Below are 72,089 nucleotides of genomic sequence, written 5' to 3'. Positions count from 1 at the left end.
CACAAAATTCTCAAGAAGGTGACGGCCTAACAATCTACAGCCATCTTTTGGTCTGAGCATTGCTGTTTGTCTCAGGTTTAATAAAGATTGCCTGGATAGTCCACAACAGTACTGGAGGTATGTTTTGTGAAACATAAGACAAGTATCTCATGTTTTGTTAAAATAAACATTGTTAGTAAGACAAAATACAGCATACCAATGCCAAAGCCTCACCACATATGAGAAGCATGGTGGAAGGGAAATGAGACTGTTTTGCATTTATTCATGCAACAATGATTTGCAATCATATTGTATCAGGATACTCTACAGGGGAATGTCAACGCATCAGTTAGCGATCTGAAACTCAAAAGAGGTTTGGTCTTGCAGCATGACAAAGACCCAAAACACAGGAGTAAATTAAAGACAGAGTGGCTTATATAAAGGAAATCTCACATTTTATGAAGGCCAGCTTACAGCTTTGACTTCTGTCTTACTGAAAAACTGTGGCATGATCTGTAGCATGGCATTCATGCAACACATCCCAGAAATATTAATGAACTGAAATAGTGTTCTACAGTGGAAGTGAACAAAACGACTCCTAACTGAAATGATAGGAAATGTGTATGGGTAAGTGATGACTAAACAGAGCATAAACATTTTTTAAATGAATGCAGAGAACAAATTAGATCCTTCTTTAGGGGCAAAATAAAAAAGAAATTGTTGTTGAAATAAGCTAAAGTCATTTCACAGATATTTGTGAAATCATTTGCCAAAATGCTTTAAGGACAAAACAAAAATTGCATGAAAGGATGTCACTGGCTTTAAGTTTGGACATAACAAACATGAAAATGAAGTTATAAAGTGGATGGGAAGAGAGGATATTAAGAAACTATACACTTTAATAACTGATCTGAATTGTAGACATAAACCTAAAGAAGGAAAAACAAAAAAAATCTGGATCTCACTAACTGGAGTTTTCTGAGTCATCATAAATGTCACCAAGTTTCATAAAATGCTTTGACCTGCCCCAGGTAGAAAAGAGACAGGTTTACTACCAAAACACAAAAGCAACATTATTAAACATGGAAGTGTGTTTGTGCCAAACTGGAAAAGAGCTGAGATTTTTCTCTGGTTTTTGTCAAATACAGAGAGTATAAGAAACTTAAAGGACTTAAATTATAAAACTGTGACTTTAGTATTGGACAGGTTTTTAGCTTTCAGCATTTAAAATTCATTTCAATGAAAAGTGTATTAAGGAACACCCCAAAAATGAAAATGTCTTAAATTTAAACTTAATTTTCATAGAGCAGCTGATGTAGTAGTTACGGTTAGTAATTAAAATCACACAACAATTTGAAGATCTGTTCAGTCAGCTTTAATGACTTGGTGTAATTTGACAAGATGTCAGCAACTAATATTAACTGGGAAAATTAATATAATAAGTGTTCTTCCAAAATATGTATCTTTTCTGGCACCTTCACCTATATACAGGTGCAATCCCATTATAACTAAACTCACAGGACCATAAAAATGTTTTGTTATAATGGAAATTTCACTATAACAAATATGGGTAAAATATATATGGTATTGTGACCAGGGCCACCAGTGATTCACCATCTCTAACAGAAGCTAAACAAGGACAGCTGCTCTGCTTCATCTGCTAAACAATAAACCAAGGTCAAAGCAATTACTTCGATATTCACTATAATGGGATTTAACCTGTATTAACAAGCAGTCCTTTACACACATGTATGGAATTATTACTTCATTTATTTGAATTACAAAAAGTACACATAGATAGATAGATAGATAGATAGATAGATAGATAGATAGATAGATAGATAGATAGATAGATAAATGAAACTCTAATTTCTTTCGTTCTTATAACCTTTGCTCTCAGTATCAGCTACCATTCATCCATCCTTTATCCGACCCGCTATATCCTAACTAAAGGGTCACAGGGTTCTGCTAGAGCCAATCCAGCTACCACTAAAGTACAAATATATATATATATATATATACAGTACAACCTCAATTATCCGGTTTAATGACCGGCGCCCATCATCTGGATAATCAAAAATCACGGATAATCAAAAATAATTATAAAAATTCACAAATGCTAGAATGGGTGTTGTACAGTGAAATTCTTACGTTTCTTGTGTTGTTTATGAAGTTTTCTTGACAAAATCAGACAGGAGACGCTGCTTTGTGTTCTTGCAGTGCTTCAATTTTATTGATTGATTGATTGTTAGGATGTCACTAAAATCTGAATCCGCTTCCTGCTTAAGAAAGTCTAGCAATGTTTCGGCACAATTTAGCGCTTCTGCAATCGAAACTTTCTTTTCTGAAGGTTCGTCTTCAACCGCATCATCGTCGCTTTCTTCCGGCAATTCCGCACTTGACTTCGCTTCTGCAGCAATGGTGGTGTTGTCTTTCACTCGATATCTAGGCTGATCATTATCAGAGAGTAACCATTCTTAGATATTTTCTCTGCCGACGTCTTCAAATCCATTTACATTTTGAATTTCCTCCAAAAACGATGCCGCTGTTATTTCTTGGCTTTCACTGTCATTGACATTTTCAACACTATCCATCACATCAGGGAATAATTTTTGCCATGACTTTTGAAAAGTTAAGTTTGGCATGTCATCCCAACTCTCTGAACATGAGAAAATTGCGTCCTTAATTGTCCATTTCTTGTAAAACTCACGGAGATCTCCTTCTTCTTCCAAGATCGAACGGAGTAAAGATTTCCTGTAATGACGCTTGAATCCTTCTAAGATGCCCTGGTCCATAGGTTGCTTAAGCGATGTCACTTTTGGAGGAAGATATTCGACGAAAATCTGGTCATCGCTTGTTTTCAGGACATTTTCGCTAGGATGGGAAGGTGCATTGTCCAACAGTAGCACAGCTCTTTGTGGCAAATTTTTGGAGCATAGATGGTCTCGAACAGCAGGAACAAAATGTTTAAAAAACCAATCTTTAAAAATCTCTCTGTTCATCCATGCTTTGGTCTGATTGTAGTAAAGGACAGGAAAACTGCGCATTTGTGTTCTCTTAAATGATCATGGATTCCTAGACTTTCCAATGCATACAAGTTTCAATTTGTGCGAACCACTAGCATTAGCGCATGCTGGCACTGTTATTCGTTCCTTACTGGACTTGTGACCTGGAGCAGACTTTTCTTCTTTTGATATGAGCGTTTTTGACGGCAAAGCCTTCCAGTACAAACCAGTCTCGTCAGCATTATAAAGCTGTTCAGGTGAAAGATCATGAGCCTCGACAAGTTGTTTAAATTCCATTACGTAGAGAGCTGCAGCGTCAGAATCACCTCTTAATTTCTCTCCTTGGATATCCAACTGTCTAATTCCATGGCGAGATTTGAAACATTGCAGCCATCCTTGAGATGCAGCAAATGGTTCAGGAATCTTCATCTCACAGTGAAACCATTTTGCTTTTTCGAGCAGCAATAGCCCGGATACAGGACATCCCTTGGCGCGTTTTTGCTTGAACCATTCGAACACAGCTCTATCCAAATTTGTTGTCTTTTGCACATTCGTCCTGTTAAATGTATTGGATGAAGTTACGAACTTGTGAAGTTCATCTTTCTTCCAAACAATATCACGTACTGTTTGATTTATGATGTTAAATTCTGATGAAAGCTTAGCAATTGATTCCCCCTTTTCAGCACATTCAATAATTTGCAGTTTCGTAGCAATTGACAAAACAACTCTTTTTCTTTTCGCTCCCGCACTGGACCCCGACATTTCGGCACGAACTTACACGAAACCGCTTTCTAACCTGAATAAACCCGGAACAAGTAGTCGCCTACATGGACCGTGCGACCCATACAAAATTGATTGACGAATGGCATTCGTCGGAATTTGGAAAAGGGGGAGGGAGAATGTTCGGAACGAGTCCTCTGCATTGGATTAAGTCTAATGATTTTTCATAGCAGAGAAACGCCTGGCTGGTGCACAGATGCTATGCTGTACTTTAAATCCTTTTAGAATAATTCTCAGAAACCTTTTTTTCTCGTAGTCTCTGGTAATTCTGTTTATTTGTTAATATGACAAATGTGTTGTTGATGTATTGAATCTAAAGTTTAGGTGTGAACTGAGTTAGAGCCGTGCTTTCAAATCGCTGCATAACCAGTTCAGCTAAGAGTCCTCATAATGGAAATCCCATTGACATGCTATTTTTCTCTATGTAGTATTTTCCATTAAAATGGAAGTGAGTTTTCAAGCAAAGTGGCAAAATACATCAGACTGTACATATTTCTAAGAACAGAAACAGCAGCTCAGACTGAGTGGTTCACATTGGGTAAGAAAAACAGAGTTCAGAATAAAAAAGGATGGCATTTCAATGCCAGTATCTAGACTATTCAGACTCCTACAAAGTCTATTGATGTTAAAACTTAAGTGAAAGGGGTACATATGGTCAGGGGGCTATCTTTACTTATGGAGCGTCCCAAACTGTCTGTATACCTCAAAGTAGAAAGGAGAATCTTGTTCAAAACTCAATTTCTCCTAACTTGTGGTCATGTTTTCGTACTGCCCTGGCCCCAGTGAGCATGGAATATACAAAAAAACTGAGCAGAAGAAGAAGCCAGTGTTTCCTCCTGCTTCCGTCATCACAGGACACAATGTCCGGGCAGTGAGATCTGTTGCTATGTGTGTCAACAGCTGTGGCATGGCTGGAGATACTACCCTTATAGGATACAGTAAAGTGACCAGGATTATGTTAATTGCAGACAGAGATGACTGTGCTCCATCTATTTTCAACAGGTGCTATAGACACAGTGGCACACAGCATTTTGCTACCCAGACTGTACCCCTTGTGGGACTGGCCACCTCACCCTACAAAGCTCAGCTGAAGGACGGACATTGTAATGAATGGCATTCAGAGACTGGTATCCCGGCCGGGACTGAACAGGGATCCTTACCTGGTTGGGAGGCCAGAATAACAGAAAGACAGAGGAAGACAATTTAGTGAGGACATTTTCTTCACCAATCCATTAGGTGGCAGCCTTCTTGGACTAGGATCCTAACATGGATGACTGCAGAGCATGCTGGAACCTGTGGTCCCTTGAGGCAGCCCTGTAGGGTTCCATGGGGGCTGCCAGGGGGAGCTGAAGAGATTAGCAATCTCTACTTTGAGGCATCTTCTGATTGACCTGGAAGTACTTCGGGCTATGCCATAGCACTGGACGTACTTCTGGGCCCAAGATAAATGAGACCAATCGAACTCATCCAGGCAAGTTGGAGTCGGTGTAAAAAGAACAAAGCTTGCCTGGTAGGTGCGTAAGAGAGAATAAAGAGAGCATAATTGAATTGTGTTTGGTTTATGCCACTGCGGAAGCTGTTGTATAAGGCAATTTGTGAAAATAAACCTTTTATTTAAACTGGGACTTGTGTCATTGAAGTTGTGTCTTGGGTTTGGGGTGCTACAAAGCCCTTGGGGTTACTATGTATTTATCATTATGAGTGGCTGATGAAAAACTTTACGAAATGTTGAATAAAAACTCTCTCAAAAATCTGATCAATATTTAATATAAACTGTTTAAAATACTTTGCTCAGGATTGAAAGCTTCAGAGACTTCTAAACTGATAATGAAGTATTTGCTTTCTTTAAACAACTACCCTTTTTTTACACCAACATTCTTCAATTATGTACAAGTTAGAGACTTTACCAGATGAAACTTATCTATTTACAAATTATACTTTTTTTCTCTAACTGCATCAAAAAAGTAGTATTCTAGTATTTTCAAAACAACAAAAAAATAACCTAAATAATCTGAGGTAGAGTTGGGAATAATTCGATTTTTATATAATGAATGGAACTCATCTTTAGATGAAATACGCTTCTCCTCAACTTGTGTAAAACAACATCTAAATCAATGCTCAGTTGTGATTGCACACATCTGTCTTAGCTCAGACTATCCAATATATGTTATAGAGACTAGATTAGATTAGATGAAATAAACTATTAATCCTAGATGCATACAGCAGCAGAATATATACATATATATGAATATTATTATCTATGCTGTATATAATACGGGTGGTCCAGATCTAATTATGCAATTTTCATTATACTATAACTTATTAAGTTTCTTACACAGAGAATTCACAACTGAATGGAGGACAAGTGGGACATTACATGGAAAATCAGTGAATTAATTCAATGTAAGTCCATTTTCGTTTATTACAAGATATTTCAAACAATTCTTTTGTCTTGCATTGTTTTTCTGCATTGCATTAAAAGTTGCATAATTAGATCTGGACCACCCAATATAATATGTATTGTGCTTTACTGAATCAAAATCATTCTACTTACATATCCTAACCATAACCTAATCTGACACATTTTAATCAGATCTTATTGTACTGTAGCCTCTTTCTTCCTTATTAGACAGTCTTGGATTCTCTTTAAATCCCTAATGCTCAAACACCTTTTCTGGGTTACACCCAAACAGAGGGCTGGGGCCTCTTTTTCATCTTACTCTTTGAGTCAACTGAATAACTCCCAAAAATCCATACCCTTTTTTGTTCCTTCCTTTTATTACAGGAGTCCATTCAACAACAATAACATAAAATAAAACTTTCCTGTTTTCTAAGCTTTATATAAGATTATCCAAAAAATTAGTCTCCAATGACATTTGTTTGGTAACCTTTTTTTTACATAGATTACATTTTTTTTGTATTATTACAATGCAAACGTTTTAAGCCAAATAATCTTGTTGTAAGAAAGACAGTGTGTCATGCATATAAAAACATTACATATACAGTAATACTATTACAAAAGTGAGGGAAGAATGCAGGGCAGATTTTTCTCCTACCTACTTTATGTTTCCATGGAAACTGAAATTTTATATTATCTCTTTTCAAAAGTACAGCATATCAGACATGTTACTTCCCTTTAACAATAGATTACAATAAGGGGGGGTACATTATGTGAAACCTATTCAATAATTTTAAAAATTTAGATTAGTCTTAATGTATGCCAGGAGCAGTTTGCTTCATAACCAAGAGCTACACTGAAGAATAGTTAATAGTTCATTATACTGGCACAAATCACAGGAAGATATCAAGCTGAAATGTTCCAGGGTCTAAAACTGAATGAAAACTGAGCAGAAATACAGTTGACACTATATGAAAACATGCCCAATTTGGATCAAATAAAGACTGAAAAATGTGTCATACTAAACTAAGATCTGCAAAGTTTCTGTTGGAATAAAATACCCTGGACAACCCAACTATTAGCTTAGCCATATTTGATAGGGGCAATTCAGCAGAGTACTGATTAGTACTCATAGTACATATATACAGATCTCAGTTTGACTCTGGACCCATTTACTGACATTGTGAGCTTTATATTTTCTTCTAAATCCATGCAGGTTTTTAGTGCAGGCTCTTGTTATGCCCTACATTCTAAAAATTTGCACATTGTGTTAATTGGCCAGTCTTTATCGGCCAGTTCTAAGTGAATGTTGGTTCTGTGCAGAAAGATACCCTGTAATTGGACGGTTTCCTGTTCAGAGATGCCTCCATCGATGTGCCTAAAGCTAATGGATGGATGGACATTTTCATATTTTTGTAATGCTCCATAATGTGCATTTTGTCAACTCTTTACAAACATCTCAGTGCAGTTTGATTTTCAAATTTTGATAAATGTTATTTTACAACTGATTGGTATTAGGAGTGGCACGAGAATGGGCTACCACAATCCATTCATTCACTGATTCATTTTGGAAAGAAATATTAGAGATAAATTTTTGTTAGTTAGATCATTATATGACAATTTTTTTAATAGTCTTTATCACAAATATCTGGTTCACACCACAAAGCTAGCAATCATACATCTTCTAGTCTAATAATCCTGTTCAGATGGGCATTGGGCTTCAGATAAAAACCAACTATTTATGGGGCACTCTATATCATAGAGCACACTCCGACATGTATATATATTTACCTACATCTGGCTAATATTGGTTCAAATGTTTGGCCTCTAGTCAGAACAACGCTTGCCCTCTGCAGTTTGTCTATCAGGACTACATAGGAATGATACTGTCATCTGTCTGCTTCTGTCTGCTGAATAGAGCCTACCCCCCCTCTAAAAGAACAGGGTAGTAGGGTGAGAATAGAATTTTTTGACATCTCTAGTGCATTCATCACCATTCAGCCCATACTGCTGGTGGAAACACGCTAGTCATTGATGATTTATGCTATTATTTTGTCCTGGATAATAGACTATTTAAGCGGAAGACCACAGTTTCTGTAGCTTTAGAACTGTGTATTGGACATGGTCATGAGTAGTACAGGGGTTTCACAGGGAACTGTACTGGCTCCCTTCCTGTTTACCCTGCACGTATCAGACTTCAGACTGAATAATGTTATCTGCAAATATTTTCCAATGATACAGCTATAGCTGGGTGTGGGCAGGAGAATGAATATAGAACACTCCTAAAGGTCTTTGTTGAAAGGTGAAACCTGAATCATCTGCAGCCCAACATTATTAAGACAAATGAGATAATTTTAGAATTCAGGAGGGTCAAGCCCACTCTGTCATTGATGGTGAACATGTGGAGGTGGTGAGGACATACAAATCCCTCAGGGTGTATCTGAAAGACAGCTTTGACTGGAGTACAAACAAAAGGGGTGTATACAGGAAGAATCAGAGTCACCCCTATGTCCCAAGGAAGTTGAGGATGTTTGGTATATTCAGGCCACTCTTACGTGTTTTCTGTCAGTTAGTAGTGGCCAGTGCATTGTTCTTTGTGTAGGTGCTGAGGAAATTGACATTAGTGGAGGTGATGAGTACAAATTAAGAAGGCTATTTCAAACTTACGAGTCAGGCTGGACTCACTGGATAATGTGGTAGAACAGAGGTCACTCAGGAAGCTGCTTACTATCCTGGACAATGACACTCACCCTTTGGATGAGGCTTTGACTACACAGAAGAGCTCATTTAGTAACAGACTGCATTGCTCCAAGAAGCGCAATGTAAGGTTGTTTCTAACCTCTGCCATCAGGCTCTATTATGAGTAATCCCCTGGGTGAAGTGGTATTATTCCCTGTGTGCCAAATGCACACTATATTGTGCCAATAACTGACATTGTGTACTTTAAAATTGTAACTTAAAATGATGTGCAATTCTAATCATTGTACTCTTAGTAAATCCATACACATTATTAATATACTTTATTAATATACTTAGGGATATTAACAGATACATCTGTTATAAGTGCATTTGTAGCTTGTTGACATACTTCAAATTACGATAATTCTTGTTTTATGTATATTTGTGCTTTATTGTCTGCTGCTGTAACTCTGCAGTTTCCTTCGGGATTAATAACGTTCTATCTATCTATCTATCTATCTATCTATCTATCTATCTATCTATCTATCTATCTATCTATCTATCTAATGTGCAGATTACACATAGGCAACGGCCAGGTGGTAATTCCAGCACCTCTGTAGCTTTGAAGGGTTAGAATTGTAACCCCTCAAGAATGGCTAACCATTACACCAAAATAAAAAAGAAACACAAAATTCTCACCATATTCAAAACTTTATAAGCCTGGTGATAATGACACACAAGAAAGCAAACATTCTGACATGAGGTAAATGCCAAAGATAAACAGTGGGTGGCTTTCATGGTCCGCATGTAAAGTGAAAAGAGCATAATTTAATATCTAGCCAACAAAATAATTAGTTATTATTCGGTGCAGCTGCTTGAATCAAGCAGGCATATGTTTATCAGATGTTTATTGTTGGTAGTTTGATTGACCTGCTAAGTTACAGTCTCTGGCACTGTTTTTGTTTTACTGAATGGTCCACCCCATGGAGGGGGCATATATTTATTTGCTGTTTGACCTTACCACACACCACCCTTACACGAAATGCAAAATTCCTTCTGATTTCTTGAGCTCTTACAAGTACGTCATAATCTTGGCAACAAGAAACCAACTGCCAAAGACTTCTACAGTTTTAAATAATTTATGGCATAATATTCATTATTGTGGAAACCATAAATGAAAGATGAAAAGAGAATCAATGTTTTACACCCTTGCCCCGACCTAGACGTGAACTCCACTGAATGCACTTGAGATTCTCTCTAATGAGCCCTGCAAAAGCCTTCCAGCAAACCAAATCCCAGGACACACAGATACATTCTCTATGCCTGGCATACACTGTAAGCCCTCCAGATCTCAGCTGTTAGCTTCGTCCTCTCCATGCTGCTACACATAAGTGCCTCACACAAATAAGAGAGCTGATACATACAGGTTTAAACCATTTCTTCTGTTTAACAGGTAATAAACTAAATGCAAACCCAAGACAAATTAGTAATTACAGTGTTGTTCGGAAAGACAAACCTTTGCTTTTCTTTTGAGAATTATTTTTATGCAAACATTCTTTAAAAATCTTCAAAGCTTTTCATGATAACCTATAAGGATTTTTTGAAAGGTCTTGTGCAAATCTTTTTATTTCATGACCTTTAAGAATAAGTTCCACCTTTTATGGTATTTTAGATCAGCAACATTTCAAAGGTAAGAAAAAAGACAAGCGACTTTAATTAAATCACTTTTGCATACCTTGTATGTTATGTGTGTATGTGTTAAGGGCTTGAGATGGAGTGTGTAAAAGTGACTTTTAGTCATTTTCAAAATAGGTAAAAAAAAAAAAAAAACTGTACTGTATTTGTATCACCGTTTTTTAAGAGGGGGTTTTGGAGGAGCAGCCGCATTTTCTTGGGGTGTGTTCTGACTCCCCAATCCACAACGGGAGTGGCAGAAACGCAAAGTGGCATAGTGCAGGCCGGGGGGTTGGCGAACGAAGCTAGCAGGGGGTGAACCCCCTAGTATTAAGTACTATGTCACTTTTTTTTTACTTCAACAGGTTGAAAATGTAATACACTTACCATTCATCTCATGTGAGTTTATAAGTTTGTAGATTAATTACTGCCATGTGTACAGTGAAATTCTTACCTTCAAATGCTAATCAACATGTCACCATTCTCCAGTAAAATAAAGTTATCACATCACAGGTTATCATATTGTTTGAGCCCTGATGACTTTGAAGGCCATTTCATTAAGATGAATTAGTTGCCATGTTACTAGCTTCATTCCAGAACATTCTTAGCTTTTTCATATAATGTATTGTCCTGTTGAAAACTCAACATCAAAGATGTGCAAACTGCTACCATGAAAGGACCATTCTGAATGGCAACAATCATTAGACACCCTGCGGCATTCAGAACTTGCTTTATTCATATGAAAGGCATGCAATATGTGCCTTAAAAATGCACAACACACCATTATGTTGCCACCTGTCTTGTGGGTCCTTGGACCCATGGGATTTATTATTATATCGTGGTCCTCCTTATATTGTGAGAAATGTTCAGACCTGCAAATTTAATTAAATTCATTGTATTCTTATCAAACAAGCTTCCAGTTATGAGCCCAGCACATTACTATTTATTTATTTAAATGTATTTATGTAGCAGACACCTTTATTTAAAGTGACTTACAAGCAAGCCATATGTTCAATTTCCTCATAATAATTTCTCATGGTGGCTCTAAAATCCGTACTGACCCCTACTCTCTTTTTCTGTTTCTTTTTCCGGTTTCTTTGTGGTGGTGGCCTGCACCACCTCCACCTACTCAAAGCTTCATGATGCTCCAACAATGATGGATGGATTAAAAGGCAGAATTCTACGTGACCATCTTCATCAAGTCCTTCCGTGAGAACCCTAAATCCAAAGAGGACTGTTTCATTTATGTTAGGTAGAATGCCCAGAGGGGACTGGGTGGTCTCATGATCTGGAATCCCTACAGATTTTATTTTTTTCTCCAGCCGTCTGGAGTTTTTTTTTTCTGTCCCCCCTGGCCATTGGACTTTACTCTTATTCGATGTTAATTAATGTTGATTTATTTTTGTTTTCTTATTGTGTCTTTTATTTTTCTATTCTTTATTATGTAAAGCACTTTGAGCTACTGTTTGTATGAAAATGTACTATATAAATAAATGTTTGTTGTTGTTGTTGTTGTTAATACATACAAGAATGAAGGTGCAAGCATCAAGGAAGCAGAGAACATGATTAAAAAATAAAAGCTAGAACAAGGGAGTAGAACAACTACTTTATAATTATACCTACTAGACTAAGACAAAAATCAGCATCCTAAATTCTTTGTTAGAACAACAGCAGCTATCCTGTAGAAGAGAAGCTATACAGATCCAAAATATTTAATGAAAAGGTTTTAAAAAGACGCCTAAACACAAGTAAATTAGGAGCAGTTACAAGTAAATAAAGGGAAATCATTCGGAGAAAGAATGGAGACCCATTGTCCAGCCTTGGCACATTTGGCGAGTAGAGTTCTTTAAGGGACACAAGGAGAGACCAAGGATTGGAGAAAAACTGATCACAGAACTGTAAATCAAGACTAGAGTTTTGGACTGGCTGAATAAATGTAATATTAGAAAACGTGAAACAAGCACAAAAACAAAATTAAAAAATAAAAATAAAAGCACAATACAACATATACAAAAACATACTGCTTGTATATCAAATTTCCAACACCTAGGCCTGCATCTTTGAAAAAGGACAGTACTCACAGCAAAAATAACAAAGTCATCTGGATGGAAGACATTTCATAATAAGTCCATTATATGCTAAGTGTTGTAATCTTGTGGTTTTTTTTTTTGTATTTATAAATTCAGTTTGCTTATGTATCTTTTCCTTTTTTGGGCTTTTTAACATGTGGAATTTATTTTTACTATTGGTTTAATGTTTTGAATTCATATTGACACTGATAATTTTTTTAGTTTCACATCTTTTTTATTTATTGTGGCATGGTTTTATCCACTTCTATTTGTGTTGTATTTCTGATCTTTTCACATGGCAACAGTCATCATCGTCATTGATGTCAGCACCCCTTTTAATATAAAAATGGCGGCAATCATCTGGTTCAGTTTTCGTCAGTGGATGTAGCTCTGAAAAAACATTTCTAGCATAGTTAAAATTAAAAGACATTATTGTTAGATTTTTTTTTTTTTTTTTTTTGTCAAGTGCTCCACTGTTTTAGCCTGGCATATTTCTTTTCCTTTTCTTTTTTTTATTTATTTATTAATTTTATTACAATCAATACATAGCAATCAAGTTTTTACAAAAAAAAGAATTATGCTAAGAACAGATCGATCCCCACCCTTGAGAGAGAGAGCAAGCCAAACGGTGTAAAATTTAAGGCTTTTAAAAATACCTAAATCAACAAATTCTCTGTGCTTTATAAAATCATTTCAAAATATTACTGATTAGATCCTGCCATGTTTTGAAAAAAGTCTGCACAGATCCTCTAACTGAGTATTTGATTTTTTCCAATTTTAAATAATATAACACATCAGTTTCCCACTGACTTAAAAGAGGAGAGTTTGGGTTCTTCCAGTTTATCAGAATAAGTCTGCGTGCCAACAGTGTAGTGAATGCAATCACAGTTTGTTTGTCTTTCTCCACTTTAAGACCCTCTGGAAGAACCCCAAACACAGCTGTTAATGGGTTAGGAGGGATTGTGAGTCCAAGACTGTCTGAGAGGTAATTAAAAATTTTTGTCCAGAATAATGTTAATTTGGAGCAGGCCCAGAACATGTGACCTAGTGAGGCTGGGGCTTGGTTGCAACGTTCGCAGGTTGGATCATGCCCTGGAAACATTTTGGAGAGTTTTAGTCGAGACAGATGTGCTCGATATATAATTTTGAGTTGTATAATTGTATGCTTTGCATATGGAGCTTGAGTGAATTCTCTGCATTGCTACTTTCCACTCCTTTTCTGATATATTAATTGAGAGGTCATTTTCCCAGTGTCCTCTTGGATCTTTGAAAGGAAGGGATTGTAAAAGGATTTTATATATTGTAGAGATGGAGTCTAACTCCTTGAAATTGAGCAATAATTTTTCCAGCGTGGATGAGGGTGCAAGATGAGGAAAATCTGGAAGGTTCTGTTTAACAAAGTTCCTGATTTGAAGATAGTGAAAGAAATTTGTAGCTGGAATGTTAAATTTGGAACGTAATTGTTCATAGGATGCAAAGACGTTGTCTATATAAAGGTCTCTAAGCAAGTTAATTCCAAATTTTTCCAGATATTAAAACTGCATATGTTTGTGAGGGTTGAAAGAGGTGGTTCTTTTGCAGGGTGCCACAGAAAGAAGCTTCTCCGTCTTAAAATGCTTTCTACATTGGTTCCAGATTCTAAGTGAGTGGAGCACAATTGGGTTATTAGTGTATTGCCGATAGCGTGTGTTTATTGGAGCACAAAGCAAGGAATACAAAGAAGTACTGCAGGATTTTACTTCTATTGCGGTCCATGCCTGTGTATGTTCTTCTATTTGTGTCCAGGTTCTTATCGACTGTATATTTGCGCCCAGTAATAAAACTGGAAGTTAGGTAGAGCCATGCCGCCTTCTGCCTTTTGTCTTTGTAGGGTCGCTCTTTTGATGCGTGGATGTTTAGAATTCCAAATAAATGAGGTTATTGTTGAATCTAATTGCTTAAAGAACGATTTATTAATGTATATTGGTATGTTTTGAAATAAAAAGGAGCTTAGGAAGAATATTCATCTTAACAGTGTTAATTCTTCCAGCTAGTGTGAGATGAAGGGTTGACCATCTATGCAAGTCTTGTTTAATTTTTTCCATACAGACGACGAAATTTTGTTGATAAAGAGCTTTATGTTTACTTGTGATGTTTACCCGAGGTATTTAAACTGTTCTGCAATGATAAAAGGAAGGGTGTCTAATCTAATATTATATGCTTGCGAATTCACGGAAAGAGTACACTTTTATTCAGATTAATTCTGAGACCAGAGAGCTTTTGAAATTCTGTGAGTGCTGCTAAGACTGCAGGCACAGAATTTTCTGGATCCGATATATACAGTACCATGTCATCTGCATATAATGAGATTTTCTGTTCCAGTCCTTCTCTGCTAATCCCCTTTATCTGATCAGTATTTCGACAATGTATTGCCAGTGGTTCAATGGCAATTGCAAACAGCAGTGGTGACAAAGGGCATCCTTGTCTTGTGCCACGTTCTAGTTTAAAGTAGTCTGAGCAAATGTTATTGATGCAAACTGAAGCTTCTGGGTTAGTATACAGTAATTTAATCCATGCACAAATGTTGGGCCAAACCCAAACTTCTCCAAAATAGTAAAAAGGTATTTCCATTCAATCATGTCGAATGCTTTTCTGCATCCAATGATAATAATATTTCTGGGGTGTTTGATTTAGTTGGTGAGTATATTACATTAAACAGGCGTCGAAGATTTGAAGATAAGTGTCGGCCCCTAATAAATCCAGTTTGGTCTTGTGATATTATTGAGGGAGCACTTTCTCCATCCTTCTAGCTATGATTTTAGAGAGTATTTTAACGTCGTTATTCAGAAGTGAAATTGGTCTGTATGATGCACATTGTAATAAGTCCTTATTTTGTTTTGGAAAGACAGTGATTAGTGCTTGGCGAAAGGTTTGTGGAAGAGATTGGTTATCTCTGGCTTCTGTAAATGTTGCTAATAGGAGGGAGCTAGCTGAGCGGAGAATTTCTTGTAAAACTCTGCAGGGTAGCCATCAGGGCCTGCTGCTTTTCCACCTTGGAGTGACTTTATAGCATCCAGTAATTCTGATAATGACAGAGGTTTATCGAGCTCCTCCACACTAATAGCGTCAATTTGTGGTATCTGTAATTTATCCAGAAATGCATTAGATTGTATATTGTCTTCTTTAAACTCAGTAGTATATAGGGATTTATAGTAGTCTCTAAAAGTGCACATTATATTTTTGTGTTCGATGATTTTATCTCCATTCGTGTTAGTAATTACGAGATTGCGTCGCACTTCTTGCTTGTGAATTTGTTGCGCTAAAAGCTTATTAGCTTTCTCTCCATGTTCATAATAATGATGTCTGGATTTGTAAATTAGTTGTTCGGTTTCTTTAGTTGTCAAGAGGTTTAATTCTGAATGTAGAGCCTGCCTCCTCTTATGTAGAGTCTCGCTTGGTAGTCTGGCATGTTCTTCATCTATTTTAGTAATTTCGCTTTTTATCTCTGCTACTTTCTTCGGATTTATTTCTGTGGGAAAGATATGAGATAATCTGTCCTCTTAAGAAGGCCTTAAGAGTTTCCCAGAGTATTCCTGCAGAGATCTCAGGGGATGTATTTGTCTCTAGAAAGAATTCAATTTGTTTGGATATAAATTCAGTACAATTCTCGTCAGCTAATAGAAGCGGATTGAGGCGCCATCTGCGGGTGAGTGTATGGGGCTTAGTAATTTCAGCTCCAAGATCATCGGAGCATGGTCTGAAATAACAATAGCATCGTATTTACAAGATTTAATCTTAGGCAAGAAGTTATTATCTATAAAGAAGTAATCAATCCTTGAGTAGCAATGATGTACTGGTGAGTAGAAAGAATATGTTCTTGAATTTGGGTTTAAAAACCTCCAGGGATCTGATAAGTTGTGATCAGTTATAAACTTTGTAATTATCTTTGCGGTGTTAGTTGCGTTCCCCTGTGGAGGAAGTCTTATCTAAAAGTGGATTTAGAACACAATTAAAGTCCCCAGCCATTATAAGTTTATGAGTGTTCAGATTGGGAATGGATGCAAATAAATTTTGTATAAATTCCTTATCATCAACATTAGGTGCATAAACATTTATCAAAATCATTTTACAGTTAGATAAGTCTCCCATGACCATCACATATCTCCCTTCAGGATCCAATACTACATCTGATGCTACAAATGGTACTGTTCTATGTATGAGAATTCCCACCCCTCTAGTTTTCTTTGTAAAACTAGAATGGAACATTTGGCCAGTCCAGTCTTTTGCAGCGGAACTGATCCTTACTTAGTAAGTGGGTTTCCTGTAAAAATACTATTTTAGCATTTAGACCTGTTAGGTGAGAAAGTACTTTCTTTCTCTTTAATTCGTGATTCAGGCCTTTAACATTCCAGCTTACGAGTTAACTGTCCCATCATGGAGACACTGATTCTGAGTTTTTGGTGTCATATTATAGTCTTAACTGGAAGTGAAATAGTTTAGGTCTTAATTTCCTATTCCCCCAAGAGTTGTTGCCATGCAGCTTATTATTACGTTGATAGTTATAATTATAAAGATTGAGATGATAGATTAGATATAGATCAAGCCTGCTCTCTTTCTCTTCCCCTTAACCCCCACCCTCCCTTTTTGCCTCCCCAGGTGAGGCTAAAACCCACTTCATGCAGTCCCAGTCCTCTGACATACCCAGAGACAGAGCACGTCCAAAGCACATCAAGCCCCCATGCAGTGGCGCTTTAAGGTTAAAAGATAGAGATATCTGTTACCAATATAGTCTTTAAAAGAGGAAAAAGAAAGAAAAGAATTTTGCACTTAATATATATATATATATACATATACACATATACATATATATATATATACATACATACATACATATAATCTTCATCAATTTTAGTGCATTAAGATGATATCCCCAGATAATAAACCCAGGTGATGGTGTTAAAGATGTGTCCAAAACAAGCATAACAAGTCTTAATGCAGTAATAGCAATAACAGCAAACCAAGGGTATGATATTGAACAGTCTCATTTAGGGTACACATGAAATAATTAGAAAAGAAAAAAGAGGAGGAAAACGTAATTAAGCACAATAAAACATAAACATTTAGCCCTAGTAATACTAAGTAATGATAAGTAATAAGTAAGTAATAATAATATAAGAATATGAGAATATATGCTGATAAAAACCCGTATTTTAAAACAAATAGATCAGACAGTAGATTATTAATCCTAGCTTTATCATTTACCGCCATGACTCACAATTATGTATCAGAATAGTCCCGGGATCAGCTTTCTTAACTCATTTTCTGCCTCCTCCTTGCTAGCGAAAACATAGAAATGACCCTGCCATTCCACTTTCAGTTTTGCGGATACAGGAGGCCGTATTTGACATTGGCTTGCCGTAGCAGCTGTTTAATATTATAGAAGGCGGCGTTTGATAGCTGTTGCTGGAGAGAAGTCAGGGAAGACGCGAATGTGGCAATCTTCATATATAATATCTTCCTTTTTTCCTGAGGAGTTCCATCACCTCTAACTTAAATGATAATCGTTCAAAGCGGACTATAAAAGATCTTGGTCGGGGTCTGGCGGTGTTTGATCAGCGTCGCGTAAGCGCTGCTATCTCAGATTCTGCTTTAAAGTCGCCCCGATTATTTTAGAAAAAGTTCAGTTCGAATTTCACGGGTTTAAACTTTCGATTCTCCGGCAAGCCTTCAATTCTGACATTATACCTTCTATTCCCATCTTCTAAAGCAGCCAGTCTGTCTCCAAGTTTTTCTCCGAGTTTTTACATTCGAACTGACATTTACTGCTCTTTCCTCGGCACTGGCAGCTAGATGTTCGGCTATTTCGATCCGATTCGTGAATGTCTCACTAAGATGCTCCAATCGATCAGCAAGCGTGCTCAGGTTAGCGAGTTTTTCTCAATGCGCTCTTCAATTTTACCCAGCACCTGTCGAAGTTCAAGCTGTACCTCTTGGCGCAGCCTTTCATTTGCCTGTTGGATTTCCTGTCGCAGACATTCATTGCCTGTTTCATCTCCTGTTTCATTCCTGTTTCAGTCTCTCATGTGCCTTTGCCGTTACTTTCTCATTAGCCTTCTCGCTTTTCTTTATATCTTGCCTGAGCTCAGCGAGCAACACTTTCAGTTCAGATAGCTCAAATGTGCCTTCTTGTACCGTAGATGAAGCAGCAGACTCTGCTGAAGCGGTGTTCCCGCTGATCCAGTCCAGCGTGATTGCGTAACTGAAGCCGCGGACCTCCCGGCCTTTTCCAGTTTCAGGTAATCCTCTCCAATCGGCGAGCTATCCACATCTGCACTCACGATCGCACCTTCGCTCCCCTTTTCGCTCTCAGCAGGCGACGATGTAGCGGACCGTGGTCCCGAGGAGTCTGTACTTTCGCCCATCTGATCCAGGTCTGTCTCTGAGAGGCCGTATCTCGAACTAGGGCTTGCTGATCGCAGCTTGGATGTAGCTTTAGTCTTCGATTCTTTCGGACCCCCTTCTTGTTGGCCATGTTTATATGTGTTTACATATACTGTAGCGGTCCCTCTCGGGTTGAATAAATACAGGATATCTCAGAATAATAAGCAAATAATATGAAAAATAGCACCACTGCTAGCGGAGCTCCACTTCAGACGTCCATCTCTCGCATCGGACGAGACCAATAGATTTCTTATCTGTTCGGACCTTTGCTTTGCTCTTGTCTTTCCCTCTTTTTACACTTTTAATTTAAGACCTTTACTTGGTTGTGATTTGCTGTTCTCTTCTGACAACCCACTTGTTTTGCCCTTTCAGTTTTCATCTTCTGGTCCTTCCTTTAAGCCAACAAAAATATTCAGGCTCTTCTTACATGCAGGTGTCCACAACGCCATAACTCAGCCACTCCGCCTGTCACTGAGAAAAAAAAAGAGTTATAAAAACAAAAACAATACAGTTAATTAAAAGTAATTGATATTTCCAAAGTCCCAGAAATCAGTCTTTATATTCTTTAGCCCTCTGCAGCTTCAGCTTTTTATCCATGGCACTTTGGGTCATTGGCTTCCATTTCACATGCATGGTAAAGAACAGTGAGTTGTGTGCTCCCGTATGCCTTTATTCATCACTAGAGTTGTACTCACTTGCTATATCCCACATGCACAAATCTAGCCAGCTTTAGCTGGCCCATTATACCAATGGTGTGCCTCTGAGCACAGGAACACTGCTGGCTGCATACTGTTTTGAGCAGCGGTCTCTTCTTTATACACCCGTGAGATGGTTGTGCACAAATGCCCTAGCAGAGGTTTCTGACACAGTGTACATTTGGTGCCCACTAGCACTGCCACTCTGAAAGCTACATGAATCTTTATTGTTGCCCGTTGTGCCACCCTCCCACTACTACACAATCTATTGGTACCTGTTGTCACACAGGTGCACCTTTGATGATGTCACTTCCAGCTAGACAGGGTGATGTCACTTCTGGTCCACCCTTGATGGCGTCACAATTGGTTGACTCTGATGACATCACTTCCTTTCAGCCCCTACCTTCCTTTCTGTCGCCATTACTTAAATAATTCTGTTTTCTCTGCCAAAAATTGTAATGTTTTCTTTTCCATTTTGACCAATTCAACAATCCTATTTGATTACTCTTTCCGCCAGACATTATAGGGGGAAGCTTCCCCAACTCTTTTTCTGGGTTTCTGCTTTTTTATTTCTTCATACTATTTAAATAGCATTTAGATCACATTTTATGATGTTATTGACTGAGCAGTTACCACTATGGGAAGCAGGTGTACAGTACAAAATAAAGGGGACATTCATTATAGTCACCATACAAGTCACCTTAATGTTTGAATTGTAAAGGTTTTTTTATTTAACGTAATGGTAATGTTCTTAGATCCCATTTGCTCTTGGTTGAAACTGAACAAATTATATTTGCTGTAAAATATATGAATCCCCATGAGTAGGAATGCCACCTTTCCTAATTTAGAGTAAGGAATACTCTAGGGCAATGACCTGCTGCAATGAAGTGCTTTGAGAGGCTGGTTTAGGACATCACATTTAGGACATCATCCCTAACAGTCTGGACTCCCTTCAGTTTGCCTTTCGTTGCAACAGGTCCACCAAGGATGCCATGTCCATAGCACTTCATACTACTATGTCTCACCTAGAGAGCAAGAACTGTTATGCCAGGCTGCTCTTTGTCAACTATAAATCTGCCTTTAACACTGTCATCCAATCCCAACTCATTGCTAAACTCCTGGATCTGGGGCTCAGCTCTTCACAGTGTAAATGGGTCCTGGTCTTCCTCACTAGCAGACCTCAGCATGTGTGTATTGGTGGAAAAACCTAATCCACCATCATCATCAACACTGGAACCCCGCAGGACAAAGTACAACTCTAATACCATCCTTACATTTGCTTACGACACCACCGTAGTCAGTCTGATCAGCAAGGATGATGAGACGGGTTACAGAGAAGAGGTCAGTCTCCTGGCAGAATGGTGCCAGGATAACAACCTCACCCTCGATGTTAACAAAACTAAGGAACTTATCGTAGATTTCCATAAACATGTGAGAGAGCATCATCTCATTTACTATACATCAGTGGGGAGGCTGTGGAGCAGGTTAGCAGCTTCAGGTTCCTTGGGGTGACCTACACTGCTGACCTTAAATGGTCAAGTCATATTACAGCAGTAGTTAAGAAAGCCCAACAACACCTTTACTTCCTCAGAAAACTGAGGAAGGCCAAAATGTCACCTACAACCCTATGCAGATTTTGCAGGTGTGCTGTGGAATCTGTCCTCACAGGATGCATTACATCCTGGTACAGCAGCTACTCAGTTCAGGATTGTAGAGTTCTGCAGCATTTGGTGAAAACAGCACAACAGATCACAGGCACTCAGCTCTCTGACATGACATCCATGACATCCACACCACATGCTGCCTTAGGAAGGTAAACAATGTCAAGTGGGACTCCAGACATCCTGCACTGTCAATTTTCACCTTCCTCCTGTTCTGGGAAGCATCTAAAGTTCATCTGAACACGCACCATCAGTTTCAAAACAGTTTTTACCCAACTGCAATTAGACTCATGAATAATGAGTAATCTTGTCACCTCTGCTGCTACTACTGCTGCTATTTTACACATGGCATTTGCTGTCACTTTTTTTATTCATCCTATATTTATTTTGTCTCTGGTGTTTGTTTTCTGTGTGCGGAGGCACATGTAAGTAAGCATTTTATTGTACATGGTAAGTGCACTTGTACACATGACAATAAAGAATTGAATCTTGGGGTGGGGTGGGGAGAGTAGGCATTTGTGAAAAAATCCCCCCCAACCCTCATCGAGTTTTCCTAAACATGGTAAAAATAGCCTGTGCAACAGCAAGTACATTCCACAGCCTTGTTACAGAAATATTTGTCTTTATTATTTCTTTTTTCATGTATATTTTAAGTTGCTTCTGGCAACATAAAGTACTTTCTATTATTTAAAACCATGGTGTGGAATTCAGCACTGGACATGTCGAGATTCACGATGACAAGAAGTTAATACTTGAGAACCTGTTTCTTGTGTAATTCATTTTAGAAGCATCTTTGAAAACATACTTTCCCCAAACCCTGTAGATGATGGTGATGCTGATGCTAAGGATGAAGTACAGCACACACAGCATATTTGGGAGATCTACTTTCCTGAAACACACCTATTTACCATGCTGATATGCTCATTTTCCGTTGATCATCTTTGATGAGTCTCTTCAAAATGGTGTTAGCTGTTGCACACTCATCATACAGTTTATCCATGTCAAGATGTATCCTGCTGATGAGTTTGAGCTTTCCAACAACCTTTCCCACATCATTGAATGTGAATGAGCAATCCTGAAGAATGAAGGACTATATACACTAAAGCCATTTGCCCTCTGAGATGTTGAGCAATAGCAGTGAAATTCTGCAAATTCAGCAGTGTTGGCGTCACACATGTACACCTTGGTTAGATACCCACAGAAACATTCATCTCTTCTTTTGTTCAGTTTCTCTTTAAGTGACTTTATGATGCCAAAAAGGTCAATATAGCTTATGTCGTTGTTCTCAAGTGTCTTCACAACTTTTTCAAAAAGAGAGAAAGAGAATGTTGTTGCAAAAAAGAACATCTACACCACGGCAGCGTCCATCTTCTGCATGAGAAGTATTTTAAGGTGTCTTGCATATATATACCTTCCCCAAGCTTACAAAATAAGATATATATCTGTCCAGCTTTGAAGTAATTGGGCAATAGCTGGTTTAAGTGACAGCCATCTAGTTGTCCCATGGTGCAAAATCTCTTGGAATTCCACTTAACCAAAGTTACAAAAATCCTCAGGACATGCTCTCTGTTTGGCAAAAGAACTGAAGAAGCTGTAAACCTTTGGGACAGTATTTTCAACTTCCACTGACAATTTGCAAGAGCTTGCTTCACTGCGTCTATGTTGTGAAGAATGTGTGCATGGCAGTTACCTTAAAGTAGATTGTGCTGTTCTTTCTTTAATTTTGTGAATACCAAATTCTTGATACCATAATTAACATTGATGATTTCTGCACTTAATCCTGACACAAATGGTACTGACAGGCCCAGCTTCTTAAACTAGCTTTATAATGAAGGAAAACATTCCACTGGACTATTCATCTGCAATTTCCAGAAAGTCTGCTATCTTATTGGAGACTCCTGTGTCTCCAATACTGAAATGTACTGTACTGTACTGCCAAAGGAAACAACTTCTTATTATCCTTTGTGACGGATAGGGGCCGCTATCGCATGCTTGAACCCTCATATCAGACACCAGACACCAGATAAAAGTCCAAATTTTGACTTTATTAATAAACAACAGTGCACAAAGCACCCTCCTCTCCACAATACTCATTAATAAACACTATACAATCAATAAACAATTCCTCCACTCTCCCAGACGCATTGCCACCCTTCCACCCAGCTCAGCTCAATGTCTGGGATCTCCCACAGTTTTTTTTATAGTCCCTGACCCAGAACTGTTTCTCATTCTTCAGTCCATGTGACTCCTTATCACTTCTGGGTCAGATAAAAAGTCCTCTTCTTCATCCGTCACTTACGCTGTCGCTTTGCCTATGACATACTTCCAGGTTATAGGGCCCAAATGAGTCTCTGTGCCTCCCTGCAGTGTCCTCTGTTGACCCCTGTGGTATCCAGCAGGGCTGTAAAGGAAAACTCCATCATCCATGATTCCCTGCTGGTATCCGAGGCACCACCATGCTGCAGGAAGAGCTCCATCTGGCAGCCTGGGGGTATTGGCAGGGATGACAAGCCGGCCATAGACCACATCTTGTAGAGGTACTAGAGAAGGTATCCAATTCAATACATCACTCCATCATTACATCCTTCAAAATAGACTCTGCTTTCATCCTTCCACCAAGAAACTTTCTTCAGAATTTTTGAGCCAGACACAGTTTTGAGGATTAATTTCAGAGCACAATTTAGACGATTATAGCTTACACGGTTCCTATGCTAGTGATTACTTTTGGAATATGTAGTTCTGTCTGAATTACTATTCTATATATTTATTATTAACCAAATAGGCATATTCAAAATATTAACGATGTATCATTACCACGTATCCTACAGGTGATGCGTGAGGCACAAGGAACTGAGCAAAACTCTGCATGCTTCCTCTCATGTTAACAGAGTGCCCCTCTCCATCACATACACCACCATGTACAACAGAAAATGCTCTACAGCACAAGTTACATACAGTGCCTCTTTTAGCGATCTCCTGTAACAGGTTCAAACCATGGATACTAATATTCCAAATTGACTCAATAATGCTGTAACACCTGCAATTTGTGGGATGACTCAGAATCATGTTAGAAACAAAAGCCATTCTCTCGCACACTAGTGCTAACTAACTGGCTCCTACAAATAATGTCTGCACGTTTAGTGAACATACCTTTACATATTTTAATAAGAAAAAAAATGATTACAGTCTCAGAGTCATGTACAAAATACAGTACAAATTGTGTCCCGTGTTGACATGTTAAGGAACGAAACATCAGTTTCAAATATGGAATGAGTCTGTAAAATAGGTGGCAACCTTATGCATGAGATATATAGCATATCAAATTATACATATATACGATGTCGAGTCAAAAATTAATTGCACTCTGGCTGCCGAATTTATTTTAATCAACTTTCACAAAACACAAATACATAATTTTTTGACATAATCTCCCAACTTTTCAATACACTTTAGCCACCTGTCAAAAAGCGTTCATATTCCTTCATTAAAAAATGTTTTAAGCTGAGCTGTGAGCCACAAATGCACCACTGTCTTCACCACTTCATCAGACGTGAATCTTCGTCCTTGTAGGGCTTCTTTCGAAACTCAAGTATGTCGTGTATTATTGCATAGGTAGAGCCATGGCTAATTTACAAATGATTTGCCACATCATCTACTGTCACTCGTCTATTCAACAGAATCATTTCACATACACACTCAATGTTGTCATCAGTCATGAATGTGGATGGGCGTCCAGCTCCTTCTTGGACTTTATGGCTCACACCTGTGTGACCTTCCTTGAACTTCTCTATCCATTCATACACACTTCTTTGTGACAAAACAGTTTCTCCATACTGTGCACAATGTCTTCAACAAATATCGGCACCAGGCACACCCTCAGACCACAAAAAAATGAATCATTGCACGTTGCTCTAACCGTCCATCCGTTCATTCTTTATCCAATCCGCTATATACTAACTACAGGATCACAGGGGTCTGCAAGAGCCAATCCCAGCCAACACAGGGCACAAGGCAGGAAACAAACTTCGGGCAGGGTGCCAGCCCACCACAGGGCACGCACCACACACACACACACACACACACACACACACACACACACACACCAAGCATACACTAGGGACTATTTAGAATTGCCAATGCACCTAACCTGCATATCTTTGGACTGTGGGAGGGAACCGGAGTACCTGGCGGAAACCCACACAGACACAGGGAGAACATGCAAACCACGCAGGGAGGACCCGGGAAGCGACCCACTGCTCCACCGTGCCGCCCCACAACATTTATTTATATAGATAGATAGATAGATGGATACTTTATTAATCCCAAGGGGAAATCCACATAATCCAGCAGTAGCATACTGATAAAAAACAATATTTAATTAAAGAGTGATAAAAATGCAGGTATAACAGACAATAACTTTGTATAGTGTTAATGTTTACCCCCCGGGGTGGAACTGAAGAGTCGCATAGTGTGGAGGAGGAACGATCACCTCAGTCTGTCAGTGGAGCAGGACGGTGACAGCAGGCTGTCGCTGAAGCTGCTCCTCTGTCTAGAGATGATACTGTTCAGTGGATGCAGTGGATTCTCCATTATTGACAGGAGCCTGCTTAATGCCCGTTGCTCTGCCACGGATGTCAAACTGTCCAGCTCGATACCTACAATAGAGCCTGCCTTACTCACCAGTTTGTCCAGGCGTGAGGCACCCTTCTTCTTTATGCTGCCTCCCCAGCACACCACTGCGTAGAACAGGGCACTCACCACAACCGTCTAATAGAACATCTGCAGCATCTTATTGCAGATGTTGAAGGACGCCAGTCTTCTAAGGAAGTATTGTCAACTCTGTCCTCTCTTGCACAGAGCATCAGTATTGGCAGTCTAGTCCAATTTATCATCCAGCTGCACTCCCAGATATTTATAGGTCTTCACCATCTGCACACAGTCACCTCTGATGATCACGGGGTCCAGGAGGGGCCTGGTCATCCTAAAATCCACCACCAGCTCCTTGGTTTTGCTGGTGTTCAGGTGTAAGTGGTTTGAGTCGCAGCATTTAACAAAGTCCTTGATTAGGTTCCTATACTCCTCTTCCTGCCCACTCCTGATGCAGCCCACAATAGCAGTGTCGTCAGCGAACGTTTGCATGTGGCAGGACTCTGAGTTGTATTGGAAGTCTGATGTATATAGGCTGAACAGGACCAGAGAAAGTACAGTCCCCTGCGGCGCTCCTGTGTTGCTGACCACAATGTCAGACCTGCAGTTCCCAAGATGCACATATTGAGGTCTGTCTGTAAGACAGTCCACGATCCATGCAACCATATAGCATGTTTTCTTACAAATAATGTAACTCAAAGTGCTTTACAAGATGAAGGAAGAAAAATAAAAAAATATAAAAATAGAATTAGGCAATTCTAATTAACAGAGAATAAAGCAAGGTCCGACAGCCAGGGAGGACAGAAAAAAACTGAACAGGGCTGGAGAAAAAAACAACATCTGTGGGGGTTCAAAGGCCCAGAGACTGCCCACACCCCCACTACGCATTCTACCTAACATAAATAATCTAAATCAGTCCTCATGGTATTCATGCTTCACGTGGAAGAATAAGATGATGATGGTCATGTGGACCTCCAGCCTTCAATCCATCACAAATCACAAGTGGGGCCATTGCTTCTTGCACCACAGTTACAAATGATCTGGCGTGACACGTTCACACCTGCAAAGCAGTGACTGGGGAGACAGGGACCTCATACGAAAAGTGCTGATAAGACAGTGCTGCCAACAGAAGTTTTAATATAACCGAGTGTGGCTAATTTTTGTCTCGCCCTTGTAAATCAGAACATTGTGTTTTATACTCTTATATAATGTCTTTGTATCTGCATATACATTTATATCTGTCTGCATATTTTTCTATATGAGGATTTTAGTTTATCAGTTCTCTTCTTTTCAAACCAACTTACATACTCCAGGGTTACAGGGAGACATTTCCTACCTCAGGATCACTGGACATAGGATGGGAGCCAGACCTGGACAGGGCTACAGTTCATTAGAGCCTGCTTAAACACACTCACCTAGGGTAAATTTATATTCACTAATTTGAGTTGAACCCAGAACTCTGGAGATACTGTATAAGGCCTCATCCACACTAGCACTTTTAAAAAGCAGACAGTTGCCATTTTGCTTTTAATCAACACTACACCAGTGTTTTCAATCCTTAAAAAAGGGGTATTCTCAAAAGGCTCTTAAGAGCAGTATGATCCTGAAAACAAAGCCTCTACATTGTGGTGAAGACAGGCAAAAAATTCTGTTTTTAAAAGCCATAGACTAATTACACCCTTATTATTTTGTGCTTATTGTGTGGCCTTTCCCTGATAGGATCCTGTTCATTACAATGTCTTATCCTCTGAATGAACACGTTTATAGAAGATAAACATATTCCAACACAGCAGACAAAGAGGAGTTTCTTTTCTTAGTGCTGGTTCTGTTGCTTACCTATATGCATCAAAATTATTGTGTTTTGTGCAGTTTGAATGCTGGATGCAGGCGCAAAAGGAAAATTGTTTGCAGATTGCTTCAGTTTTGCCATGAATCCCATGACCAGCGGTGTTACAAACCCTAAAAGGATTGCCAGTTTTGGGTATGATGTCTATGCTGCTTGCTTGCCCAGTGTAGGCACACAACTACATCGCATGCATTTTTAGCCATTTTAGTGTGAACGGAGACATTTTTGTAAATGATATGAAAAATAATAAAATGTTTTTAAATGAAAATAGAATTGTGTGGACATAGACTAAAGCTGCAGTACAAACCTGATTTTATTGTATGCTTGCTCAAAAGAAAATATGCATTTAAAAAAGTGCTCTAATCAATTTCTCTCTAAAGATCTTCAAATTGTAATATGCTATGCAGAAAACAAAATTGAAAAAAATTAAAAAGTATGCATGACAATTTCTTTCTAAAATAAAAAATATGCTTTATGAGAAATTAAACATTTTTTGGAGAAATATTTATTTTACATTCAAGCATAAATTCAGGCTTCTGTTTTCCCAACTCAAGGGTTGTTAAATGCTTTGCTCCAGATGCTGCTGCTGTGATACACTCCAACCTGAGATGGATTATGTGGGTTTGAGAAAAGATGGTAATTAATATATAAAATAGCAGGTGGGCACTTGCTACGTAGGATGGATTTCTGAAAATATAAATATTTGGCTGACATCTTTACAAGACTAGAATATGGTACAAATGGAACACAAAGTATTAAGTGACATGCTGAAACCCTAGGTGTTAGAGAGTTTATTAGAGACAAACTATGCTACACTGCCATAATAAAGTTTTGCTCAGCACAAGGCTTCAAGCAATGATGTGGATTTGAGAGATTAATTATCCGCTTTGTGCATTTTGTGTTGTTCTCTCAGAAATTCACTAAAATAAAGAAACAAATTAATTCAAAACAAAGAAAGTTGGCCCTTTCACCAAATTTCCTGATTGACAGCAATTTAGTCTGAACTTTAGAGGCATTATGAATATAAATTGCAACATGGAAAAAGTTATAAAAGTTCACACTAACTAAATTTCTTCTGCAAATTACTCTTAGAATTACTCTGCAGATGTAAACTTCTCCATTAAATAGAACCAAATTATTTTTATGAAACAGAGCATTATTGTCCAGTATACAATTTTTCTTAAAGGAAAACGTTACCATCTTTTGCAGATGTTGCAAGAAACCTCTGGTGCCACTCGTGCCTCAAGGGTAGTGTTCATGCTGACAAATTTAGCCCCCAGTCCCCCTCCCTTCACACATACACACCCTTAGACCACAGAGGACTGTAAATCTGTCTCTTAGAGAAACTGGCTGTCTCACCACATGTAGCCTGGGAAAGTTAAACTCTGCCTCATAGTCTGCTCTGAATCATGACGGGGTTAGTCAATTTTAGTTGCCAAGGCTTGGTGTTTTGAGCTAAGCTGCCTTGTGTTTCAGAGCGGCATGAATCTTGGCAGCTATGCACTTTAATCATAAAAAGTCCCATAAATAAGTAAGCACTGTACATACAAACCCTTCCTTCACTGTAACTGGTTAAGGCATAAGCTCAAGGAAGACTGTCATCTGAAATACTTGACTGTGTTCTTCACATTTGTCCTGTTTAGTATAATCTCATTAGTTTTGATGATATTTTCGTTGCTTCTGGCGGTTAAAAAAGAAAATAACAAAGAGATGAAAAACAGGAAGAGTACAGAAATTCAGAAGAGGCTTGGTTATATTGCAAGTAATAAATATGCATATGAGCTTTAAGCACAATCATTAAGTTTTAAAATGAACACGTAGTGCTCACTGTTTCACGTGGCCTTCCTTGTATGCTTTTTTTATCACTTTCACCTGTCATTTTCATAGACCGATGGTTTTCTATTTGTACCGTGTGGTTTCAGCACCAGGGACTATTCAACATTGCTTGTACTGTCAGCTACTACATTCAGTAAAAGGCCTTCTTTCTCATTGTCACTTTTTCTTCTTTTTGAGAGGAATTCTTTTTATTATTCTGTAAATAATCCCTATACCTTCCTATGCAGTGAAAAAATAAAGGTCCTGAAATCTTTGATTCAATTCATTTTAAAATACTAATGCATTTGAGTACAATTATGAATTATCTCTCAACAGTCTATCCACAATAATTTGCACCACTTCTGCTGCACAGCTCCATGGGATCCAGTTCATGTTGCACCACAAACAGTGTCTGTATGGCAGTTTCCATGTTCTCCCCACATTCAGCTTTCCACTTACCTGCTAAAGATATGCAGGTTTGGTTAATTGGCAATTGACAATGGCTCCTGTATTCCTGAGGACGTGGATGTGTATGAGACCGTGTCCTGTCATGTGTACTGGCTGTACAAACATTATTAATTTTTGGAGTCTGCTGCTGCTAGATTGGGCTCTTGATCACCATGCCTAAAATGGATAAGGCAGGCTCAGAAAATATATGGATGAATGTATTCATATGAAAATTAAATATTATTCAACAACATTAAAAATTAACATCAACAACAACATTTATTTATACAGCACATTTTCATAGAAATTATGCAGCTCAAAGTGCTTTACATGATGAAGAAAGAGAAAAAAGACAAAATAAATAAGAATTAAAATAAGGGAAAACTAATTAACACAGAATAAAAGTAAGGTGCGATGGCCAGGGAGGACAGAAAAAAAAACAAAAAAAAAAACTAGATGACTGGAAAAAAAAAAATCTGCAGGGGTTCCTGGCCACGAGACCGCCCAACCCCCTCTTGGTATTCTACCTAACATAAATGACCTCAATCAGTCCTCATTGTATTTAGGGTTCTCATGGAAGAATTTGATGATGATGGTCATATGGACTTCTGGCCTTTAATTCATCAATGTATGGATATCATGGTGCTTTGATCAGGTGGTGGTGGTGCAGGTCGCCACCCCAGAAAACTGGAAAAAGAACAGAAGAGAAAGTAGGGGTTAGTATGGATTTTAAATATGAATACCATGAATAATAATGATAATTGAATATACAGAGTATCAGGATTAAACTAAGATGAAGCTATGAGAAAGCCATGTTAAAGTAATGTGTTTTTCAAAGTTTTTTAAAGTGCTCCACTGTATTAGCCTGGCGAATTCCTATTGGCAAGCTATTCCAGATTTTAGGTGCATAACAGCAGAAGGCCGCCTCACCACTTCTTTTAAGTTTAACTCTTGGAATAATAAGCACTCATTTGAAGATCTAATGTTACAATTTGGAATGTAAGGTGTAAGACATTCTGAAATATAAGATGGAGCGAGATTATTTAAATCTTTGTAAATTATAAGCAGGATTTTAAAGTCAATTCTAAATGACACAGGTAACCAGTGTAGTGACATCAAAACTGGAGAGATGTGCTCAGATTTTCATTTCCTAGTTAAGATTTTAGCAGCTGCATTCTGCACTAGTTGCAATCGATTTATGTCTTTTTTGGGTAGTCCTAAGAGGAGAGAGTTACAGTAATCTAGTCGACTGAAAACAAAAGCGTGGATTAAATTCTCAGCAACTTTCAATGATATAAGAGGTCTAACTTTTGCTATATTTCTTAAGTGGAAAAATGCTGTCCTAGTAATCTGATTAATATGTGATTTAAAATCCAGGTCAGTGTCAATAGTTACCCCTAAATCTCCGTCTTGACTTTTAATCCTAATGCGTCTAATTTATTTCTAATAACCTCATTATATCCATTATTGCCCCCTAAATCACTAAAATTTCTGCTTTCTCTTTATTTAGATTGAGAAAATTACTACTCAACCATTCAGAAACACAATTAAGTCCACACCTTGAACCTGTCATTCAATACATAAGACACAATGATCCTCCTGATATCAAGAGTGAGCCTTATATGGCTGTGCAATATGTAACAAAGAAAATGGAAAAGGTAGGTGCCATCTCCGGGCATGGAAACCACTCGGTAAGTGACAGTTCTTTGATCGATGGTGATCACCTCGATAGACATGTTAATGGGGGTACGGTTGGAATGATAAAGGAAATGGGTACCTGAACAATGTAAAGTAAGTCTAAAATACCTACACAATAACTATAATCATAATAAACAAACAATAAAACAGCGGAGAAGCCGTGGATTAAATAAAAATGCTGTAGTTATCAGCAGGGAGACGTAAATCCTGTAGCGAAGCAAGGAAGGGAATGTAGAGACGGACGGCCTTATATAGGCAGGCAGCCAACAACGTGGGAGGCGTTGGGATGGGGGACCCAACGCCGCCTCACACGGTGACCGAGCTGCAGGCTATGGACGTATACATGTATGTAAGTAGGATTCAGTTAGCGTTGGGAACCCGTGTACCAAATTTCTTGAAGATGGGCCCATAAGTAACAAAGACGGTTAAAAAATGTTCAATATGGCGGCCGACAGTGGCATAATACCACCGAAATAAGTACTTACATTGGTTTTCGAACGTTGTCGACCGTTATGACTGTTACGTGTAGAATTTCGAAATGAAACCGGCTTAACTTTTGTAAGTAAGCTATAAGGAATGAGCCTGCCACATTTCAGCCTTCTACCTACACGGGAAGTTGGAGAATTAGTGACATTGGAAAGTTCAATATGGCGGCTGACAGTGGCATCATACCACTGAAATAAGTATGTACATTGGTTTTGGTTAGCGTAGGGAAGCCACCTACCAAATTTTGTGAAGATGGGGCCATAAATAAGAAAGTTCAACATGGCGAACGTTGTCGAACGTTGTCGACCGTTATGACCGTTATGCTTAGAATTTCGAAATGAAACCTGCTTAACTTTTGTAAGTAAGCTGTAAGGAATGAGGATGCCAAATTTCAGCCTTCTACCTACACGGGAAGTTGGAGAATTAGCGATGTTGGAAAGTTCAATATGGCGGCTGACAGTGGCGTCGTACCACTAAAATAAGTATGTACATTGGTTTCAGTTAGTGCAGGGAAGCCGCCTACCAAATTTCGTAAAGATGGGGCCATAAATAAGAAAGTTCAACATGGCGGACGTTGTTGACCGTTATGACCGTTATGCGTAGAATTTCGAAATGAAACCTGCTTGACTTTTGTAAGTAAGCTGTAAGGAATGAGCCTGCCAAATTTCAGCCTTCTACGTACACCGGAAGTTGGAGAATTAGTAACGTTGTGAAAGTTCAATATGGCGGCCGACAGTGGCGTCATACCATCGAAATAATTATGTACATCAGTTTTGGTTAGCGCAGGGAAGCCGCTTACCAAATTTCGTGAAGATGGGGCCATAAATAAGAAAGTTCAACATGGCGGACGTTGTCGACCGTTATCCACCGTTATGACCGTTGTGTGGAATTTCGAAATGAAACCTGCTTAACTTTTGTAAGTAAGCTGTAAGGAATAAGCCTGCCAAATTTCAGCCTTCTACCTACACGGGAAGTTGGAGAATTAGTGATGAGTGAGTGAGTGAGTGAGTGAGGTGAGTCAGTCAGTCAGTGAGTCAGTCAGTCAGTGAGGGCTTTGCCTTTTTTTAGTATTTATAGTATGTTTATTGAGGTGGTCATTAAGTTGCATAATGACTGTCTTCTCTAGAGTTTTACTTAAGTAAGATGCATTATTATTTACACTAAAGGACAAGTCAATTAGGCATTTTATCTTTAAAAGTATTTACATTTACAAATAAGATAGTGAAACACTAACTTACAAGACTTTACTCCAAGTAAGTGAAACACTAACTTACAAGACTTTACTCCAAGTAAGTGAAACACTAACTTACAAGACTTTACTCCAAGTATCATTGCCATTTAAAGCCAAAACAAATAATCAGACCAGTAAATATTAGAAGTGTCAAGTTATAAGTGTTATATTAAGTTTGAAGAGTTGGGTCTATTCAGATGTAAGACTGGAGTTTGTGAAGGGCAGGTCATTCATGCTTCAAAGTGCAAAGACTAAGAGGCATCAATAAGAAATTGTGCTGCCCCATGGTGATGGGATGATGAAAGTTGCCTGTCCAAGATGGTATGACCATATAAGGGGACATACAAAGGGCCAACTCTCTTTTAGACCAAAAGGCCAACTGTTAGTTAAAATCTCTGTATGAATTTGTAAAGTGCCTCTTGCTGTGCCTGCCTGTTTAACTAAGACATTCTGTACCATTTGCACTAGCACATTACCAAGGGAATAATGAAACAATGACAATTAATAGTTTTTTATTTTGTTCTGTTTAATACTTTATAGATGAGAAGTTCATCCTTAGGTATAAATCTGTGCCAAAGATTTTTAATGTTTAACTATTTTGGGACCTTTAGATATACAAAGATAAAGGTATTATGAACTTAGGGTTCCTTAGCAAAATAAGTCCCAAAAATGGCTGAAAATGCCCACTAACTCTTGGAAATCTAAATCGACTTAAAAGCCAGTCATCATTATCTGTAAATACACACTCCTTTCTATTGAACTGAATTGAATTCCTTTATTGTCATTGTATGGTATAATGATATTCAATATGCAACTCCTCCATAAATGTATTTCCCTATAACATGACAATAATAATAATAATAATAATATAAAAAAGCAATGAAAAATATACAATATGAAAGCTTAAGTAAAATAAGCATGTACATACAGTGCAGATAGGGCAAATGGTTCATAAATTGGTTCAGGTTGTGTAATGTTACAGTTGATTTATTGTGAGGTAATTGTAATTATAAGTACAAACAGTCCTAATGGGAGTGCTTGATAGAGTGATTTGAGTGCATTTACAGCTCTTGAGTTGAAATGTTTCTGAGCCTTGAGGTCCATGCAGGAAAGGTTCTAAAACATTTGCCGGATGGGAGAAATTAAATTACACTGTGGTATGGGTGAGTGGCATCCATGCAGATGCTGGTGGCTTTCGTGAGGCAGCATGTGCTGTAAATATCCTTCAGGGATGGAAGCTGTATCCTGATAATCTTCTACACTCTTGACACAACCTGCTGTAGAGCTTTCCAATCAGATGCTGTGCAGCTTTAATACCACACATAGATACTATAAACTAAAATACCCTGAGTGGTGCATTGAGAGTAACAACGCTAAACCAGCTATGCTATTTGGAATTGTATGTCCATTCTGTATGCCATTATATTGTTACAGAATGATTACAATGAAGTGCCTTAAATTTGTAAACGATTTGCAATTAATTTCAGTGTAATTGATACAGCCTGCATCATGAACGTGAATCTAAACAAGAAAGGGAAACCACAGAGGAACAGTAGCACTGCTTTGACATTGGGTACCACCCATTTGCAAAACCAAGCAGAAATGTGCGTACACATAGTCTGAAGGTGCTTAGGTTTTTAATGGCCAAACTTTACTCTTGCCAAAATGTTTTTTTTCTGGTTACCACCTGGAATACCTACAATGCAGATCTAATTTGTGCAGCTTCTTTTTAATAAGCACTTAGTGCTACTTTTTGTATGAAAATGTGCTATATAAATAAATGTTGTTGTTAATGGTAGACACTAATGAACTTAGATATACAAAGTGGTAAGAGCTACCAGTAGGCATTGCAATTAAATTCTAGGCTTCATAGAGGCTTCTTTTAGCATCTACTGTTCTGCTCTTGGGGTGAACTTACTGTGGCAGCCTGGCCTGGACAAGGATGCAGTTAAAATCTTTTGCACTTGTAGATGATCTTTGGGACACTGGAATATTTGATTTCCAGTTGTTTCAAAATCTTTTTAATGCTGTCCCACACTCAAAGTCATCTATAACGTTCCTGAAGGCTTTAGGATGTTCTTTTGATCTTGGGATCAACAAAAAGCTAATCAAAATAATGTCCAAGGTTTAAATAAACAGGCTCTTCCAAGATCCTCTATAATGATGTTCTAATCATTTGCACCTGAGCCTAATCTGAGGTATATGAGGTAGTGATAAATGTAGGGGTGTACTTACATTTTCCAAAAGTTAAGTTTACATAAATATTAATTTAAATTATTTGACACACTTCAAAATGCAATTGTGGCATGATGTTAATTATGTTATACATCATTTATCTATAAACACTGTGCCACACAAGTGCAACTAGGAGCGAGTGGACCAAGTGGGGGTAATTACCTGCCAGGCCAGGGTTGTGGCGGGGGTGCTCTAAACCTATTTCTGTTATCTCTGCAGAACAAATATGGGAAAACCTGCCTGATTTATCGTTACTTCCGGTTCCAGCACCTAAACTGATGTCACTTCCTGTTCTGGTCAAATGACATCACTTCCGGTTCATGGCATATAAAACCCCCATCTTTCCAAACCAGTTCAGTTCAATACTGGAGCTCAACCTAACAACAACTTCTTGTTTTCTTTAATCCTTTTGCAGCCAGGGACAATATACTGGTGGCTGCCCCAAACCTTTCCAGTGTGTTGAGACTCTTCTTTCACAGCTGTTTAAATCACTATTAAAAATTAAAATGGCCACATGAGTTGAAAAAGAAAAATAACATTTCATAGGGTGTACTTACTTTTTCACATGACTCTACATGCTCCATATTCTTCTTTCATGGTCACATACTTTAGCCATCTGGTACATTGACCATACAGTGCCTAAGCTTAGTTTCAAAAACAGACTTGCATATTCAAAAAGTCACAGAACACTTGGATGAATGAATGACTCAAGGATGGCACAGATGAACATTTGCTTTAATAGGATAACTAGGGAAGGTACAGTACTCTCTAATTCTAATGGCATGTAACTAGAATGCTCATATTCAATGCAAAACTTGATAGTAGTTACAAGCAAAAACAGTACTGGAAAACTGAAGAAAAATGTTTTTTTTCAATATATTTCTTCCAGCTGCTGTATTTGATTTGTGTCAACTCTTCATCTATTATTGATGCATTAAAGTGCAATCCGATGAAAAGGTTGCACTAATTGCACTGCAGAAATAATGTACTTCTGAAAAATGTAATAAAAATACAGAAATGTCTGCAGTATTACACAAGATGTTCCCTACTATATTATTTGGCAACAATTCAATTCTAACCTTATCCAAAAATTGGTTTTACACAAAGATAGATGTAAGACTCAATGGTCTCTGATATGCCTTAATTTAATACCCATTGATTTCTAATATTTAAGATGTTTGGTACAGCTTAACATAAATAAAGGTCTAGTATCTAATGTATTGTACTTTACTGAAGAATTTAGCCAGTCAGTTTCGGTCATGTCCATTGTGGATGCACTATTAAGTCCATTAATGTGTTTTAATACATTCTTAAAAGGAGCCACCCCCAAGATTAATAAAGTTAGCAAGATGGTTATATTGAAGGCTTATAAGGAAGCTGTGTTTTTGACATGTTAGGCGTATAGCAGACTATCGTATTCACATATGATGACCAATGTCCATCCACCCATTATCCAACCCGCTATAACCTAACTACAGGGTCATGGGGGTCTGCTGGAGCCATGACCAGCAAACACAGGGTGCAAAGCAGGAAACAAACCCTGGGTAGGGCACACACTAGGGACAATTTAGAATTGGCAATTCACCTAAACTGGACTGTGGGAGGAAACTGGAGCACCCGGAGGAAACCCACACAGACACGGGTCTCCTAACTGCGAGGCACCACTGTGCCGGCAATGACCAATGTCAGAAACATTTTTTCAGAGCAATTTCAAAAACATTTTTTGTATAGTTAAACAAATATGCGTCATGACCAGGACAATTAAAATTTAAGAACACCCAGAGAAAAAAACATATTTCTCACAACTAATGTATAGATACAACATATCCCACATAGCACCCAGGCCTATCTATACTAATAAAAGGCAAAGCCCTCACTGACTCACTGACTGACTCACTCACTTACTCATCACCAATTCTCCAACTTCCCGTGTAGGTAGAAGGCTGAAATTTGGCAGGCTCATTCCTTACAAGTTACTTACAAAAGTTAAGCAGGTTTCATTTAGAAATTCTACACGTAACAGTCATAACGGTCGACAACGTCCGCCATGTTGAACTTTCTTATTTATGGCCCCATCTTCACGAAATTTGGTAGGCAGCTTCCCTGCGCTAACCGAAACCAATGTCCATACTTATTTCGGTGGTATGATGCCACTGTCGACCGCCATATTGAACTTTCCAACGGTCTTTGTTGCCCTCACTCACTGACTCACTCATGACTAATTCTCCAACTTCCCGTGTAGGTAGAAGGCTGAAATTTGGCAGGCTCATTCCTTACAAGTTACTTACAAAAGTTAAGCAGGTTTCATTTAGAAATTCTACACGTAACAGTCATAACGGTCGACAACGTCCGCCATGTTGAACTTTCTTATTTATGGCCCCATCTTCACGAAATTTGGTAGGCAGCTTCCCTGCGCTAACCGAAACCAATGTCCATACTTATTTCGGTGGTATGATGCCACTATCGACCGCCATATTGAACTTTCCAACGGTCTTTGTTGCCCTCACTCACTGACTCACTCATGACTAATTCTCCAACTTCCCGTGTAGGTAGAAGGCTGAAATTTGGCAGGCTCATTCCTTACAGGTTACTTACAAAAGTTAAGCAGGTTTCATTTCGAAATTCTATGCGTAAAGGTCATAACGGTCGACAACGTCCGCCATGTTAAACTTTCTTATTTATGGCCCCATCTTCACAAAATTTGGTAGGCGGCTTCCCTGTGCTAACCGAAACCGATCTACGTACTTATTTTGGTGGTATGACACCAATATCGGCCACCATATTGAACTTTCCAGCGTCACTAATTCTCCAACTTCCCGTGTAGGTAGAAGTCTGAAATTTGGCAGGCCCCTATCCCCACACTTCCCACGTTGTTGGCTGCCTGCCTATATAAGGCCGTCCATCACTCCGGTCTCTTCATTCCCTTCCGTGCTTTGCCACGGTATTCACATCTCCCAGCTGATAACTGCAGCCTTTTTATTTAATCAACGGCTTCTCCACTGTTTTATTGTCCGTTTATTATGATTATAGTTGTTGTATAGGTATTTTAGACTTAGTTTACATTTTCTTTTAACGTTCTTTCTTTTATCGTTCCAACCAAATCAATTTAAAAAGGTTTACTTTTCTTCTTAATAAAAATTTAAAGGCTACAGTACTTCGCTGCTGCGAAGCGCGGGTATTTTGCTAGTTTTACTATAAGCATCACTATTTACATTATTTCAATGAAACACTTTTCTATTCTGGAATTTCTTTTTAATGATAATTTGTCTTGAATTAAAGTTTCTGCACTCTTAAATCTACAAGTTATAATTACAAGTGTTGCTAATAAATGATGCCAAAGTACAGTGAAGTCATCAAAGATGAGAAGATCAACATTATGTATAGACTGTTAGCTGTAAACTCAAACTTTATGATTTTAGGTACAAGCTCTTTCTTTTAACTTTTTGTCAGACAACAGCAACTGTATGTTTGATTGATGAATTATTGGACTCATTTATCCATCTCCAACAATTATGAAAGAACTAGATAAATGGTGGGAGGGATAACATATCTCTCCATGGTGTTTCTGAGTGTAATAAGAAGCACCAAACGCGAGCTGCAGAATGAGTTTCTGGGCCAGCAGAAACCCCTAAGACTTGCATATGTAAATACCAGAAGAAAGGTGTTTAGTTGACAGTTTTGGCTCATAATTCTAGTTGGTGACAAAAAAAGGAAGAAATTGAGGTACTTGTAGCAATGCAATTCATTATTCAATTAATTAGTTTTTCACTGAATAATAAAAGGAGTAATGTGTCATCTGTCATCTACTGCTGAAACTTACTTATGTCTGTCTGACAGCTGCAAATAGATTTGCAATAAACCAAGGATTCAATCATTGTACATATTCTAGAAGCTGCAAATAACACACCGAAGAATGGTGGAAAAATACATCATTTCTATTTTCAGTGTCCTTTACAAGAGCATAAGAAGTTTTACAAACTAAAGGAACTATTCCGTTCATTAAGCTTGTGTGGTTGGTGTTATGCTTCAGTTAGGGCCTCTTCTTTGGCCCAGGTATGTTCTTTGTTTAATTAATTAGTTTGTTGTTTGCAAATATTATTTTGTAACTTATATTGTAAACTACATTTTGGTTTTGTTCTTTCTGTGTTTTATTTTATATTGCATTTATTCATTTTACAGTGTTTTATTATACTCACAGTATATTAGATTTAATTTTTTTTGCCTTGTCCCCTTTATTCAGAGCCTAAAGGGGTGGGTCCTCCTGGGAGACTGCATTTCAAAGTCCTAATTTTGTAATTCTTAGTTTGACTGATATTTTTATGTAAACAAACGTTCTTTTACAGAATTCAATCTACCATTTTTGGAAGTTCATATGTGATGCTGCATAACACTTGTTCTTAAATAAAATGGTGGCCACCATGCAACATACAAGTGTGTTTGCACCGGTACCCACCAATCGCAATCACATCCCATCAAACCTGTTGTGATATTTTACATTGAATTGCTCACTCATCACTTTATCTTTTTTAGCTGGAAAAATCCCAGTCCACCCAACTGTAAGCCATATTGCAATTAAAATGTTCTATGTGAAGAACTATCCAAAGCTTCAATAGAATTTTGCAAAAATGTATTAATTTTGTCTTTAACTACGCATGCTGATCCTCTGCCAGCTCTCTAGATGCTTCAGTGTAACTATATAATGGCTTATCCAATTTCATAGCTCTCCAGATGGGTTGGAGATGGTGTTGCATCTTCATTTGAATCTGATGTAAAATATTTGTGGAAAATGTGACTTTTTGACTGAACTTGTCTGAACCAAATCAAACAAGTGCCAGGAAGCCATGGTGTTGCTCCTCAGTCTGAAGAAATAGCTATTTCTACATAAAGTAGCCCTGTCTACTAGCACACCTACCTACTGTATAGAAGGACCTCTATCAGTTCAGATTTCATCTGTTGTGCGAATGGCAGCTATTTCTCAATAGCTTGGAAATCTGTGCGATGGACTTTGCTCTGATAACATCCTAAAAAAATAGCAAACAGCTGCAAAAAAATAAACATATTTATCATTTTTGACAGGGCACGTGGCTAAACTATAAGACACAACTCTAGCAATGTCTTTTCAGTCCAAATACAATATACTCTAACTGGAAAAACTCTATAATGGCATTTTTGAAACCAGTTGAATAATTAAATGAAATTAAAGCACATGTAAACATACTCCGTGGTCCTAAACGTACTCAGTGGTCCTACTTGGGCCTGGTGCTCACATGTGTGATGCTTTGAGATTCCCAGGGTTCTTAATACCCCTATTGGTGCTCTTCTCTAGTGATATATATATATATACACATACACTGCCATTACTGCTGTCTACAATATTTTTGTCTGGCTCGGTTCTGCCCACCGAGGAACAACTCAGGAACAATGTGCACTTTTTAATCACCATAATCAAGCTTCAAACAACAGCTTGCTGTCTGGTGAGACATTTAAAGTATTATTTTTCTTAAATGCAGACCTGCTGACATTTTTCTCAACCACAGAGCTTTCACTCTCAAGCGCACTTTTCTTCTCAACTCTGTTTGCCATACTAAATTCTAACATGGTCTTCCAAAATCATTCTGTGGGGCCACTTTGTCTGGTCAGTTTGAGTAACAAACTATTTTGTAAGTGCTAAAATAACTAAGCTGTGGTCAAATATGGAAACCTGCTAAACCAAAGGCTGACCATAAAGGATAAATTGAGAAGTAACTGTATTATTATAAAACAATGATGAATTTCTAAGGTTACATGGAAAAAAATACATGAACACATGAATAACAGTACTGGAAGTGTGATGCTGAAAAACAGACTTCAGTATGCAGAATGTGTATATCTTAACGAATTAAAAAATATTTTTAAGCCTAAATATATTTACATACAGTGTATGATTAAGATTGTGATACAGATGTCTGCAGCTTTTTAAAGACACTTAAAATATTTTTATAGAATTAGGACAAATCATTAAAATGTTTTTCAGACTCTTGCTGAGTAAATATTCAAAATAGAAAAATATACAAAAATAAACAGAAAAGATAATTGGCTGAAAATGAAAAGGTACAGTAAATGAAGAAATTTCATGCTAACTCAAATTTGGAGAAAATAAAAACTTCTATCGCTCTAAAGGGACATTCACATCATAGCTAAAAGTCACTCTGTTTTGATTTTTTTTTATTCTTCACATAATCCAAAATTGACCAGATTTAGCATGAACATGTACCAAAAGTTATCCAGAATATGGCACACATGCACAAAATTAATAAAAAGAAACACACCCAGCAGAACCCTGAATGGCAACATTATGGTTGCTCCATCAATAGTAAAATTGTTCTCATAATGGAGGCTGTAAATTCATCAGCTGTTGATGGCAAGGGAGAGAAGTTTTACATGAAAGACCATAACTGTTGCTTTGAGCATAGTTATCACTGCAATCTCTGTTTGTAGTACTTTGTGGATTCAAAACAGAAGCCAGGGGTCAGATTTATAAAACTTGCATACACACAAAAAGAGACTTGAGATGTGTTTATGCAGCTTTCTATGCAAACATCGTGATTATAAAAGAAAACTTGACAGAAGAACATGTGTATATTTATGGCAACTCTGACCCATTTGTATGCAGCATTTAGAGAAACTGGGAAATGATTGATCAAGTAGGGAAATGCAGGGATGCCAGCTAAATGATAACTCACACACATAATAATTCAAACCACTGAGCCATAAGTATAATGTGTGTTGAGGTGGCAAACATATTAAACCTTAAAAGCAATTAATCTGATGTATAGACTTTATTTTATGTCCCTTTTAAATGTATGTTGAAATTGCATATTATTGTGCCATTAATGTGAGTCATGCTATTCTTATTGGCCGTGGTTACTTTTCTTTTTTTGGGGTAGATAGTGTGTCAATTTTTATTCTGGGTATTGTATATAGCAGTTTACTATCAGTAGTAACCTTGGAACATCATTAACCTTCTAAATTTGCTAGTGATAAAAAACTAAATATATAAAGTTTCAAGTCGATGCAAGCAACTGTCTGATTTTGATGTCCTAAATTAATTAATTTTTATTGATATTATTTCTATAAATACTGTGAGATGCAAGTAAGAAAGAGGAGAACTAAAAAAATGTTGGGCTTCAAACCAGGTCACCCCATTTACGGCCAGTGTCCTAAACAAAAATAACCGTAAAAGAAATTAGGAGCAATATATATATCTTATTAACTTCTGCAGCTTCTTAAAATGATCATCTGTCTCGAGCAGGGCATAGTCAGGGAGTTCGATCATATGGGAGTGTGCTCCTCAATCTTCCAGGAGCCCTCAGATGTATGCCATCCCATCCGGAACAGGTGTGGTTTAGTTAAATGGGAGCGTGGTCAAGGTGCCCTCACTGACCAGCTTTTCAGAGATTTGGAGGAGAAAAGAGATGGTATTGTTTGCCATGGCACCCCAGTGGGGTATTGCATACCTTTTCTGAACCTGGAAGGTGACCCTCAGGCACTCATCCATGATAATACTGAAATACCAAAAATACCTAAACACTTCTCTAAATTATTAATATTAATACCTCCCTAAATTAAATAAATTAGCTGAATCAAATCATTCTTTTTAAAAGCAACTTAAAAGTGTTTATTATACCCTGACATTCTGGCCATTTCTATGTCCAAATGCTCAGATTGATATGAATCTGTATCACTAATAATATTATTTGGTTAGTTGTTTTTCTGTAGTATGTTGTATTTTTGTATTTTATTCTGTTTATTGTCTCTAATTTAAAGCTTTGTGTTTCTAGTATTTATCTTTTCTAGAGTGTTTTTTGATAATGTGTTGCATGGGCTTGTGCATTTCATTTTGTTTTGTTTTTTTCCTGTGTTTTTTCCTATTGCTCATTTTAAATTGTTGCTTTTACTATGGGAAAGGCGAAATACAAATAAAATGGATCATCATATTCATTATTATAATATAACTGAGTATTATAGCTATCAAATCTAACAGACAGATAGAGAAAAAAAAAACATAATTTATTTTTTTTTCTATTATTGATGGATTTCTGTAACTTCTTGGAGGGTTACAGAAACTATTTCTATTGTGCAGATGCATTAAACAATTATAAAATAAAACAAAACTGAGTTTCTTTATGAACAATGTTGCACATATTCTCTCAGAAAAACTAACATTGAATACTTTCAGTCAACGAATTCTTCAGCAGAAGTGTGTCAAGAAACTCTGGTGGGGCTCCTTTATACCAACAGTAATATGTCTGCATAATGTCTCACAATGAAAAGTTTTATTTTCTTTCTTTTTAATTCTTTTTCCTTTTTAATCATTCTGTTGCGTATTCAGACCATAGTGTTTATATATATATATATATATATTGTATGTGTATTTATTTATCTATTTGTTTATGTATTTATTTGTTGTTAAGAGCTTCTATAAAAAAACAAAAAGGATCTATCTATCTATCTATCTATCTATCTATCTATCTATCGATCTATCTATCTATCCATGTACATAACCAGGAGCTCACGTTTGATTGCTAGCCTAGTCAAAGTTCTTTGAAGTTTGCACATTCTCCTAATGTGTGACTGGATTGATGAGTAGATATATAACCTGTTCCAAACTGTGAAAGATTAAGACTGAAAAGTGTTGGTGTGTCATTAACTACACTCCATTGTCAAAATACTGTTCTTGCCGACATCTATATCACATGGTATCTTTACACTTTCATTCTTAAAAGTTAAAAAGACCAAAAACTGAAAGTAACCCTCAAATCTGTAGCTTAGCTTTCTGCTCCTGGCTCTTCATTGCAATGTCTAAGGCCAACAAAAAGGCATCACATTAGCAAACAACTTCAGGAAATGTTAATCCTATACTTCAACTAATTAATATGAATGAACAGTAAAATACTTTGGTGTCAATTTCTACTGGTTATCATGCCCCACACAGCCAGCATGGCATAGTTTGCAAATAAAACTGTCTGCCTTGGACAGGAACTTTATTTACACAATCCATTATTTTTCTGCAATGTTAATCCCATTTGAACATTTACAAGAAACCACTTTGATATACCAATCTATTTATTTAACATAAAATCAGATATTTCACAGCAGCAGATTAAAAATATATAAAAATATATAAAAAATTATAGTGATGTCTACAAAGTTATAATATTACAAATGGATCTAATTAAATTGTAGTTAATAGAAGTGTGTATAATGTAATGTAACAGGAGGTAATATAATTAAGGGTAGTAATAATACAAATACAATAAAAATCTCAAAATAATCTAGTCCAATACATACTGATTCATAAGTAAATTTATAATTTAAGTAATTTGCATCCATGAGTATTCTGTCCTGTCTAAATGTATTCATTAATTTATTGTAAAACAAAATTGTATTTGGACAAGGATAACTGGAAGAGACAAAGTACAGTATGTGTGATTTCTTTCACATTTGCTGTAAAAGACCACGCTAAAATCGGTGCCAATTTACCTTAAATCAGTCTTTACAAATATTACACAGTAAAAAATCTTTTCTTATGGTTACTGGTGAAGCTTAAAATAGAAAAGAGGATTAAATCAGCATTGTTCAAGGTGCTGAGCAAGCTAGAAGCTATGAAGTGCAGGCAGTTTTAAAACCACTGCAGAAACTTGAAAGACCAAGTTTCTAATTATTTTTCCAGTCTGAGGTGGCAGATTGAAGATTTGCTGCTCTAGCACTGAGCCTCTAGACAAAAGACGGTGTTAGCATTTGCAGATTACCTTGGGAAGAGTTAGAATTAGCCTTCGGTTGACACTGCTTTGATGGGGCTGACCTACGCATATTTTTTTACTTCAGTGTATAAGTCAGACATCTTATCACTCAGCTGAGAGTTTTAAGAAATGAGAGCTGTCACTCTGCATCTGGAATGGCTATCAAGAGCATTTCAGTGAAAACTAATAATATATGTGGGCAATGAAGTGCAAAGAGTTGAAAAAGCCATGTGTTCAGTCTCCTAGAAAAGTAACCAAAGTGGTAAATGAACTGCTCTCATAATGTTTTGCATGTTATTTTGTACTAATTGAAATATTCACCAGTTGTCCAGGCATATTTGTATAATGGATTAAAGTAAGAAAGCAAATATTTATGTCTTTTTTCAAATGTTGACTGTTGACCCTTTTGTCATCGCTGCATGTCCTGTCTGCTATCTACACTAACCTCTCTATCAATCTGTCTGGTCTCACGAGTCAAGGATTTTTTTTCTGTATGATTATATTCCATAATTTGTGGTAACTCCTTGCTGGGTTGGAGTTATGAATGCTATATCTTTGTATTTCCTGCTTTATAGATGTTTAAAAAACCAAATTAATAAAATGGATGGCTGTTGAATATTTAAATCCATGGACTAGGGAAACCATTGCTAAATCATTAGCACGTGGTAAATTCCTCAACTCTTCAATTCTGATGTTTTCCTTATATAAAACTGTTAAAAAATAATATATATATATATAAATATATACTGTGTACTGTAAAAAAACACATAGTAATAACACTAAAGTTGAGTCATCCTGTCATATGCTCAGGCAGACTGCAAAAGATAGCTTCTCTTCGACTTATGCGGCATTCTGGGATGAAGAGGTGGATCTAGGTGGATGGATCCTGGATGTGACATCATAGACGGGATAGTGTCGATTATCCTTTCCGCAGCGATAGGAGAAGTGAGATCATTATTAAGCACTGCCACCTCATGTCTCTGTGGAGAGTTACAGTCACTCAAACCCTTAAGCTGTTTCCCTAGCACACACAAGTGGCTATACAGTATATATATGTACACTAGCTGTGTAAGCCCGTGCTGTAAAAAGCCTGGGTCCTAGAAACTATTGAAATTTTCAGAAGAAAAATTGAAATGTAGAGATGTCAGGTAATTGAAAGGAACTACTCTGGGCATCTCTCTCCTAGGAGGTATCATTTTCACGACGTGCTCGCCTCGCTGGTGTATTAGCAACGAGAGGAAAAGTAAAAGGGATACCGTTTTGCCGATGTGCTCGCCTCGCTTGTATTATCGGCTAAGCAACTTTGTCATTCTTTGGAGGTTTCGTTTTGCCAACATGCTGGCCTCGCTTCTGTATTAGCGGCTAAGCGAGTTTGTTTCCTCAAGGGTGGAGCCCTTACCCCGACTCCACCTCTTACTTCCGGGCTGGACAAACAGACATACACACTTCCACACATAAACATTTATCTATAATAATAAAAGGCAAAGCCCTCACTGACTGACTGACTGACTGACTCATCACTAATTCTCCAACTTCCCATGTAGGTAGAAAGCTGAAATTTGGCAGACTTATTCCTTACAGCTTACTTACAAAAGTTAAGCAGGTTTCATTTCGAAATTCTACGTAACGGTCATAACGGTCGACAACGTCTGCCATGTTGAACTTTCTTATTTATGGCCCCATCTTCACGAAATTTGGTAGGCGGCTCCCCTGCGCTAACCGAAACCGATGTACTTACTTATTTCGATGGTATGACGCCACTGTCGGCCACCATATTGAACTTTCCAACATCACCAATTTTCAAACTTCCCGTGTAGGTAGAAGGCTGACCCCATATTCACAAAATTTGGTTGGTGGCTTCCCTGCACTAACCAAAACCGATGTACGTACTTATTTCGGTGGTATGATGCCACTGTCGGCCGCCATATTGAATTTTCCAAACGTCACTAATTCTCCAACTTCCCGTGTAGGTAGAAGGCTGAAATTTGGCAGGCCCATTCCTTACAGCTTATTTACAAAAGTTAAGCAGGTTTCATTTTGAAATTCTAGGCGTAACGTTCATAACAATCAACAACGTCCACCATATTGAACTTTCTTATTCATGGCCCCATGTTCACGAAATTTGGTAGGCGGCTTCCCTGCGCTAACCGAAACCAATGTACATACTTATTTCGGTGATATGATGCCACTGTCAGCCGCCATATTGAACTTTCCAACGTCACTAATTATCCAACTTCCCGTGTAGGTAGAAGGCTGAAATTTGGTACTTATTTCGGTAGTATGATGCCACTGTTGGCCGCCATATTTAACTTTTAGTGGAAACTGATGTCCGTACTTATTTCATTGGTATGACACCACTGTCGGCCGCCATATTGAACTTTCCAACGTCACTAATTTTCCAACTTCCCGTGTAGGTAGAAGGCTGAAATTTGGCAGGCCCAATCCTTACAGCTTACTTACAACGATTAAGCAGGTTTCATTTCGAAATTCTACGCGTAACGGTCATAACAGTCAACAACGTCCGCCATGTTGAACTTTCTTATTTACGGCCCCATCTTCACGAAATTAGGTAGGTGGCTTCCCTGAGCTAACCGAAACCAATGTACGTACTTATTTCGGTGGTATGACGCCACTGTCAGCTGCCATATTAAATTTTCCAACATCACTAATTCTCCAACTTCCCGTATAGGTAGAAGGCTGAAATTTGGCAGGCTCATTCCTTACAGCTTACTTACAAAAGTTAAGCAGGTTTCATTTCGAAATTCTACGCGTAATGGTCAACAACGTCCGCCATGTTGAGCTTTCTTATTTATGGCCTCACCTTCACGAAATTTGGTATGCGGCTTCCCTGCGCTAACCGAAACCGATGTACTTACTTATTTTGATGGTATGACGCCACTGTCGGCCGCCATATTGAACTTTTCAACAGTCTTTGTTACTTATGGGCCCATTTTCAAGAAATTTGGTACACGGGTTCCCAACTGAATCCTACTTACGTGCATATATACATCCATAGCCTGCAGCTTGGTCACCGTGTGAGGCGGCGTTGGGTCCCACATCCCAACGCCTCCCACGTTGTTGGCTGCCTGCCTATATAAGACCGTCCTTCGCTCCAGTCCTTACATTCCCTTCCTTGCTTCGCCACGGGATTCATGTCTCCCTACTGATAACTACAGCCTTTTTGTTTAATCCACGGCTTCTCTGCTGTTTTATTGTTTGTTTATTACAATTATAGTTATTGTATATGTATTTTACACTTACTTTACATTGTTCAGGTACCCATTTCCTTTATCATTCCAACCCCCATTACCATGTCTATCGAGATGATCACTATCGATCAAAGAACTATCACTTACCGAGCGGTTTCCATGCCTGGAGATACCACCTACCTTTTCCATTCTCTTTGTTACATATTGCACGGCCATATCAGGCTCACTCTTGATATCCGGAGGAACATTGTGTCTTATGTATTGAATGACTGGGACAGGTTCAAGATGTGGACTGATGACGGTACAGGAGATAATTATACTACACAGGAGCACTAGAAGAGTGAAATGCTTAAGCCCTTCACCTATGGTTCTGCATGTGAGTTGATGGCTTCTGCTGAATTGTTCGGTTGTCGCTTTCAAGTGTACCGAAATGGCCAAATATTTTACACCTTTCGACAACTGCCAATGCCTCTTAAACATCTTAGATTCACAGGTGACGATTTCAGTAGTGGACACTTTGATGTTTATGAATGTTTAAACTTTCAAAAGCTGGATGTGATTTTATCGCTGAAACCGGTTGTGTGCGTACAATGCTTGACAGATGCCGAATGTCACTTCAATACAACAAATCCTGCAAATACTGTCATAATTGAAACAAACCATGAAACTCAAACCGATTTTTATCATTGAGCCACCACATCTTAATATTTGCTTTTGTATTTTTACATTTATGTTTTATTTTAGTCCTCCTTATAGTATCCACAATACCAAATATGTGATTAAGTATTATCTCTCGTTTTATTTAGTCTTGCAACTTGTGATATCCTTCCAGTGTCTGAAAAGAATGTAATCTTTTTAGGCTGTCATTTTCTCCACTATTGTATATAATGATATGGCCGTCTTTCTCTATAAAACCAGGTTTTGCTACACATAGTTTGAAACTGTGGGCTGTTTCAAGAATTCATTCACCTTTATGGTTCCTTCTCCCAATTCTGTACTAGCCATGCTCATTGTTGTACCCTTCTGGTGTCAAAGCCCACCTTCTTGGCATCTTTGCCAAATGAACCTCCAAGTGAGTCATGAATTGTGTTTAAAAATTGAGTTTTTCTGAACTAAAAATAGTATTTTTGCCGGTGACCTTATTTGCTGAATTTTTTCCTGGAAATTTGTTGTAAGATCACAGAGCTCTACCAGCCAATGTCAGATGGGCCAGCCTCCTGTGTACAAAATACTGATGGACTACAATTTAGCTGAAAACACATTTAAACACATAACACACATGCAGTAGAAAACTGGAAATGTGTTGGTGTATTAATGTCTTAAAGAGTGCTGAGCAGTTGATGCAAGCAGGAACCAATGACGAGTCCATGTTATTTGGTAGCAGTGGCAGTGAAAAACAAAAGATTCAGGAAAAAAAAAATAAACTGTACTTTTCAGTTTGAGAGAGGTGAGTTCCTGCTATTGAATTTGTGGGTGACAAGCCCTAATAAATTAATGCCACTATCTGGAAGAAATTCTACTGTAGTGACATTTAACTGTATTAACTTTATCTCAGAGAGCCACTGCTGCTTAGGTCATATTTATGGCTACAATAATCAGTCCAGCATGGTTGCCAGATGTTTCCCTAGCTGCCAGGGACACTTAAAAGACCTCTGCACCATTACAATCCACTCAAAGTTAGTTCAGTTAATCCTTCCTGTTGACATTAATGCATTTTTCCAAATTCGGTGAAGTTTCAGAACATTTCTGCAATTTTGCTGAACTAAGTGCCCAACTTGTAGGGTGCATGTGTGAACATTCATCTCCTTATTTATGATGGCAACGCCATTTTTTTCTGTGTCAATATCCACAGTAGAACAATTTATACCCATCTCTCCGATACTTTGTAGACCAAGCTGCATTTTTCGTTTCCTAAACATAAAGGAAGTTTACCTCTGTGTTTACTATGGTGCCTATAATCTTATGCCCCTTTCCTGTCATTTACTCTTCTAAGTGCCAATGGCTGGCTTGCCTTCTGTTCTCCACTAGGAGAGTCCCAACTCATTTCGGCTTCAAGAACACACTCGATTTTCTAATCAATTTCTTTCTGAACATCATTTAATAATTTGGCAGTTTTTATGGCCACATAACCCTGGTAGTGCCAATCACAGGTATCAACAGTCGGACTAATGTTTGCCTCGCGAGAACCATAAACTATAAGACAATAACACTTTGCTCTAAATAGTCTCTGTCATCTTTTGAAAAGTCTTGTTTTTAATCCTGTAAAGAATCCACTCACTCACTTCACACATAAAAACTAAGGGAAAATGGGCAGTGCAGTCACCAAACACACAACCATGTGACAGGTAGTATTATATTGCACGTGGCTGCCCGCAGCCCAAATTATAGTGTTTGAAATGTTTCTGGTTGAGGTCCTCAATTAATTTCTTATCTCTTTAAGAAACTGAAGTTTTCTTTTGTTTGCATTATCACACATGACATTACATACACTGCTTCTACTGCTGCTACTACATTAATTGGGAGACCTGAACAGATTAGTCAGGACCTGGAATATTTGCTTTCTAATAAAATGAAGAGAAATTCTGATTTAGGTTGATTTTTCAGGAAACATTTTAAATAATCCTCTTGAAGGTTACCTCTTTAAGCTTGTATTTGGTTATGAGCCTTCAGCTGTTTCTACTGGTACAAATCTAACTGGTAGGACTGGTACTGAATGTTTTGTTGTGTGGGATTTTGAAATCAGTTGGGCAAGTGTATACAGGAATCTGTTAACTACTCTTTATTCTTTTAATAAGACTGCAGCTGATTTGAGACACAGTAGACCTTTATACCGCATATAGGACAGAAACTGTGTATTTTACTAATATTCTCTACCTCAAAAAAAGAAATTACAATTAGTTATTGAGTTAGCCCTGCTGTTTACAGACAGCCTTTCTGAAATATGTTGCCTTCAAATAAATGAGGATACCAGCTACCATTCACTTGTTATCTGTGTCACCAGCTGCCCAGTCTGCTATTCCAGTAGTACATGTGATTATTTAGTTTGACAAGCAATTAATAGCTTTATGTGCACAATTCTTTAAAACTAATTGATATGTACATGAATTTATTTAATTGAAAAGGAAATCTCTAATTTGTAGTGCTATATTTGAGAAGGCAGTCTTGGTGATATCTTTATACACATTCCACAATGAATCAAATAGCATAAATTAATGAAAATAATAAGTGTAGTTAGATACACTTTATTTTTTATTATTATTTTTTGTATTTTTTATTAAAAATTCTTTCCAAATTATTTTTTATAAATTAGATGTGTCTTAATGTGAATGCTAACATAATTTACACTATCTGATAAGCTGTTGGAAAACGTGTGATATTTTTCACTACTTAAAAGTGCTGGAAAGCCCTTCATGTTTTGCAAATATAAATAGCTTAGTAGAATTAATTATGAAATTATTACTAGAAAACATACAATAAATCCATATAACAAACAAGTCAATAAACAATCGAATGTGTAAGAAATTTGCAAAAAAAAAATATAATTCTTATCTTACAGGTTTTGACAAATGTTTTGGAGATTTCATGGTTGCAGGAAACGAGTGTCTCCCCCAGTCAAACTGGACTAACCCTGCATGGTGTGCTGATCATTCACATGGCACACTCACTCATACTGATTAAACCTATAGGCATATACTGTACATGTCTTCAGGATCTGGCCAGAAAACCAGACTACCTAGAGGGAATATCTATGCAGGTACAAAAAGAGTCATTACGTGGGCTAGGTGTTAATAGGTGTAAGGCAGCATTACCAACCATTATACCACATGTCTCCCCAGATGTGCCATTTAATTTTCCCTGCCTCCGCTTTCAGTCCAAAACTGATTATACTCTTATTTGTTTCCTGCTTCAATGTCTAACTTTAACTTCTAATGCAATCTTTCCAGAAGGTCAGCAGGAAACACTAAAGGTAGGTCTTGGAAAACCAATGTATGTCACTGTACAAGACCTTGGCTGCTTCCCCATATAAAAGATAAACATTTTACCCAGACTTTGCATGGGAGTGAGAAGGCAGAGCAAGTCTCAAAATGGCTGGGGTGCAAACTGGGCAAACGCCATTTTAATTTTAAACAAAACAAAAAAAGTGAACTGAATATGCAAGATGGTGTTAACAAACAACATGGCAATGGCATCTTATTGCACTCTAGCAGCATTTTCTGGGTATTGTAGAACTGGAATCACTCCTGACAGTAAGGCTCTTGGGTCCAAATGAGACACCACCTTCAGGGAACATCTCCCATCTATATCGGACGGGAAGGGGCAGGGCTTCTTTGACTTTGTTGCCCTCAAGTGAAAATGGAGACAAGATCATTAGTGACAGTGCCCCCTCACGCCTTGGAGTGGTACCACATTCCTTTGGTGAGCCTGGAAGGCAACCCTCTTGCATGCATGCATGACACCAGATAACAAGTATGCTAGTAGTTTGGAATAAAAGAAGACCTCTTTCCCAGGCTATACAATGGAAAACACAGAATAAGAGAAAATATGTTGACATGAAAAACCCACTTCTCTAATTTTCAGTGAATATTCTTTTGTGTACTACTACCCATTACTCCCTCATTTGCCTTAAATTGTTGGAGCAAAGGTTTAAAAATGCATTATGAGGAGATTATATCTGAAAATAACTGCATTCATATTTTCTGAGATTTATCTCCTTCAACAGCTGCCAAACAAGCAGCTTTCTGCAGCATTAAACATGGCTTACATAAAGCTAAAATCAGATACAGTCTCTTGTTTCCAGCTAAATTGAAAGTGATTGTTGGTGGGCAATTCTACATCTTTAATTTTTCTTAAGAAGCAGACAAAAGGCTAAAAGACTGATCCCTACATCATCTAAAATATTGTAGCGATCCCAACGTAACAGGTTCGAAAAAAAAAGACACAGCAGGACAAAGAAGTGCTTGCAGAACAGTTTACTCAGAAAAGTAAAAAAAAAAGGAATACATGAATGTAAAAAAACCAAAATGAGCAACCCTGAACTTGAACATTTTGCAGGTTTCTATGAACCTCTCATTGTTGTGGCCATGAGAGATGCTGTCAAAAGAAACTCTGGTTCCACACACATATCCCATCTCCTGCCCTGAGCTTGTGCCTCATTTATCTCACCCACACCTTCTTGTAGTCCCTGATTCATCTAGAAGCCCCCACCTCCATTCTCAGGCCCTCCATTCAGGGTGCCTCCCCTTTTTTTCCTTTTTATTGTCAATTATATCCCCAACATCAGTCCTCTGAACTATTCTCCACACTTCCCATTAGACCCTCTTGCAGCTACTGTTCCTCTAGGCCTCACCCCAGCCATGATGCCACACTGACCCCTTCTCAGAAATTCCTCACCTTTGAGTGAATCTCAAAATACCAATATTGGTTTGGTAGCCTAATCGTCCATCCTGGACACCTCATGGGGATGTAAGTGCCTCGTTGTTTGTTGTCCCTCTGAGTAAATTCTCCAGGCAATGTATTCCCCTCTTGGGTTAGCGCCGATGGGTCCCCTGCTATTCCTAAGCTACTCTCCCTTCCAATAAGGCACTTGTCAGTCATGATGTAGAGACAGTTATTGCTTTTGTTGGGGAATATGCACCCAGTAGACCACTTCCCCACATGTTCTGGCACTTGACATGGTCCAATCCAGGCACTGTTGAGTTTTGGGGATTGACCCTTCTTTTGTCATGGGCTAAACGGCCAAAGTGAGTCACCTGGGCTGAAGGTTTGACCTCGGGTCAACAAATCATAGTACCGTATTTGGGCGAGTCTGGCTTTGTGCAGGTGTTCAGTAGATTGTCCCGCAGGCCCTTTCTTGGCAGCATGAGTCATCTGTGGCAATGGTGCTCCATGTCATGTCGGCACCTCAGTAGTAGTAGAATTTCTGTCGCAGTTGCGACTCAAGTGCTCACCCTCAAGGTACTCCTGAGCCAGTATGGTTCCTAAACCCCAAATTGCTGGTTTCAGTGTCCAAAATAAAACCCTGTGATGAATCTGGGAAAACTAATACAGGGGCATCACAGTAATTCAAAAGCCTGTTTGTCTTTGTCCCCCCAATGAAGGGCTCTTTCTTTTCAAGTGAGCTGATGAAGAGGGGGGACGATTGTGGCAAACTGGGGGATAAATCGTCTATAGTATGAGTCCACGTTGATCGGGAGTCGGCCACGCTAGAATGGGTTAGACCCTTTGATGCTTCTGTGGCCACACCCTGGCCACTCACCCAATGCCCTAAGTAAGTAACTCCCGTTGTAACAGGCGACACTTCCCTTCATTTAATTTTAGCTCAGCTGTGCAGAGTCACTCCAAAACAGCCCAGAGTGCTTTTAGAACTGCCTTTAAAGGAGGATCTATGAGTCAATACATCATCCAAAAAGACACTGGCAGTCCGGTCAGGGTCCAGTCCATTAATCTTTTGAATGTGGTCGGTGCATTACACAAGCCAAAGGCTAGTACTTTGTAATGTCATATGTCACGCATGCGCGAGTAGGAGGCCGCGGACGGACCTTGCACCTCTTCGAAAGACGTTCGCCGGTAGGGAGTGGCGGGGTACTAACCTTTCTCCTTTGTCTTCCAGGAAAAAAGACGCTCCGCCATTGTAACCTTCCCGCAGTACGTCCACATCCGCCCTTCCTCTGCCATCTTCCTTGACGTCAGCAGTCCCATCCTCCCTCACGGTTCCTTCCCAGCATTCCTCCACTTCCGGCTCCTCCCCTATAAAATGGCCGCCGACGCCTCGGAACGGTGTCGCGCATATGAACTGTTTTGTTTATATCTTTGACCCTTTTTGTGTCTCTATTGTGGAGTGTCTGCAATATACGGGGCCGGAAAACCCCAACCCTTTTTACTGTCTGTGTTTTCTTTTTACACATAATACTTCCTCAACTGAAAAAGCCATTTTCTCTCTGCCTCTGATGCCAGTTCTACTTGCCAGTACAGACTCCACAAGTCCAAGGTGGAAAACCAGTTAGACCCTGCCACAAGATCGAGGGCCTCATCCATTCTCGGGAGTGGATGCAAGTCCATCTTGGTCAACTGGTCCAGCTTCCAGTATTTGACACTGAATCACCAGTCTTCTTTCTTACAGGCTCCACAGGCAAGCAGCAGGGAGATTCTGAGGGCTCAATAATATCTGCACCACAGTTGTTGTTTGATGTGCCGTGCATCACCAACATCCATATTATGCTGGGCCAGATCATCTCACCTGATGTCAGCTGAGGAGGTACTGAACTGGACCCGATACTCACACAGTACATCCTGTAGCAGCTGTTGTTGATCTAAACATTGTCTTTGTCGACTGGTCTGCCACAGATTGCCCATGGCAGGGTTCCAACACCCTTTACCAGTTTAGTCTGTGGAAAATGACTCAAGTTTCGCAATCCAGGGTGGCCTCACTTTAGTTACTTCTAGAAGAAGAGAGGAACTGCCTGGGGAAAATCCATTTGAGCCTTGGTATGGCCTAAAAAGACTATGCCTAAGATACAAGGGTCCTGAATATTACTTACCCAAAACCAGCTGAGACCACTCCTGTACTCCAATTTGCAAGATGGCTGTGGTATGGCAACTCATAAAGGAAGACTCACCTATAGTGGTGACAAACTGGGCAATGGCTTCTTGGACTGGGCAGTACAGAGGAAGGGTATCAGGAAATGCAGAGGCCCCAGTGTTCACAGTCATATTGTGTCCTGTTAATGTAAAGAAGATTTAAAGTATTATTAGACTTAAAAAATTCCTTCCTTTCCATAAGGGGACTGTTTAACATCATACCTCTAGTTTATTGTGTCTGGACTGTACTATTTTAAGATATCTCAATTGTAATTCTTACCACTCCACTGCTGGGAGGCTTTGTTTTGTTTTACACATGCCCTGACTCTTGGCATGTCAGAGAAATAGAACTCTGTGAAATGTAGTCTAGCCTCACTTTTTAACCCCAACAACAGTAAACGTCAACATAAGAACTTCATATCCATAATACCTGAGAATAATATGATACCTAGGTTAAAGCTAATTTATGAAACAATGCACTACTTTTCATAAGATTACAAAATGCCCTCAAAAGTTCAAAAGCAATGACTCTCTGACCAGTGAACTTTGTTAGCTAGAGTGTCAAAGGTCTCAATCACAATCTAATCGGAAAAAAGTATTCTCTCACCTAACAGGTCTAAATGTCAAGACAGCATTTTTACAGGAGATTCACTTAATATTTAAGGACCAGTTTTGGTCGCAAAGAGATTGGATTGATCGAATTTTTACTCCAGCTATACAAAGAAAACTAGAGGTATTGGAATCTTAATACATAAAACAATTTCATTTGTAGCATCAGACAAGGTATCTGATCCTGAGGGAGATATGCCGTGGTGATTGGTAATTTATTCAAATCTAATGTAATTTTGATAAATATCTATGCAACTAATGTGGATAAAAGATATTTTATCCAAAATGTATTTGTATCTATTCCCAATATGAAAATTACTAAAATTATAATGGCTGGAGACTTTAATTATGTTTTAAATTCATACCTGGATATATCTTCAACTACAGTGGCAATAACATATAATACTTCAAAAACAATCACACAGTTTGTAATGGATCATAAGTTATCAGACCCATGGATATTCTTAAATCCATATTCAAGAGAAAATTCCTTCTTCTCAACAGTACATCACAGTTACTCAACTGTACTCAACTGGAAAACTCGGATGGCTTTTTTAAGAGAACAGATTATTTCATATCTTTTCCATCAGAGTTAATCAATAAAATTACCAGAATAGATCAAAAATATACCAGGTCTCCAAATGAAGCATTTAATAACCAAAGACAGGTTCTGCAATCAGAATTTAACCTCTTGACAATACAACGTAACAGGTCATCTTTAAATTACAATATCATTACTATGAACAGTGAGGGAAAGCTAATATTAGCTGAACAAATCCAAATTACGTTCACAACGCAATTACAGAAATTACCAACACCGATGGAGATAACTTAATTGACGGTAAAAATATAACCCACACATTTAGAGAGTACTATAAATCCTTACATTCTACTCATTTTAAAGAAGACAAGACACAATCTAATGAGTTTTTTGATGCATTACAAATACCACAGATAGAAACTCTTGGTGCAGAAGAACTGGACAAATCTCTGACACTCTCAGAATAACTAGAAGCTATAAAATTACACTGAAGATGGAAAGCAGTGGGCCCTGATAGCTATCCAGTGCAATTTTATAAAACATTTTTAAACAAGTTAGCTACACTATTATTAGCAACGTTTATAGAAGATAGAGACAACAAAATTCTACCTCAAACCTTTTGCCAAACATTAATTACCATCTTTCCAAAGTAAAATAAGGACTTATAACAATGTACATTTTACAGATCAATTTCACTTCTGAATAAAGTTAAGATACTCTCCAAAGTTCTAACTAGAAGGACTGAGAAAGTGCTTCTTTCTGTAATATCACGAGACCAAAAAGGATTTATTATAGGTAGACACTTAGTTTCTAATCTTTGGCATCTATTTAATATAATATATTCACCCATAAAATCAAATTCACTCAGAAAAAACATTTGAAATGGTTGAATAGGACTACCTGTTCAACCCCACTGTATAAATTTGGGTTTGGCCAAATATATGTGCAATGATAAAACTACTTTATAATATGCTCTGTCTGTATTCACAAGATTATCTCAAACTACTTCAAATTAGAATGTGGTACTCGACAAGGATGGCCCCTATCACCAATTCTTTCTATTGATGTGAGTGAGCCATTGGCAATTCACTTTCAAATTGCATTACAGATAAAGGGAATTCTCTGAGAAGGACTTAAACAGATAATATCACTATATGCAGATGATATAGTACTGTATATATCTGACCCACAGACTTCCTTACTAGTAGTCCTTAATACACTAGAAGACTTTCAAAAGATATCTGGACTCAAAATCAATATGAATAGAAGTGTTCTTTTTCCAGTGAGCTCTCTAGCACAAAATACTAGACTGGATATCTATCTATTTAATTTATTAGAATGAACAAGATGTGAACAAATGGTCTACCCTCCATCTCACATTACCAGAGGTAATCAATACTGTAAAGGCAAACATACTTCCCAAGCTTTTTTTCTATTTCAAAGCATCCCAGTATACATCAACAAATCATTCTTTTAAGAAAGTAGACTATTATAATCTCATTTACTGGGAATTTGAGACATCCATGCATTTAAAAGGCAACTCTAAAAAGTCTTAAAGCAGAAGGTGGTATGCACTACCTTACTTTCAGTTTTATTACTGGCCAACAAATATACAAACTATAACGACCTGGAGTCTCATATATAAACCATGAATATGCACGAAAATGTTGGGCACGCTCATTTACATGCTCACATTGTGATGTATAAAAACTAAATTTGGTGTAAAGCCATGTACATTCTCACAGCAGCACTCCCACCCCCTTGCATATACACGTTTCTGCTCATTTTTGCAAACTGGCAGCACCCAGCGTCAGAGCAGTGCTACTGTTTCTGTGTGGTCTCCATTTCACATCAATGATGCAGGATTTATCAAATATATTAAAATTAACTGCATATCATTTACAAATTTAATTCACTTGATTATTCTGTAACAATATAATAGTGCACGAAATAAACAAACTATTCCAAATACCATAGCTGCTTTAGCTTTGTTTGTCTCAGTGTACCACTCAGAATATTTTAACCCATTGTACGTATGTGTGGAATCATAACTGCACAGCAGCTGATCGGAAAGCTCTATGATGGGTTGTGTCGAGAGCCCAGAGGATTATCGGGATACTGCTTCCAGCCCTGGAGGATATTTATAGCACACGCTCCCTAAAGAAAGCCACCAGAATCTGCATGGATTCCACTCAGCCATGTCCATAGTCTATTTGAACTTGTTCCTGCCTCATGCTTGGTGCTTGCTGGGACTGGCGCAACCTTGGATGGACGGATGGAATAATTAAACATGTATAACGTAAATTTTTAAATGTTCCATAAAAGTTTTGAAGAATTAAGCTTACAGCTGGCTTTACATTTATTACAGAGCACATTGTTTGGCAAATGGTTATATGGAGAAAGAAAATGGAAGAACAAGAATTGGGGGTTGGTACGTTTGACAGGGACAGTACTGCTGAAATAAATGATTTCATTCAGGGTTGAGCGTGTCCTAGCAAGCATCTTTCAGGAGGCTGAAACAATCCCTGAATGGGGGAGGCAAGAACAGTCCCTGGATGGGGCACAGCTCATCGCTACTGCTGCGCCACCATGCCCGCACATGTTTAATACATGCTTTAATGCATTTCATCATGAAAATTATATCAAGTATACATGTTATTATTCTAAAATGTTTAGAGAGCAGTAATATCATGAATGTAATGTATTATGTGTGAGAAAGCCCATTTAAGAAGCATGTCATGATTAATAGCTGGGTCAGGGAACACATGCTACTTTAGTTAAGGTGGGATTTGAGAAACTCTACTAAATTAAACATCAATTTTAAGATGAAATTTACAATGTTCTACTTTACAGACAAAATAAAATATGAGATCAAAGTGGAAATTTTGAGATTAAAATCTACATTTCAATCTTTTTTTGTTTATTGTATCCCTAATTTTTTTTTTCTTTTCTCTGTGACCTAATAAGCTTCCATATGACACTCTGATGGTGAGCTACGACTCATTTTCATCTTGACTTTGACATCCGATCACTTATTTTTTATTTCGGGCACTGTGCGACTTTCTGAACTTGAACATTCGAGTGTCTCCGCCATGCTGTATCACTCTATCACTTTCCTTTTGTTGCTTATAACTTAAGAAACATAGCAAAAGTTAGACCTCTTATATCATTGAAAGATGCTGAGAAATTAGTTGACGTTTTTGTTTTCAATCGTCTAGATTACTGTAATGCACTCCTCTCAGGACCCCCCAAAAAAGACATAAATCATTTTTGCAACTAGTGCAGAATGCAGCTGCTAGAATCCTAACTAGGAAAAGAAAATCCAAGCACATTTCTCCAGTTTTGATGTCACTACACTGGTTACCTGTGTCATTCAGAATTGACTTTAAAATTCTGCTTATGGTTTATAAAGCCTTAAATAATCTCGCTCCATCTTATATATCGGAATATCTGATACCCTATATTCCAAATCGTAACCTTAGATCCTCAAATGAGTGTCTGCCATGAATTCCAAGAGCAAAACTTTTAAAAAGTGGAGAGGCAGCCTTCTGCTGTTATGCACCTAAAATCTGGAATAGCCTGCCAATAGGAATTCGCCAGGCTAATACAGTGGAGCAGTTTAAAAAACTGCTGAAAACACATTACTTTAACATGGCTTTCTGATAACTTCACCTTCACTTAATCCTGATACTCTGTATATTCAATTTATTATAATAACTATTCATGGTGGCTCTAAAATCTGTACTAACCCCTACTCTCTCTTCCGTTTCTTTTCCTGGTTTTCTGTGGTAGCGATCTGCGCCATCACCATGTAATCAAAGCACCATGATGTTCCTACATTGATGGATTAAAAGCCAGAAGTCTACATGACCATCATCATCAAATCCTTCCATGAGAACCCTAAATACAAAGAGTACTGTTTCATTTATGTTAGGTAGAATGCCTAGAGGGGGCTGGGCGGTCTCATGGCCTGGAACCCCTGCAGATTTTATTTTTTCTCTGCAGCCGTCTGGAGTTTTTTTTTTTTTTTGTTTTTTCTGTCATCCCTGGCCATCGGACCTTACTCTTATTCAATGTTAATTAGTGTTGTCTTATTCTAATTCTTACTTTGTCTTTTATCTCTCTTTTCTTCATCATGTAAAGCACTTTGAGCTACATTATTTGTATGAAAATATGCTATATAAATAAATGTTGTTGTTGTTATAACACTGCTTAAGCCAACAAATAGTATGTTTTACTTTGCCTCCACTTTACATATGCTGCTTTTGCCTTTGTCTTTTCATAAAATGCTGAACATAATGGGCTATTTATATTGATTTGCATATTCAAAGGGACGTAATTCTGGGAGAAGTCGGGGTGGGGCGGCAGGCACATGCAAGTGCATTACTTTTCACTCTGACCGGATTTATGTAGCTGAAATGTGTAGAAGTTGGTTTTGTGCATCTTAATTTTTTTGTGCATATGAACACTGCCACTTTTGTCCGTAGAGCATGTTTTGGTGTGAATTCTAAGTCCATCAATCACTCAGAATATTGAACCAATGCAGGAAGGACTTCAAGGCAGAGAAGCTTTTATCTGTTGCACCTTTACATGATAATCACCTTTTTCTACCCTGTCAAACCTACACAGCATTTAATCTTTGGAAAACATCCAGGATTAAAACACTTAGAGAATTATATATAATGTATTTGCATCTTATGATCAATTGCAGTTCAAATTAAACTTCCCATGAGCACAATTTTTCACTACTTTCAAATCAGAAAGTTTGCTAAAAGGAATCGAACCAATTTTCCACACCTCCCATCCATTTCTATTGCAGAAGTACAGCATCTTAACAATATATAAAAACATATTAAAGCCCCTTCCTTTCAAAGATCCTAGGGTATGGTGGGGAAAGAATCTTTCACTTAATTTTGCAGTAAAGGAGTGAACCGCAACCATGCATAGAATACACTCTAGCTTCATATGCACAAAGCACTGAATCATTCAACTTAAAATCTTCCACCAATCACATTTATTTCCTTTAAAATTGCACAAAATGTATCCAAGGCAAGATCCAAACCACAAATGTTGCAAACTAGCTTCAGCCTCAGTGGGCCAGATGTTTTGGGCCCACACCAAATTATTATTATTATTGGACCCAAATCTTTGAATGCCTATCAGACTGCCTTGGTGTTGCAATCACCCCAATCCCATTAACACTGTGTTTGTTGTACTCCAATGTGGGGTTAAACTGGAGAAGGACAAATTGATTCTAATTACTATATTACACTACTAGCACATATATCTTGCTCAAATAGAAGATCCCAACCACCCTTTTTTAAGTGAGAGGTTAATAATATTATATATTATTTGAAATTGGAAAAAATCTAATTCACATTTAGAGGATCTTTACAAAACTTTTTTTTTTTTAATATGACAAGATCTAATTAATAAAATTGTAGAATAAGCAATTATATCAGGGGAAAGGATGTTTTCCATTTTTTGTTGTTTTTAAAGATTTGTTCTTGCTGTTGGTTCTCCTCTCTTTATCTCGGGTTGGGGTTGAATTCTGTTTTGTTAAATTCGACTGGTTTATATGTAATGTTACCTTCTTCATTGTATAAGTTAGACTTGATCGTATGGAATGTTATTTTCTTCAAATAAAATAAAACAAAAGCATGCATCAATATTAAGATACAGGGATGCTGGATTATGTTAATTACAACATACACTAGTAGCTCATTCTTTCTCATTACACATGTTTGAAATGACTTAGATCTGGTGACAGGAGAGTTCACAGTGTTAAGATAAATTCAGTGTTCAAAAACTTTTCTAGTACTGTGGAAGGGAACATTATTCTATTGAAAGAGAAAATTTTCAAATGTGTAGGTACGCTGCCGCAGTAATCTGCTACAAAGTCTAGATATTCTGTTACAATTAAACACTGCTGTATTCATAGCAAAGGAACAAAATGTCTGCCAAAAAATACATGACGCATCATTACATCATCACCACCAGCAGCATTGTTAACACTTGGTGGATCAGAATAAGCAATATATTTTAAAAATATAATTTGGTCCTTTTGTCATATGAATAAGCAAGAAGTTGGATTTACCAGACAAGGTATTGCGTCTTCAGTCATCCAGTGCAGACTACTTGCTTTACTTTCCACTGTATTGGCACCTTCTTGCTTGTACCCTGACAGTAGGGGTACTTGGCAGGATAACTGTTAACGAACATGATCCAGCTATATGAATAAAAAAATTTTTTTTTTCCTCATTTACCTGCTGAAAATGTTTCAATATCTTGGTGCTGGAGAAAAACCATAATAAAAATAAAGCTCAGAGCTATATAGAGTATGCTTCCTTTCCATTAAAATAATAAGGTTCAGGTGTTGTAACTGTAATAGCAATCAAGTTAAAAACACAAAATGTACCCTGAAATTAGGGCAGGGTGTGAAACCAGAATGTTAATCAGGCCATGTACTGAGGTTAAAACTAGGAACATTTATTCAAAACAGTAACAACTGCCTTAATAAACACTGACAGACAGAGTAGATGAAATGACACCACCAGCTCCTGCCGAGTGAATGGCCAAAATAAGTTCAAATTAATAAGACAGCTACTGCTGTCACAAAACATATGATACCTGCCACCTTGCTATACAGCCTGCCAGAGAAAACAAGAGAAGCACCTCAGGACTACATTGCTTTACAAACAAGACAATGAATGGCTGGACAGAAACAAGACAGGAGGGTGAAGGATGACCACTGGGTAGACATTTTACAGCTACCAATAATTTGAAATGGCCAGCTGAACAGGTACAGGGCAGCTTCCTTTAAGTATGAAATGCATAGAAAATTTGGCTAAACTAACACAAAAACAAAATAAAAATAGACTTAAAACTCTAATCCACTCACACTGAAGGGAAAAACCCTAAGGTCACAAGCTTTAATAAAGCAAAAAGAAATATGGTTTCATTTTAAAACACAAAAAACGAAAACTGCTCTACTTGCCCCAAAGCAACAGGAGGAAAACTATTTTCTTTTTTATTGGTTTCGCTTCTTCTGCACTAACTGAGCAATCAATGTCCTTGATATAATAAATTTGTAATAAAATGTGATGTGTGTTTAAAAAGATGACCTTAATGATTGACATTGTATGCATATTCTTCTGTGCTGTTCACTTTTTTGCCATTCTGATTCAGGTATTTACATTTTATTTTGTTTGAGGCAAAAGTAGTAGTGGAACCACCTTACCTGCTGATCTTTCTTTCCATATAGGGTGGAGTGGTGGCTCTACGGCTAAGGATTTGCACTGCCATCTAGAATGTTGCCAGTTTTAAGTCCCATCACCCGTAGAATGGATCCTACTGCTTGAGCAAGCTCCTTAACCTGAAAATTTCTCCAGGGGTGCTGTACAATGGCTAACCCTGTGCACTGACCCCCAAAGGTCATGCAAAATGACTATTTTCCTTTACCAATTAATTGAGTAAATCAAATAGGCAGGTCACTTCTGCAATCATTTTTGCCAAGCAATCTACAAACTGAAATCTTTTGTCTTGTTTATAATGCCTTTCACATAATAACCCTTGTTTGCTTCATTCACAATTATGTTGACCTTTGTCATTATAAAATGAATATAATCATGGACTTTAGACAAATAAGGTCTTTGTCTACACTGCACTTATCTAAATAAAATGCTTTAGTCTCACCTAATATTACTATTTTTTTTCAAGGACCAAATTAACTTGTAAAAAGAGAGTAATTCTTTAGATCTGAAATTTAATGAAGATCTCTGATGTGTGGTCTGTTATCTTCAACTTCAGTTATCCAAGCAGTCAGTGTAACTATTTAAAAACTGATCCATCTTTTCTTACCAGCGTCTACAAGTGAAAATAATAATAATAATAATACATTTTATTTAAATAGCACCTTTCCAAACTGTTCTTACATATATCCTGCATGTATGTATACAGTATATATATATATATATATATATATATATATATATATATATATATATATATATATATATATATATACAGTATATGAAATGATTTATTTAACTGTATAGTGTTCCCTTCACTGCTTGTTATTGGTGTTATACTACTGTCATTTATCTGTGGGAGACAGTCAAGTAAGAATCTTATCACACAGTGTACACATGACAAAAAACATGGTTTATTATTTAATATTTGCTCAAGACAGGGTGACCATGGTGCACTTTTATACGAGCTGTTAAACAACCACATAATGTTCTGACCAGGCAGTTATAAGATTACTTGGTTGTTAATATTAAGAGAAGTATCAATAAAGTGAGGAAGGAAATTCATTTTTAAACCTGTACTTATTCTTAATGAAGCTGAAGTTTTCTTCCATGTGAAGACAACTGTAGTATCCAGTACTATACTGTACCGAATGCAGCGACAGCACATACATAGGTACAAAAGTCTTGGATGACATAATCATTTTTATGAAATTTAATATAAGAATTTCAAGATAAAATCTGTTTTATCTAATTCTAAATGAGAAGCACTACAACATTCTAATTGTATAAACTGAACTTGTTTTATACTTCTTAATTTTTTTTTTAAAGTTCCTCTATATCTTTTTCATCCACTTCTAAATTTAAAATGTTAGTTAACTTCACAAAAGTTAGTTTATTTTTCATATTACTTAATCTGACTCAAAACATTTAAAATCATGAACATATCCTTTTATGATTTACAGTATTTCCATATCCCATTCATATTTGTTTGGCCACATTGTCCCAAGATGCAGCAATGTTTTTTATACTGTGGTAGACATTGTAGTCCTTCCAGAAGTCCTTGAATGTCTTGCTACTCACTTTGTCATATGAAGCAATACAATGGCCAAAGGTTCTTCTTAATTAATAAGCCTTAAATGCTGCAGAGATCCCTTGATCATTGGGAGGGATGAACACCAATATAATGCTTGAATGATTATCAACGAAATTTGGATGTCCTGGAGCATTCCGTATAATCAGCAAACGTTTTTCGCCAGTGTTTTTCCAGATCCCTACCATAGCACTGTGTCATTTATGCTTTCTTTTTATGATGATAATACACTGTCAGTGTTGCTTTATTGAATCTTTATCAATGCCCTGAAAACTTTATTATAATAAACCATTAATGTTAACATAACTTATGTCTCGCAACATTGCTGCCCAACAGAAATGTGACATTGTCTTTAAACGCCTTAAAACTTGCATTGACTTTATCACCTTACTTGTAAAGTTCTCTCAGGCATCCTTTTCCAAATTAACGATATCTTGTCCATAATGAAAATGTGTTCAGGCAAACAGCCTTCTTCAGTAATAAGTTTGTGACAAATTCTTTGACTGCCTTCACACCTGCCAGTGTAGCCTCACCAGTCACATATGGTGCCATTCAAAATGCTTCTTAAAGCTCTTGAAATATCCTGAGCTAGCAGTAAACTGCACATCATATTCCTGTCCAGCTTTTATTTTTACATTTCAAATAGACTCTGCACCTTTGCCAAGATCATCATATTCAATTTAGAGTCTGGTGCTCTATCCAGTTCCTAAGAAACTACTCCATAACCAATATGGGAACTGCTAATTGTGTTCGTTAATCTGGTTGCTTTTAAGGGAGCAGACCCTTTAACATCTTAGAGATTCTTGCATTTATCTTTGAGGATGATGAGGTTTTTCTTCTTTGTATTTTATTACATTTAATTTAGTTTCAAGGTCTTTTATTTTAAATTGTTTCTTGGAAGCACTTATAGAACTTGTTTGAGGATGTTTGGGGGCCATGATGCACTTAGATTCCACTTAAATAGTTGCACTATCTAGTAAAGATCTTACCATGGCCATGTCTGTTTATATACTGTCTACTGTGTCGTATGTTGGCCGCTACACAGTTGTTTTATGCCCACTATGTCTGCTAAGGGATGCTAGTTGATTTGGTCTACGGGAGCTTGGTTGTTAAAGCGAGCAGCTGACATTAGTCAGTTGGGCATTAAATGGACTAACGTTTGTAAGTGCATGATAAAATACATTTTGTCTCTATGTATCACATAATTCATCACTCAGTTTTCTTATTCCTTTAGAGAGGAGAACAGAATAGAGCCTACTCCAGGCCCATAGGGTACAAGTGAAGAATCAATCCTAGAAGGCATGCTAGAGCAACATAGGCGTATACCATACGCACACACTTATTTACACCAAGTTAATTTAATTTTATCAACCTAATATGTACAGCTTTCAAATGTCAGAAGAAATCACAATACACACAGAAAACTGATGCAAATCAAGTGCAAAAGCATGACCCAAACCAGTATGGCAGCAGTGCTAAGTATGGTGTTGCCCTCCACAGCGTAATCTCTAAGGAGATACATCAGTGTAATATATGAGTTTAAGGTGAGCCACTCGATCTAATATATTTTTCCTTCTCTCTTTTTGAATGATATAAATTAAAGATAAAATCTTAACGTGTCTTTCCATTGGTGTCATTTATAGGTCAGGTTGCTTTTAATTATACAGGATCTATAAAGAGCATACAGTATGTGTTATTAATACTGTATGTTGTGACTTGTGAATCACTCTCTTGTACTTGAGAGGAGACGCTGAGTCCAAAGGCTTCAAGAAAACTAACCTTATTGCAATCAAAAAAGGAACAGTCAGGGTATTCATCTCTGTAATTTTTTTTTTTTACATTTTTACTTTAGTTTTGATCTTGTTTATTTTTGATATTACTTTGGAGACATAGTTGCATCACCAATTTGTTTTCAGTTTGTGTCATGTGCATCACCATGTTGTGATTTCTTTCATGGCCGCAAGCATATTGTTGTTAGCGATCATGCCCTGTGTCTACCACTTGATTGTCACTATGTCAAAATGGCGACATTCAATCACCAATATACTGATATCTGGATAATATCAAAACAATTTTTGGAATGCTTAGTGTTTACATAGGGCATTTGATTCTTGATATATCATTAGGAATTTTGCATTTTTTAACATTAATCTTTGGGTACTCGTCTTGAGCGTTGTAATTTCATAACTATTTTGATTTCCTGGTTTTGACCTTAGAAGATGTTACCCTTTTAACTCCTGTTCCTGCATATCTGCCTTCTGGTGTGCCTTTTTCAACCCAGGCATTGCAGTTTGGACTTTGTGGCAACAGACATAGTATATCTGATCACACTTTCCTATCCCCAACAACAGTGCTCAGTTGCTCCCTGGGAATTCCTAGACAGTCTTTAGGAATTGCTATTTCAGAATCCGGGAGGCAGCCTGGTAGCACAAAAAAGTGGTACAGAGGAGAGGTATGGATCAGTAACACCATATGAAATATGAATAGATGCACTAGCAGGAATAACGTATGTTGTCAGGCCAAGTCTTTAGAAGAGGTGATGTCCTGGGTGAGTCAAATCAGCAATGATCTTTGCAGCCCTCTTCCTTACCCTGGACTAATAAAAGATATATATATATAATATAACTTATAGCCTATTATCCTTTGACAGGCTTTGCTAATGTGTTGCAGAATGGCTTTAGCCTGAGCATGGGCAACACCAAACCAGACAGTTATAGATGAGATCAGAATGGTCTTGATGATGGCTGTGTAGAATGGGACCGATATTGTTTGAGGGAGATTGAATTTCCTCATTTGACACAAAAATAACATTCTCTGATAGGCTTTCTTGATAATGCATTTGATGTTATTGTCCAACTTTTAAACACCAAACTGGTGACTCAGAAGAGATCCTCTCCACTTTATCTTAATTAAATTATATGTGCTGTGTTTTCCAAGATCATTTAAATTATCTCATCATTGTGACTTGGCTGAACATCAGTCACAGGAGAATCACAGAGGTCATGATGTGGGCCCCACTCCCTCAAATGGTGCTTCGATGGATTTAGGCCCACAACACCAAAAAGATTTCAACAGTGTGTGTGACATCTTAAATGCACCCCCCTCCTTTCCTGATGACTGAGACTCACCCAATTCTATCCAACCCCACCCATTAATAATATAAAAACTAGCCCACTTTTTCCTATAGCACTCCTAATTCTATGTAAAAATGGATACGCCCAAGTATCTCTTGGATTAAGTTGTTATGTGCAAAATGAAAATGTAAACTGTTAAGTACAAATAACGCTCTGAACAGTATTCTGTTGCCGTCTAGTGGCTAAAGTAACATCATGCTGCAAAAAGCATAAATATTATGGTATGTTTCACCACTGGTAACTTATCGATACTCAGCGGAGTGGAGTCTTCAACTACAATGTAAAGCCAGTTTTAGAACAAACAGAAACTGAATTTTTAATTGGATCATACAATAATGATGACATTGTGAACTGGTCATCAGACGTTGACATGGAGAGTGAAACTGATGTGTATGGTACTCTACAACTATCATACAGATCAGGCACTGACATTGTACCATGTCATGGGCAAGTAACTTAAGAACTATATAAGAAAAGTGTGCAAAGGAACGTGCTTTATCTGTCCTGATTGCAACATCAGGTGGTGCATTGGTGACTGCTTCAAAACATATCACAGTAGTAGGGTGTTGTACTGTGTTAGCCGTTACAGATGCAATGAGAAGTCAAGCAAAATGACACTTTTTATTGACTACCTGAAAACATCACAATATGCAAGCTTTGGAGGCAGTCAAGGCCCCATTCTTTAGACTGAAGAAGGGGCCTTATCTGCCTCCAAACCTTGCATATTGTAATCTGTTAAGTTAGTCAATAAATGTTCTCGTTTTGCTTGACTTCCCATTGAAAACCTATCACACAAACGACACATGATGTCACTAAGTCTGCATCAGTACAACAGACGAAACTAAACATATATTCCTACTGTGTTTAACGTAATAACATTTCTTGTTGTTGAAAAAAATTCAATGTTTTTTGCTACTATACATATACTATGAAGGTTAATATCATGTCTGCCTGTAGGGGACATACTAGTGAAGTAAATCTTACATCCTTTTCAGGCCAGTAATAGAAACAGTGAGGCTTTTGACTTTACTATACATTTTGTCTTTTGCATTTTGTGTCTATCATTGCAAAAATCTTAGGAATGTAACTAGAATGTTATATATTTTAAAAATTTTTTTTACATGCCAGATGGTCATGACAAAAGGGAAATGTAATGCACTCTCATCCATCTGCGTACTCTGCATGTAAATCAGTTGTGGACAATAAAACTGCTGCCATCAGACTGCTGTTCATAAAACTGAGCAAGCCTTTTTTATTATAGGTAGTTTTTATTTTTTATCAAAAATTATTGTAATGCTTGAATGTGGTTTACTTGATAGCAAAAATGTATGTATACTGAATACTTTAACGTTATACTGTCACCAACACGTCGCTCGTGAGCTAACGGTAGCTCACATCCCCTTTCAAGTAGCTCGCCAAAGGGTTAATGAATCCTACCTAAATTTGAAAACTTGATTTGTCAAATTAGGGGTGGGCAATCTTTCCAAAAATCATATCACGATCATTTTAACACAAATTCATGTTTCGCAATCTGAATCGCAATCTATCTTTTCAATGTGGCATACACTTGAGAGAATATCCGGACTTAAACTCATCAAGACCTAAGTAACACTTTATTTCAACTGTCAAGCAAAGTTGATTCAATTGTTCTCTCGTTCACTAGCTAAGCGGAGTTAAAGAACACGCCCCAAGGCTGCTGCATGAGTGAGGAGGGCCCTGCCCCCCCTCCCCTCTGCCCGCTGCATCTCACTCAAATTTGCGCTAATAAATCAGTACCGCAAGCAAACTATGATACACAGCGAAATGAGAGAAGTCGCAAATTCAACCGGAATGTTCAAGCAAGTTGTAGAAAAAACCCTGATCTAAATCTGTTAAGTAGTTCTCTCGTGAAAAGCGAACAGACATACAGACAGACAGACATTGGATTTTCTATATTATGTACTAGCAAAATACCCGCGCTTCGCAGCGGAGAAGTAGTGTGATAAAGAAATTATGAAAAAGAAAAGGAAACATTTTAAAAATAACATAACATGATTGTCAATGTAATTGTTTTGTGACTGTTATGAGTGTTGCTGTCATCAAGGATTTGATTATCATTATTTCTTTCAATCAGGTTCGTATTTTGAGGATGTGTTGTGTTCAAGTTATATTCCGTGTTTGTCAACCGTTGTAAAGATAACAGGTTTCATTCATCGAAGTGTTCACTACCCAAATCGGTACTCATGAATCTAAGATGTTTAACAGGCATTCCCGGTATTGCCTGCGAATATTTAGCGGCAGCGTGTCTATGAACTTAATTTAAACTTAAGCTTTACACCTTGCTTTCCTATTGATATTTCCACAAAGGCTTGTTCAGATTCAGAGAGTTGTTCCTTTCTTACTACATCAATAAACAGCTCGTCTTCCTCTTTATCTGAGACATCACACACTGCATGCACGGATTTACCTTTCCCAGTCCTGCAAACTTTAGCGAAGTGGTTCAATTTACCACATTTTTCACACTGTCTTTAGCTGGACATTGACTTTTTCCACCGTGTGCTTTGTTTCCGCAGTACCTGCACTTATGAATATGCTTGTATGCGTCACACGCTTCATATTCTTTTGCTGCCTTCTCAATTGTGTAATGCATT

This window comes from Polypterus senegalus, chromosome 4 (genome assembly GCF_016835505.1).
Source record: "Polypterus senegalus isolate Bchr_013 chromosome 4, ASM1683550v1, whole genome shotgun sequence".
Lineage (NCBI taxonomy): Eukaryota > Metazoa > Chordata > Cladistia > Polypteriformes > Polypteridae > Polypterus > Polypterus senegalus.
The sequence above is the reverse complement of the archived record's forward strand: the minus strand, read 5'-3'. Positions refer to the sequence as shown.